The sequence below is a fragment of the Athene noctua genome, chromosome 2 (genome assembly GCF_965140245.1).
Source record: "Athene noctua chromosome 2, bAthNoc1.hap1.1, whole genome shotgun sequence".
Taxonomy (NCBI): Eukaryota; Metazoa; Chordata; class Aves; order Strigiformes; family Strigidae; genus Athene; species Athene noctua.
This window is the reverse complement of record NC_134038.1, coordinates 49,049,649-49,121,737: the sequence shown is the minus strand read 5'-3', so window position 1 is coordinate 49,121,737 and position 72,089 is coordinate 49,049,649.

The following is a 72,089-nucleotide window of genomic DNA, read 5'->3' as shown; positions in this document are numbered from 1 at the left end:
TGCATAGGCTGGAACCCAAAACAGGAGTTACAGAAAAGGTTTATGAAACAGTTTAAAAGCACCCCACATTCTCAGGTATTGGATTGGGCTGGACTCCTCTCCAGTAGTTTTAGTCTGTAATCTTCAGTGACATATTAGGTGTTCCTACAGAAGTGAGACTGTGAAAATAACATATTGAAATAGATCATGTACATTCGTATGCTTCTGAAGCCTAGTCATTGGAAACACATAAATTAGGTTTCTTCTCAGCGTTTGCCAAGCATTAATGTAGAAACATGCAATGAAGAGATGTTAAGTGAACTCATGGATGGTTATGTAAATCAAGAGGTGCCTTAAGTTTAGACATCGATATTACCCTCTGCATAGCTGTGTATTTCCAACTTTATAACTTATGATACTGAGACCAAACCTGCTTTAAAACACTCCCACAATCAGGGGGCAAAGGGTAGAGAGAAAGAAGGCCTCCACAGCTTTGGGCCGGAGTGTAAGTTACTGGCGGGATATTGCTGGACGACCCCTGCACATATGTGACTCCTCACAATGTACAGATGCATTTCCTGGTTAGGTTTTTTAATATATCATAAGGCCTGATTGTTCTTTACTGAAATCAGTGAAAATATTGCTATTGATTCCACAGAAGACAGGTCAAGCTCATGCACAGTTCTTGCTCCAAACCCTGGAGAAGTGTACTTAAATGGCAAGTTAGCAGCAAGAGAACTCGAGAGGACAAGCAGACTTGCAGATGGAGATCACATGGGTTTGCACCAGTAACACGATGTTTGCCACAAGTGGATTGTTCTATATTTCCTACATTCATCTCCAGGGCAGATGTTGTCACCTTCTTGTCATCCTAAATATCTTTTAGATAATTCTAATATTGCCTGTTGTGTGAACTTTACAATCGGTGGTCTATTTTCTTGTGAGAGTGAAAATGATTCATGGTATACCTCAATTTAATCTTACTTCCTACCGATTTGCTTAGTTTTGGTGAGCCTTTAAAATCTTACAGTGATTAAACAGTAAGGCTATTAGTGACCTTTAATGGGATTTAAAGGCCTAAATAAATTGCCTCTTTAAAAAAAAAATAAAAAAAATCTGTGCATTTCTATATACCATTTTCATGAAGCAATGGTAAGCCTGCTTCTTAGCCAGTCAACTTGCTACGTATCAACCTGTGAATTCAAACAACAAAAGCAGTGATGCTGTTGGAAATAATTACACAAGTTCTTTCTGTGAAGGAGATATTTTTGATAGAGGTTTAATGAAATGCCTGCTTTGAGCTGGGATTTGCAAGGGATGGGCAAATGGCTTGAAAAGCCTTCATCCTAGCACTATTATGCTTGCTAGGCTTGTAGGTGACTTGACTGTTAGCATGTGCATGTCTGTAGCTTTAAGTGTACAGGGGTAATTTAGCAGGCAAAGAATTTAAAAATGTAAGTGCTTATCAACTGGGCTGGCAGAGCTGCTCCATTAGCACATCTGGTAGAGCTGCCACTTTGAGATGCGATGTGGAGATGGATGAGCTCCAGAGTAACCACACTTCCCACAGGCTGCAGGAGCCAGCAGGACTGCCTGCCAAGCCCACTAGGTTCATTAAGCTCAGTAGAACCCTGCAGGAAAAAGCAATTTTTAAAATAGCTTTCAAGGGCTCCCTGGGTTTAAAAGTTCTGGATTCTTTTCCATCCCACCCTGCAGAGAAAGCTTTGCTTCTAAAGCACAATTTACATCCCTTGAATAGAGAGAAAATGTATTTTTTGGTCTGTTTGATGCACATGAGCTGGCACTTTTGTTGTAAGCGATTTACCCTATTCACCAGCTTCGCACACCTAATTCTTGAGGGGAGACTTATAAGCAACCAAAAGGTAGTCACTTCGTTGAAAAAATCTGTTTCCCTCTGCAGTTCCAGAAATGCTTAAAATCCACATCTTGAAATGCCAGGCTGGATTTCCAGGGATATGCCTTTTCCCCACCATGGTTTTGGGGGTGTTGACACCTCAAGCTTTTATTGATGTTGCTCCTGTTGGGTGGGGGTTGGGAAGGGGACCCTTGTGTCAGGAGAGGAACTGTCTTCTAATTTGCAAAATGTGTCATCTGAGGTATACATATCTTTTCTTCTTGATTACTATATTATCACCATTAGCTACTTATTTCTTTCCCTTCTCCCACTGCAGTAAGGTAAGGTAAATATTTAGACTTTTCATAGACTAAGCAGAAGTATGGATATGATATTGTTGTGCTGAGTACCCTTTTAGTTTTACTTCACAGGATGAAGTAGTTCTATAAATTGACCGACTCCTTCACAACATAGAAAAATGTCATTAAACACCTCAGGTAATGAAAGATTAATTTCTTAGTGATAGTTCTAGACCTCACTCTCGATGTTACAGTGACAGTTTTCGTGCCATAGCAATTGTTCATGCATATCAGACAAATGATGGCTGAAATTTCTAAAAACTACAGGTATGGTTAAAATCCAGCCACTAGAACTCCAGCTGCCTTATGCATGTAAATTCACTGTTTTAACACTGATAGTGTTGCTCTATGGTACCACTTGTATAGTAGCTAGATTCTTCACAGGTGTTACAAAGTCCTCTATTTCCCATGCGACAGAAGATTTCCTCTTACTTATGTCTCTTGACTCCATTTCATTCTTTCATTGTCTCCTACTGAGACTGTCAGCCCAGGCCAGTTGATAAAACCTTAACTCATCTAATAATACCTGTATGTTGGGATTTAAACGTAACAGTATGACAGAGGAGGAACACCTGCCTATGCCCTTTGCAGACTTCTAAGTTGTCAGTCATAACCAAAACCAACGCCAATCAATCTCAAATCCAAACCATCCACATTTTCTTTTAAAAAACCCTATCTTTCCTGAAATCTTTTAAAACGTGATTTTTTATTTTCTTATTAGTATTTGAGTTGTCTAAATAGGGAGAAAGGTCATTCTAAAAATTTTATTGACTTTAAGATAAAATTTTCCTTTAACACACTGCCCATTCACAACAGTCAAATGACATGAGTTTTTATGAATTTCAGTGAGAAGATATATGTCTGGCCAATGAAACAAAATCACATATCTGACTTGGGTTTATTTTAATTTTGTAGAAGAAATAGTTTATATGCAATAAACGCTCCAATTAAGTAATGGAAATATCAATTTGAGATACAGTTCTCGTATGAAATCACACCTGATAATCCTGAGGGGGGTTAAAAAAACCCAAAAGTCTTTATGGCAATATTAAACCTTCTCACCAGACAGAGATTCTTGTGTATATTGACCTGAAGAACAGCAAAAGGAGTTGTTGACCAGAAGTACCAGAGTCTAGAAAATGATACATTTCTTATGTTCAGCCCTGTATTGAAACTGACAATTTCTGTGAACAACCGTGAGTGAAGAGCTTGGTGCTCTTAGAGTTAATATGGGTTTAAGAAAGAGAAGAAAAAAAAAAAAAAAAAAAAAAAAAGAAACAGAATGAACTACTTTCAGGCAAGTAAAATTCCATTAAAAACCTTAGTTATAAAGAAACAAATAAGAACATAAGTAAAAGAACAAGTCACTTATGGAAAATGTGACTCAGAGCTTAAAGCAGTACTGGAAGATGCTGAGATGTTATAATGATGACAGTGGCACAAGAACCTGTATAGCACAAAACAGGATGGATGTTCAAAGCTGTGTTTGGAAAATGAGTCACGTGATGCCTATTAGTGTCACTGAGAATTTTGCTGTGAAAGCCCCATGCATTTTTGAAAGTGTACTTTTAAATGTTTAATGCAACACTTACAAGCAAAATTTAGTACAGGCACAGGGATTCTATGCTAATTTTCTGCATCTTCACTGTCCTTACTGTGCTTTTATTTGTAGGAGTTAAGGCTTCTGAACCAGGCCAGAACTTTTGTCTCATCACACTTGTATTAGGCTGATGGATTTGTCTGAACTTTGGATACTTTAATATAGCATGTATGGATTGAATGACAGAACAAGTGTGTGCTAGCTGAGATATCGTTTCATCAGTGGGAACTTCTGCTTAAATATAAAATTTTAAAAAATTGTTCCTGCCTCATAAAAGATCTTGACAGCTGTCAGGTCAGACACTGAGTGAGTGAGTAGTGAAATCGAAGCCATTTTCCTGCTCGTTGTTTCTTCACTGGCTCTGTCTGACTAAATACCTCTACCCAGATATGCATGTAGTACACATAAGAAGACATTCTTCTAGCACATATTTTTAGACAAAGTGGGAAAAAAAAAAAAAAAAAAAAAAAAAAAAAAAAAAAGACTTTTAGAGTTCTCAGTTTTGTGCTATAAGTAAAATCCCACTTCTTAGCTCAGCGTGATGTGAGGGATAATGTCATCTTAGCTAAGTGTATGCAGCACAAGTCTTCATGAAGCTCCATGAAAGCTGATGCTTATGTTTGTGAGACATAAACCCTGCTGGAATCAGCTGGGCTTCTTAAGAATGACTCAATTTACTGGCATGCTGCAACTTGTAGGATTAGAGTCAGTGTATAGGTAAAAAAATACAGGATGAGATGCATTCCTCTTTATTGACAAGAAAGAAAGTGTTTAAACAGACTGGTAGGACTAGCAGGTATGTGCCTGACAAGGCTTGAATTAATTATCTTGCCCTACCTGGAAATAAAAGAGAGGAGAAAGTGAGCATAAACATCAGTAAGCAATGGCAACAGCCGTGAGAGAGGGGACTATCTCCCAGATTTGGAACATGGGGGTGATCCAAGAAAACAAAAAGAGATCAGCAAAGGCCTATCACGAAATAGACAAACACAATGTTAACTGCTCTGAAAAGGCCAGGGAAGGTAAAAGACTAAAGGACTGAAGTCCTGTTGAAGGAATTAACATGATTTCTCAGTTGGGATTCCCTGGGGCCTCCAGCAATATGACTGGGAGAGGACATTGGTGATAAGTTGTTCACTGTGTGCCAAGAGAGAACCAGGCATGTGAAAGTACTTCTAATTCTACTAGTGGAACTGTAGAGGAAATTTGGGTATTTGTGCTTCATCATCAAGCAGCTCCAATGAGATCTAATGACGAACAGCTTAATATTAGACACTGGAAGAAGATTTCTGTCAAATTCCTTGGCTGTGAGCAGAAGATTGGAGGGATTCAAACTTGACTGACTCTACTTAAATATTCAATAAAAAAGCAATTTATTTTGTACCTGCCAGGAGAGGGTACCCGGAAAAAAAAAAAGGAAGCTGTCATGCTTTATTTACCCACAATGTTTTCTTCTGAAGAGTGTGGTGGTTTTAGTAATTTTCATTCAACTCAGGCAGGAAGCGTTCCTATCAAACAATTAAACAAATAAACAAGTATGAAAGAACTTAATACTTCATATATAGATGATATATAAATGTATAGTTAGAAACAATACAATGATGACTATAAGCAGAAAAAAAATGCTGTTACAATAAGTGGAAAGTTTATTGATGAACAGAAAAGTTTGATTAAACTTTAAAGTTATAAAATCACTCTTAAATTCTTGAAAGGTTAAGGATACCAAAGAAAAAAGACCTATCATCATTGGGATCCTAGACTATATCTCACAGGATCTTGGAAAGACACAGAATTAAAAATTAATAGAGCACCTTCAATTTATTGAGCAAAAATTACCACCAGTCTTCTGCCTGCCTGGTTGTAAGCAGAAGGAGAAAGGAAAAGAGACAATAGTCTTATACTGTGGATGTAACTGATAACAAAGGAACCACAACAACCACGCAAGTGGAACTAAGAGTGAACCAATGTCAGACACCACATCAAGTTGCTGTGGCCATCCCCAAAAAATAAGTGCCTGCCTGACATTTGGAAAAAAAAAGTAAAGTCTGCAAGAAGATCCATCAAGAGTCCAACTGAGCAGGAGTTTTCATGTGCCAGGAAATTGTACACAGTATGAAGAAGGGACTGATAACAGTATGATTAGCACAGAGAATTCTTTCACAGGATCAGCGGAAAGCACTGCAGCAGAAGATGAATGGGCTACTACTCTGGAAACGGAGCATTTTTTAATTAAGTATTAAACAGATGGAGTGGAAGGTATGGTAGTGAAAATGATGATTAGAACTGGCAGAGGAGCCATGGACAATATTTAACGTACATGGACGGAAGAATGGGTTGCAAATGGTAAGCTTCTGCCCCAGACAAAGCATATCAGCCAAATGTGTTAGTAGTTAATAAATTGGAAAGCAAAGAGGAAAGGAAAAGAAGAAATAAGTTTCAAGTATATTAGAAGGACAAAGAAAGCACAAATGAATCAAAAGGTGCCAGGTCTCTGGACTCATCAGGAAGGACACTGCACTGAAATGCATAAGAAAATGTTAGGCCAACTCTTCCAGGGAAAAGATTCCTAAAAGTGCTGAGAATAGAGCTGAAAAATATGTTACCCCAAATGATTCATATCCTTGGGGTTATAGAGTAAGAAAGAGAGAGAACAGAAAAATGAACACATGTAATGCCTGGGAGTAGGAAGACATGTTTGGCCAACAAACTGTCAATATCAATTTCTTTTAGGAAAAAGAGGAAGCAGGCCAGATTTATTTATGTCAGAAAAAAACAATAAAAGAACATGACCAGAAAATCCAAGCAGTTCTGAGAAGAGCTAGAGCTAGAAACCAAAAGCTACAGAAGCTATGGGAGTTGTGTTCTGTGTTATGTCAGGAAGACAGTCAGGCAGACAATAGGCTGCCCACACAGGGAATAACCAAAAAAGTTATAAAAAATTATCCATCTCTATATAGGACTATGTTTGGAAATTGATGGCTTCCAAACTGAGGGTGTAATTATGCTGCTTCACAAACACATCCAGAAAACATGTGATTCAAATTTTATTACAGAATTTAAAGAACTTCTTTAATGAAAGAATCCCAAGAAATCCAGCAGGACTCCAGGATTTCTTGCCATCTGACAGTGGTACATTCTGAAATCTTCAACAACACTACTCTGTTGTTCTTTACAGAAACTCTTTACATCTGGGTTATTTCTAAGCACCTGTCTTATTACGCTATTTCTGATATGACAGTAGCTTCCATTTAACACATTAGCCATCAAATCCAGATTAGAATTTATATTTTAGTATTGAAGATTGCATTTTTATCAATTTTGATTCAGCATGGCCCTTAAGATTTGTCAGTAAGCGCCACATTTTTCAAAGACAAAACTATGTGTATAATTGCTTAAAAAATGTGTATTGATGTTTATATATGATTATGAAGGACATAAAGAAGAAACACTTTATTTGCAATCGTCAGAATGTAAAGTAAGTAGAATGTATGATGTTGACAACCTTAAGTGGGAAAATTTGAAGAAGCAAGTCGCATTATGTCACAAGACTGATTTTAAAACTATCGTTAAAACCATGTCATTTTAGCAAATATATCCTTAAGATTCTTTTTATTTGACATTTTTCAGCATTAAGCCCTTGTATGGAGGGCTTATAACTAAAAGGTTTTTCCAACAAGTCAATGAATAGAAAGATATTAAAATTATAATATCATATTAAATGTTGGCATGAAATATATTTTCATAGTCAAAATCATCCATCCTGAGTCTTCAGGCTAGGGTCAATAAATTTTTCTGACAATTTGCAAGGCTGATTTAATGTTCCTACCAGAAGGAATAACAATGAATGTCTGTGTTAACACCTAATACCACTCTAAACATGTCTGTTGTGAGACTAGATGCTTCCATAAGCTTCAGCAAACTCAAACAGTTGACTTTCTCTGTTTATGTAGTCAACAGAGAGCTTTATTCCCTTCTCTCCTGCCAAACTTGACTACTAATTGCTTTCTGAACATTTACACATTGTCAGAAGTTGTATCAGACGAAAGATGGAACAATTATTTTCTACAGGTTATTTTCAAGGAAACCTTACAGAGAAATGTCATCCATTAAAGCAGCATGGAAATTTTTCTCAGCACCACAGGGACTGCTGAAAAAAACCCTGAAGTGCACATAGTGATGTTTCTCCACATGTCAGGACCAGATGCACACAAAGCTTTGGATAATATTTGAGAAGGAGAAAGAAGAAAATAAAAAGCTTTTGGCACTGTTTACATACCCAGTCAAGAGATACAGTGACCACAGAAAACGCTATTTATAAGAGTATTTTTCATTTCATGAATGAGCTGAGCAAACTGTTAAGTTTCATTAATACCACGTCATATGTGGTACTGAAGTTACATTAAAGAGCTGTTTGCTGTTTTAACTCCATAATTTATTGTGAGCCCATAATCCATTCTTAATCCATTCTGAGTCCAATAAAAACGAGTACCAGAGCCTGAAGAAGAGAGCACCACTAGGGACTTATGAGTCAGGCATCTTGAGCCTACAGGAGTCACTGCAGTCCCACAGTGGGTTTTTACAGTCCCCACAACACATTGGGGGCACCTGTGGGGAGAGATCAGAGCAGATGCTGGGTGATGTAGTCTGGAAGAAAAACAAGCCCACAGGGTTGAATGAAAACACAGCTTCGTAACTGTTCTGGAAGAAAAAGATATTCTTTACCTACATAAAAATTATATATCCAAATAGCTCTCCTGTTCTAGGGAAGATGGAGTAATTCTCTGTATAGAGAAACCCTTACATAGTCAAAAAGTAGAAGTGGTCATTTTGAACAAAGCATAACTTTTTGTTTATTTATTTATCACATAAATATCAAATTGCTACTGATATTTAAAAAGGCAGCCAGGGTCTTGCTTAGATTCTTTTCTAAGATTTTCTGTATATGTGTTATCCATTCTGCATTTACATCTGAGCCACAGCTGTAAAATAAAAGACCATTCATGTGCACTTTGTGCATGTGTTTTCAACGGCAATTTCACTGTATTATGTGGAAAAGAAGTCCTGCAGTTTCACTGGTTTCTTACATTGTGAACAGAGCAACATATATTGAAAAGACATGTGAATCATAACTCCCTGGTGATTGTCATTCAAACAGCAGCATCATTCATAAGTTTATGACTGTAAGTTTCAATACCTTTTTGACCACAGGAACCTGGTCTTTATCACTTTCATAACTGTGTACTATGTCTTTATCATTAATATTTCACGAAGAGGGATTTTTCACTCAAATAAATTCCTTTTGATTTTGAAGGAAGATGTTCAAAATTTCAGACAGTGAAATAAAACTTAAAGTATTTAATCAATTGATCAAAAACATTGATCCTGCTGTACTTACAGAATTCAGTGGACAATTATTTGGCGAGAAAATTGATGACCTTTCCTTGTGATAACATCTCCCACAGCTGAACATACTCCATCTTCACTTATAATTGAAAAACTGGAGGGTTCAAGTGCAAAACGGGGGGCTCAAGAAATGAATGAAGAGTATTTATGTATGGAATTACAATGAATAGAAAACAACAGAATGGGAATATATGTTTTGCATTTCACATCAGTTTACACACTGCTCACATAAAGGTAAGAAGTGAGGGAAATTGCTTTATATGCTTAGTAATGCCTTTCTCAGTCAATTTCCAGACTAATTTAGAAGTTTCATATGTATGAATCAAAGGTAGGTCCAATGATCTTGATGAAGCATCACTCAAAAGAAACACGTGACAGAAATTGGGGTTACTTTTAAGTTGGAAGAAATCTTTTTATTTCTGAAAGTTATTTGTCAATGTGCATAAATTTGACTAGGGGTTCCACTGTCTTTCCTTTTAGGAGCACCTGCAGCCAGCATAAAGAGCATGCAAAATTAGTACTGCTCTGGAAAGTCTTAGACAAAAGTCATAGACAACAGAGAACACTTTTTAATTTGATAGGGCTGAAGTATCATAGGGCAAGAGGACTGGTCTTTAGTCTTGTCATTTGAGAGATTATCGAACTTAACACTGTAGTAACCTTTCACTAGCCCCAACTTCACTCTGAAATCTTTGGGGTGGACTGTCATATAGACAAATCCCTTTAAACTTAAATGTTAGCTAAAAGGCTGACAGGATGCTCAAACCCTTTTGACCCTGAATAGGATTTAGATAACTACCAATTATTTTATTTCTAAAGCCTGTCAGTAGACTTCACTCAAACAGTTCCCTTTCCCAAGATGTTAGTTAAGCTACAGAGGGGTAAATAAAGGTAGAAGACACAAGGGTTGGCTTCATTATAAAATATGGTGCAGCCTGGCAAGATAATGAAAATGTTATTGTTTCATCAAGAACAACCAAATGTACCTGATTTAAGGGCCAGAGGAGGGTGGAAGAAACAGCTTTTTATAATATTAAGCTCATGAGAGTTTTTTCTTGTAGAAGTCATTTCTTCATTAAAACTGTAATTGAAAAGGGACATGCTGTTCAACAAGTTCGGTGTGTCATATATGCCATAGAAATCCCACGACGTGTCTTAAAATGAAATTCATATTAATCACTGACGTCCTAATCCTCCTGATATAAGATTTATATTCAGGGATATGTTCTCTTCTGAAACACCAGAATCAACTTGGAAAATGAGATTTTAGATTAGCTCTTTAGATAGTCTTCTCATAGGCTCATCCATATGAAATTTGCTATGTGCTTTCACAGCATCTGGGGATAAAGAGCTTCTCACAGTGCCCACATTTGTCATACATGGTTAGAAAGCTAAGGTACCATTCATACACTTCACTTTGTAGCTCTTCTGAAAACATCAATCACAATCTGCAACCCTTTCCTGCAGTGATTGGACAAGTCACTGTTCTGAACACAGCATAAACCTCAAGGTCATTTTTCCCTAATTATTTTGGTCTACTCTAGAAACTTCATAAAAAGTTCATGAAAAGGCTTGTAAAAAAAGGCAGGCTTTTAAAAAGAGACATTTTACTATTTGACATTTTTACTTCCTATGCATTGCTCTTTATTTGTTCTTTTGACTGCATTTTACAACAACCTGCAGATTCCAGTAATAAATCTGCATTGGAATTCCATCAAAACTGCCATGTATATGTGTTTCACTACAAGCAGTAAAGGTACCAGAGCCTACTTTATTTTCTAATTCCTTTCTCTTTCACTCTACATTCTTTAGACAGGAATTTTTGGTACAGTTTCTCCTTGCATTTCACAGTGACAATACAGGTAATAAGAATGTGCAACACGTGAAAGGGTCTTTCACAAAGTAATCTGCAATGCTGGGGGAACATTTCAAATATATGCAAGAGCCAGTCAAACCAATGAATTGGGTTTCTTTTCCAATGAACAAGTTGGGCTAGCAAAATACAAATCTTTCAATTCATAATAAGGAATGAGGTATACTGTATAGGAGAGAAAATTCATAACATTCAAAACTTCTTAAAGTCATGTCAAAATAATTCTGCCCAAGCATTATAAAGCAGAAAATAGATTTAACATCAATGGTATTTTTTTAGTTTTTTTCATATTTTCATAGTAAGTAAATACTTTTTCACTCTGCAGGCAGAGCAGAAACGTGAATAATATAATGCAAATGTACTTCCAAGATGTCTTAGCACCTTCAGTACTGAATTTCTAAAATCTGTATTGTCTTAATCACTTTCTCATCAGGCTTGCAAAAAGTACAAAGCTCCATGCTTTCCACAAATATAAAAACCTAATCAAATACAAAAAGAAATCTGTGCACTGTATGGGCCTATCTTGTTTGTAGTTTAAAGGATCAACCTGAACAAATTTCAGCCCCCTTTTGGCAGGATTTAGAAGCTAACGCTCTCATACACCTTTTTAGAAACTTAATAGTGTGTTGCTTTACAGATGTTCAAGTTAAACTGCCAAACCCCGGGAATAAACAGATTTTTCTTCAGTAAATATAATAGAGACTATGTACAAGTATAGACAATTTGCATCCCTCCAGAGAAAGAAATGAGAGGAAATTCACTTATTGTGTAAGATTGAGCTTAATCTAGTAAATTGCAAAATCTTTTTTATTCTTCAACTCCTTCAGTTTATTATAAAGTTATATCACTATGATGTCTTTTACCTGAATGGAATGAAACCTTGAATTGGATCTAGATAGGTGGATAGAACTGGAACCTCATATGCTAAAAAAACCTCAAAACCAACAAACCATAAAAAATCCCAAACCCTTTGATTTAATTTTTTTTTTTTCCTTTTCTGAAAATGATGAACACAGTCCCCCTATCTTATAGAATTTCTCAGAAACAGTGGCCTTATAACATGGTTTGAGCCCAGAGGGCAACTGAGCACCACACAGATGCTCACTCACCCCTTCCCCCTCAGGACTGGGAAGGAGAAATAATGCAGAAGGCTCTGGAAGTGAGATAAGGACAGAGGGAGATGATTCACCCATTATGGTCACAACAAAAAGACAGACTTATTATGGAAAGAAAAAGAACATCAATTTAACTCAAACACTAACAACAACAACACAACAGACAGAGTAGGAAAGTGAGAAGCATTACTACATCTTAAAAACTGTGCTTCCCATTTCTCTACCACCAGTCGCAGGGGTTGGGGTGTGTGGTCAGTCCTTCCTCCTCAGGAGTGAAGGACTCCTTGCATTCTTTCCCTGCTTCAGCATGGTGTCCCTCTCACAGGAAACAGTCTTCCACAATTTTTCTCTGATGTGAGTCTTTCCCACAGGCCACAGCCATTCCCAGGCTGCTCTGATGTGGGTCACCCCCATGTGTTGCAGTCCTCTCAGCGCTGAACTACAACAGCAGGGACTGCTTCTTCCCATGGAGTCCTGGTCTTCTTCAGGAACATTCATCTGCTCCGGTCTGGGGTCCTCCATGGGCTGCAGGTGTCTCTGCTCTACTGTGGACCTCCATGGGCTGCAAGGGCACAGCCTGCCCTCTCAGCGTGGGCTGCAGGGGACTCTCTGCACTGGTGCACCTCCACTCCTTCCTCCTTCTTTCTTCCACTGACCTCGGTATTCACACAAATGTCCTCCTCACAACCCCTCTTCCCAGGTTCCCCTTCTTAAATACATTATCACAGAGGTGCAGACACTGACGCTAATTGTCTCAGCCTTGGTGCAAGGGGTGGGTCTGACTTGGAGCCAGGGAGCTTTCAAGAAGCTTCTTACAAAGGGCCACCACTGTAGCCACCTCCCCCGCTACCAAAACTCCCACCACACACACAAAACCCAGCACACCTTACTGACCATAAATCACACACTGAGAGATTAATGTTAAACTGCTGAAATTCCCAAAGTCAGTAAAACATATGTAAAAAAAGTGTCATGTTCTCTCCAGTGTCCCTAACAGTCTCAGAGCTCTTCTGGTGTTTTTCTCAGTCCTTTCAGATGGCCATTTCTTCCCAGCCTTCAGACTCACTCTGTGTCATGCCATGAAAGACAGACCGCTGCTTACAAGTCTGTGGCTTGAGAGATCATTCCTCTCTGTAGTTCACCTCTGAAATCAGTTTTGAAAGCCAGCCCTAACCCCCAGCCACTTTACAGCTATCCTGGCCAAGGAGGCTGATTTTCTATGGGCTGTAGCTAACTTTTTTCCCATGGTGGCCCAATTGCATAAGAAAATTCCCAAGCTAACATCCCTTTGTTAGTCATCATGTAGGATATGCATGTCACAAGTTCTAAATGGCTGATTCCATATACCCACATATAGATAGATCCAGCTGGCTGTAAGGAGAACTGTTAAAAGTGGATCAAACAGGTAAAGTCAGAGTTCAAATTTGTGTATGTTAAAAACAAACTTTTAAAATTAAAAAGTGCCTTGCAAAGAGACTAGAAATTTCCAGGAGATATAGTTGTTTGCATAATAGGTAGTACATGCTAAACAGTACATCTCATTCATATTCATATTCAACACCAAGGAAATATTTCTTTTGTGTTTGCACAGTCATTTATTATTATTCCTGGGTGGGTTCTCTAAAATGAGAACTGCAAAACACACAACACAAAAAGAAATAAACTCTTGATCTCCGGGGTGAATTCAAAGGAGCATGGTGGACATTTAAGGTCAAAACTGTTATACTAGCAAAAAGACATCTTTTGCCCCATGCTGGTCAACTTAAAGAACAATGCAGCAATTTCAATTTCTCACAAAAAATCCAAGATAACAGTTCATTAAACAGTGAATTTTCTCCTCTCCACATAACCAAGTTAATTTATCCTGAGTTTCTGAGAATTTATACTCTGTCTTTCTACATTCCTCTTTCCTTTACCTCATCACAGATATTTAGTAGCTCCCCTGCAGGGGGTCACAGGGCATAAGAGCAGAAGATAAACACAGCAAAGAAGAAAAGAACTGAGTTAAACAGAAGCACAGAGCTTTATCGAGGGACTAGCAATCCATCTTGCTTCACAGACCACAGCCAGGGGTAGATCTTTTTCTTTTGGAATGACACATGTATGTGTGTGAAATAACTCACTTGAAAGCTGTTCCCCCTGAACTAATCTCAATTGGAAAAGGGCATTGTTCAGCCTGCTGCTGCACAAAGCACACCAACAAAATCCCTCTTAATTTAGGATGATCACTGCCTTTGCCATCTCTTGGCCTAAGATATATTTTAGATTTTGTTTATGGAAAAATCTTCCTACAAGAAACGCATTCAAGCACATACTTAAGTTTTCACACACTCTTAAACCATAATGGGGAAGCTTAAAATTAAGCTCTAAAGGTCAGATTTTCAAAGGAATCAATATGACTTAGGCATCTTACCTTATTAAGCATTATTTGAAAATTCCATATGTGCATTTTGGCAGCTAATTTTTTATCTGTGAGGATCTAGACCTAATTACTTTCCTGTTCATGGATGACCTCAGAAAGTCTAGTGGTTAATTGTTTTCCTGATTTAGGGCATGAGCATTGTGACCCTACATGATACTGAAACATTCTGGCAAAGTTAAGGACACTTTTGTGGATTTATGATGTTTAAAATGCAAATGTCAAATTTATTACAGAGGTCTAGGGCCTGCAAAAGAAGTAAATAGCTATAGCTCCTTCATTTGTGGTTAGAAATGCATTGATTTTCATGAGTTGAAAGACTGACTCAAATCCTTTAAAGCTGAATTAATTATCAATGTATTTGTTAGCTGTGAGAATGTCACACAACTGGCTATACAACTGCAGCACATCTCGACATTTAGTTTTTGCCAGAAGTGTTGCTATTAAAAAATATGTATGCATGGTAGACCTGCTTCCCTGCTGACTGGCTCATGTGAAATAAGACATGCTGAAGGCAGGGCGAGGAACATAAGGGAAATCAGAGATCATAATTTCACAAGGAAGAGAAGCAGCTGAGTTAAAATAGCCTCCATTCAAACATTTTAAAAATGTTATTCATTATTATTAATTGAGGGGAGGGAACATGAATGCCATTAATTTTAATCTAGCTGTTACACTTCCTGCAGAAACATTGTATGATGGCTTTGCACAGATAGGGAAATGTAGAAAGGTCGCCAGGCTTTCTGTCTGCAGCTCTGAATTCCATCAGAAGTGGTTGGTTTGTTTGTAAGATATGACTCTGTCCTCTTCTCATGCTCACCCCCTTGGGAAGAACCAGTCTGTGTTTCCATGGTGCTAATGCACCTGCACAGCTTGAATGGGACATGATTCTTCAAACTGATGAGCATGACAGGAGCTGAGAGGAACCAGTAACTTATGCAGTAGCTTATCACCATGCAAAGTAAGAAGACCTTTACAAAAATAAAGGAAAATATGTTATCTTATATGATATAAATGAATGTACATGCTTAGGAGTCCATAAAGTACATACTAGCTGGACCAAAAGACTTTGTGCTGCTGAAGTTACGGAAAAAAAAACAAAAAGCACACTTACTTGCCAACTGAAGCTATTGAAGATTTATGCAAAGTAGATGAATCCCTAAATAATATATGGCTCTTAGTTTCATACCTGATTCACATCCTCAGCAAATTAAGTAGATTGTGGGAGTAGAAGAGGATCCTCAGGAACAACATCTCCTAGCAGAGGCCTGGGCCAATGATGTAGAACCAGCCCTAAAAATATTGTGTCATTTCTAAGCAGTCTCTGAGGAGTGCTTACAGTAAGCTGTTTTCTGCTGTAACGCTAAACCAACTCTTCATTTCCTCCATCCAGGTCAGTATAAATCTGGACATCTCCATCCTCAGAGAGCGAGTAGGTTAATAGGCGATACACTTAGGCACTATACCCCTCCACAGATGGAACCGGGACTTTTTAAGACAGTATAAATGATACTGACAACTGATTCTTACTTGCCTCAGAAAGTCATACATGAACACTCAGGGTAGTTATTTTTAAAAGAGATGTTAAGCTTTTGAGTCTGTTCTCTAATAAATCTTCTACATCATAAAACAAGAAACATTTAAAAGAGCAAAATAGCTTATTTTTCTCTTCTCACTAAAACAGCAGTGACTGTAGCACAATTGAACACTTCTCTACTGGGTTCCTGATTTTAATTTTGAGAAGCCATGTGACTATGACAATAAAATATAAAGATTGCTTGCACATTACTATAACTATGGACAAACAATAACACATAAGCCTTAAAGAATTAGCAATGCAGCCAAACAGGCTGAAGAAAGGCTTTACACATCAAAAGGAATTGTCTAAGTGTGCAAGATAATCTGCAGAACCAATATGAAAGAAACAAACAAAAAAATCCCCACTAACGTACTCTAGTTAAGATAACAGAAATGTCATCAGGCACATGAGCCTTGTTGGTTGATCTGGTATAAAGGAAATACAAAATTAACCACGTGAAATCATGAGGTAGAGTGTGCGGAAATTCTCAGCAGCTTCTGCCTTCTAATTATAAACTTTTTACAGGTTGGTCACCTTTCCTGCTCCTTTGGAATGAAAAGTATTCAAAATCTCACCTTTTCTTTTCAAAAAATGTTGACACAAAAAGCTTCAAAGCATGACTTACAAAACAGAAGGCAAATGAATCTTCTCCAAATGTATTGTTAAATACAAAAACTGTTGAGACTTCCATAAACACCCTTTTCCAACCCTGGGAAAGAAGAGATCATTTATGCATGTTTTTTACAGGCTTTTCAATTAACAGTACTGCCTAAAGCCAGGAAAGCAGTGAAGGAAATATGTCTAGTGTTGCAGGACTTTAATGGAAGTACTCATACCTCCTCCTGCCTTTTGCTTAGACATCTGAATAAGAGTAGGAGAAAAAAGGTTTGGGCAGCTGAGCCATTCTCCATACTGGACTGATCCTGTGGCTCATTTTCAGCCCTTATGTGCATTTACATTCAGCATGAATTACAGCAGCCATCTTGACAGCCATAAAGCTACTTGCACTGAGAACAAACAGGTCTCAGGTAAAGTTTGATGCAAGGCACAGTGTGATGAGCTTTAAAGCTTCAAGCTGCTTCCTGTGCTGTTCAGCCTGGCCAGAGATGTATTTTAACATAAATTGAGATATTTAAGACACTGCTGAAAGAGTAAATGGATGTGATAAATAAAAAATAATGGGTAAAGAGAGGGATTTTCTCCCCCTTTACTGGGATATGGGACCACTTGGCCTGAAGGGTAGGTGTTCTGCCTCAGAGAGCTGCTCTTCCTTAAGCCAGCAGGTCTCTGTACTAATCCAAGTGAAGTCTTCATTTTTAGTGCTTTCAAGTGCAGTTTTCACTAATATCTATTTGAATTAAAGAAAGAACACTATGCTTTTCCTTTCTAGCTGCATCCAAAATAATTCTTCACAAACTGTGATTGAAGCTTATTAACTCAAAATGTTTATGAAAAACAGCACCAACAAAAAAAGGCACAAAAATTCAAATATGGAGAAGGTAAGGAGTTTGTTGTTGCTTGTTTAATGTTAGCTGTTCTGGATGTGAACATAGTTTTTCGCTGATTCACACCAAGGATATACATTAAGAAATGTACAGTTTAATAGATTATGTTCAACATTATTCCTTATTAAATAAACCTAAGATCTTAATGTGTAATGAAAATTATGCTTTCTTTATGTTGTACTTATTAGTACTGATTAAGGAGTCAGACAGAAAAAGCCACGCATCAAGCATAAAACTTGGATTTTGACATGTTTACTCCCCTTTCCTGCTTTTTTAAAAATATGTGGCAGAAATGTGGAGATACATCCAGAACAATTTGGTCAATTTTGGATTAGTCTTCAGAGGGCTTTCTTCGTGACCATATAGACAGCTACTATATTTCTCTAAATGAATCTTTAAGGTCCAAAAAGTTAAATAGATCAATGTTTTGTTAGGAAATTTTCCATATGTTGATGTTTAGAACTAGTGGGAATGTTTAGGAAAAGTTTTAAGAATAAATGTATCAAATATTAATGTGTAGAGCTTATTCCTGTTAAAATAACTTTTTATTGATATAACAATAGCATTCTAGTACTAGTAATATAGTAGTAGTAATACTACAGTAACAGAAAGAAGAAATATCATCTTGTGGTTCCACTGACATTATGGACCAAGTAAACTTCATGATGCTGCTTTATGATGTGAAACAAAAGAAGCCACAGAAAAATGTCTCCAGCATATTGGAAGGCAACTTAATCTTTATTAACTTTTTACTGATTCCTTTTTTTTTTTTTTTTTTAATATTATCCAAGAGGTCCATTAAAACTTCCAATTCTGGCCCAATTCAAGTTAAAGGGAATGTTACCATTGGCTTCCGAGAGGCCAGGTTTGTACATGAAAAATTATCCACAAAAGCATTCTGGTTGGAATGCTAAACATGTTTATGGCTATTCTAGACATTACCATTTAAAAATTATTTTTCCTAGAAAAGTATTAGTTAATTTTCTGACAAGCCTTTTGATGATGGGATAATGGTGAGATGTCTCGTTCCAACAGATGCAGCAAGACATTGCCAGTCTCCATTATAAAGGAGTGGGGGGTTGTGGGTTTTTTTTCCCCATCCCTCTTCCTCAGTGTGCATCCAGGTGATAGAACATACTTATCCAGTGAAAGTATACATTTTCCTGGGTTGTCTAAGTAGCACTGCTATTAACATAATGGGGCTGGCCCGGTGTTTTGGAATGAGAATGAGCTATGTTTCATTCCTGAAAGCATGCAAAAAAAAAGTACTAATAATGCCCTGCAGAAACAGATAATGTGATTTTTATTAATCACACATAGCAACTTATTGTGAGTTTGTACCAGATGGATTTCTGAATAGGTTTCAGCTAATTTAAGAGCCTCTCTACACTAAGAGATGTCCATTTAAAGGCTGATGAAAAATACATCAGATGATCAAGTGCCATGTGATACAAACACCACTTGTAATTTGTTGAGTATGTCAGAAGACCCAGGAGCAAGACCTTTATAACAAGTGGATCTCTTCTGCTCAAGGAATTTTATACTACCTTTCTGTTTTACAATCTTCCCTTCTTGTTGCATAGATAATCACTGAGAAGTTCCTAAAGTCTTCCCCTAGAGGTGTCTGCTGTCCCCACAGAAGAATAAAATCTCTTCAATAGAGGGACTCAGTACAGAGTTGCAGATGGATAGATAAGGAACATCATATTTATTCTAAGAAATACTGATTCAGTATGATAATATCAAATAAGTCATGTTTTTCAGGCTACAGGTATCCTTTCAAAGCACAGGGCCAAAAAACACCTTTAAAACATTTAAAAATTACTGTATGCTGACAGGGTTTCCACATGGAATTTTCAAAAGAATTCACTAGTTTCTAATTGTAGCCAATTTAGCAGCTTTTTTGTCTTCTTTCCTCACACTATAAAAAATAACTTCTATTTTTAACTCTGGGTAATTTCTTTTCTAGTCTGATATTTCACATGCACTCCTATTTTAATCTTATTACTCTGATACTTTCTAAATTACTATTAAATCCCAATATGCAATTTATATACTTCTAAGTAAATTACTTGCCTTAAAAATACAAATTTCCCTTGGTGTTTCAACACAGGAACATCTCAAATGTATAAAGATGACAAAGAACTCCAGTGCCCAAATTACCAGACTACAGGTGATATGCACAGCATTAAAAGCATAGCATTTGTAGTTATATTTTATTCTGAATAGAGCAATAAAAAGTGGTTTGCATCATCAAGCCTGAGAGTTATTGTGAGCATGAAGTGAGTTTTGAAACCTCGAGATAGAGGGTAACCACAATTCTATTAAAGTAGGGAATTGAGTCAAAGATGTTCCCATTACTACTGCGCTGATACAACAAAATGAAATATGGAGCTATTTCCACACATCCCTGCCATGATGAATGACAATATAAACGTAGATATACCCAGAGAAACACAAAGCATTTGAGTTTTATGCCAGAAGTTATGGGAAAACTCTGATTCTTTTAAATCAGAAGTTTAAAAAATAAGAAAGGAGGAAATAAATATTCACCAGAACGTTCTTAATAGACTCAAAGGGATGGTAGATTGAAGCTGCAGATGTGCATTGTTCTACAGGACTCAGAATACAGGTACAGAAGTCTGGGGGAAATCACTGTCATTGACTTACTCACATTACCAGTTGGTGGCATTACTTAACTATTTAACTTCCCAACTTGGATTGGTTTAACATTCTCAATATACTAAATAATGCCCTATTAACACTTAGGTATTACAGTTATTCAGGGAAATGGTTATGCAGATTAATTTTGATTGGTTTAAGAATAGGAAAAATAGCACAAAACCTCAAGTTAATTTAATGTTAAACCTGCAAAAGTGAGGTCTGTGGAAAATGAGCTTTTAAAGAAAGAAGCTTCTCTTCAGGCGTTACCTTGGCCATACTGCAAATGATACCATATATTAAGATTACGTTTATTATATTTAAAAAAAACTAATGCAATTTTAATTTTATTGGAAGCATAAGGAGGAAAGCTCATCACATTACTATTCATTGATTCATTGATTGTAATGTCTGAAGAAACCAATCTGATCATTTATACTAACATCACAGGACAGAGACCAGTAATTTCTGCATCAAGTTCGCAGTTTATAATTGAGTATTACAGGTATTATTCCGTGTAAATCTATGTTATTTTGTGTTTTCTGAAAGGACCTCTAAAGTTCTCAAAAGATGAAGCTATATTCTACATTATTAATGTGATCCTATTATTATCATTCATGCAGCATTCAGAGGCTCAGGCTGAACTCATAGCTTGACTGTGCTTGGCACAGTGCAAGCATACTTAAAAAAAATCTCTTTTTCAAACAGAAGATTGGCATCAAGTGGCAGACAAAATAGAAGCATATGAATTGCCTGAATGTCAGAGACAGAACTGGAAATAGGGAGTTCTGCTCTTGTGTCCTAGCTACAGAATTACACTGCCATGAAGCAGAGTCATCTTCTCTCAAATGTAACCCAAGGTGTTTTTCAATTTATTGACTCGTCAGTGCTATTTTCCATGTACTAAATGTTTATTAATGTTAATTTTTCTCTCTTGACAAAATCATGTTGTTGTGGTTCTGTTTTAACAAAGAACAACAAAAATATGAAAAACCCTACAGATTATGGGCAGTTTTAGCAACCTAAAATGGCAGGCTGGACAAATGCTAACCTTGGAGGTACCTTTACTGGATGCCCAGCCTCCCCTATCAATATTATTTGGTGATGTCTGTATCAGTGATGACAGAGGTGCAGTGTGGCAGGTTTTTGCCTCCATCAGATCTGTGGCTTTACCAAGACCTGGAAGTAGCTGAAAAAATATCTATACTGGTTCTCTTCCTGCCCCCAGTGTCATTGTTGTGCCTATTCCACACTATCTTGCAATGAGATGTTCAAAAACTTGTATACCATACCTCCACTTCACATATCAGTCACACTGAGCCAGCCTGTAACAGTTCTCTCAACAAAAAATAGTTCAGCCGAAATTGTATTTTTATAACAAAAAAATCATTAATAAGTCATTATATACACTGCGCAAGAAAGAAAGGGAGAGAAGAATAATCACGTTTGTTTCAATTATTCATATTTGTATGACATGAAAAGATTGTGCATCGCTGAAACCTAATAAGGCCTGACAAAAGGCAGCCTCATGCTCAGGCAGCAGTAAGAAAAGTATGTCCAGGTCTCCCTGTTGGTTACAGGCACAAGTTACGGCATTTTTTGTTGGTATATCTATACAATGAGTAGCACTGTGTGTGGTATGTGTACACTTATGTGGTTCCCCATGGAGGATGTGTTTGGGGACACATGAGAACTCTCAAAATCAGCAACTCTACACACATCTTTGGGGGCAGAAAATTGGTTTTTATTGTAATCAAGCCTACACTAAACAGCAAGCCTAACTTTTTTTTTATTATTTTCTGTAACGAGATTTGTAGTTCTGCAGGGTTTGCTTTTTTTTTTTTTTTTTCCTGTTTATTTTGTTCTTTTTAAATTTTATTTGGTTTATTCCTGTGGAAAACAATGACCACATAATTTGGGGGGAGAAAAAAAAAAAAAGTGCTGAAGCTTGTTACACTGGAACAAAGGTGGACAAAACAGGTTTAAAATTACAGCAGATATATATATTGTGATTTTTCAAAGGGGCAACACATAAGAGGCTATTGTAATGGGCTGAAATAATTATTTTAATAGAGATTTAAATTAATAATCACAAATGAATACAGAATGAACTTTTTATATTTCAGATTATTAAATATGTGACCACAGTAGAGTAAAACTAAGCAATATGTCACACTGAATTACTTTGTTATTATTATATCATAAGAAAAGAGAACATAAGATAAATATATTATTACCTAAAATAGACTCAATGAATATTTAAGGCATATGTAAATTAATTTTAAAGGCCTAGAGGCTAGTAAGTAAGTAAAAGAATTTGCAGTAATTGTGCATTTTGTCAAAACCAGACCACAAAATACACTATGAAGAATTCAAAGCAAATCAGTAATGTGGTTCAGAATTAAAGAGACTTGGGGTATGAGGGCATTTCATGTTGTATATTTGTATATGTATATCTATGCTCACACATATCTGTGTGTGTTTGTGTGTGGGCATGCTTTATAGATGAGTGAAGTAGGTTTTTTTCTTAACATACAATCCTTGTGTGGAAAGAGTGGTCAATTCAGATATAAGAAGTTTCATTTATCTATAGTATTTACACCAAAAAAAATAGCAATTTCTTCAGTTTCTAGGACAGTGAAAGTCTGAGCCTGGAACTCCCATAGTATCTAAATACAGATGGAAAACAAATGTTCAGTTTTGGGATAAAGTTGAGGCTGTTGAATTCAGTGGGCAGCCCAAGACTTCATAACCTGTTTTCAGGTCTACCTTCAGGCTGGTATTTTGTGGTATTTAAAGTCTGAGATGACTGAACTGAAAAGCAATTCTACTTTAACACATAATTCATGTGGGATTTTATACACAACTATTTTTAACAAACAGAAACCAATAACTTAATATCTTATTATTTTGTAAAGTGTAGCATGTATTAGGAGAGGAACTAAACAGATTTTCAACATTTCAGATCAGAAAAAGTATGACTATTAGCAAGAGATTTCAGAACTCTCCCATTTCTTCCATTATAATCCAGTTAAACTCAGTGCAAATAAACTAACTAACCTTTGTAGTAGCTGACTACGATAAGCATATATGTTCCTTAACTCATTAGTGTATTGGCATCTTTTTTGCTTTTCCTTCCAATTAGGAAACTTACTGTGATGGTTTTGGCTGGGATAGAGTTAATTTTCTTCATAATATCTAGTATGGGACTATGTTTTGGATTTGTGCTGGAAACACTGTTGATAATACAGGGTTGATATAGATACTGCTAAGCAGTGCTCACAGAGAGTCAGGCCTTTTCTTCTTCTTACCCCACCAGCAAATAGGCTGTGGGTGCACAAGACGTTGGGAGGGGACACAGCTAGGACAGCTGACCCCAACTGACCAAAGGGATATCCCATATCATATGACATCATGTTCAGCATATACAGCTGGGAGAAGAAGAAAGAAGGGGGGGGATGTTTGGACTTACAGTGTTTCTTTTCTGAAGTAACCATTGATGCATAATGGAGCCCTGCTTTCCTGGAGGTGGCTGCTGATGAGAAGTGGTGAATGAATTCTTTGTTTTGCTTTGCTTGCATGTGTGGCTTTTGCTTTACCTATAAAACTGTATCTCAACACATGAGTTTTCTCTCTTGTACTCTTCCAATTCTCTTTCCCATCTTACCAGGGCAGGGGGAGTGAGGGAGCAGCTGGGTGGGACTTAGCCTGCTGGGGTTAAACTGTGACACTTGCATTCTCTCCCTCTATGTTTCTGCCTCTGCCTTTCTGTAATAGCGGATGTAATGAAAACTGAGTTCATGTGGTCCCCTGTTTTTCTCAGCTGTTGAGAGTGAATGCATATTGATCAGAGACAGCAGTGGCAGAGGAAGTGGACTGGGTCTCCAGGAAGTATAAATCAGGTGCAAATCAATTTAAGTCAATAAAGCTATGACAATTTATACCAGTTGAAAAACGTTACCATATTTTTAAATGATCACAAAGAAATAGGAAGTTGTTTCTGAAAAAAAAGGATAAACAATAATTACAATGTGCTCAGAATTCAATTAATAAAAAAATCTGGCTTGCAAATTAATTTAATTAATGGTTTTCTTTGATAGTGTGGTGGTTTGGGATATGCTAACTCCTTTCCTGTCAGTGCTTATCCAGAATTACCAGGCAGGCTTCAAGAGAACCTCAGAATGTAATGATTCAAGAGTACATATATATAGGGTTTTTCTAACTAATTTATATTTATTGTATAATGAAAATGTAATTTTCTGGCATTTAGAATATTTAAAAGGTTCTCAAGATTACAAAGTCTAATTTTGCTGATATTATAACTAGAAAGGAATATGAAAATAAGGTTAAGGGGAGGTTTGAGGTTTGACACTGTGTTCCTCATTAATAAAAAAAAGAAGAAAACATACTGCTTTGTATTGAAATGCTACTTCAAAAATTGATTGTTAATTCATTACCAAAGAAAATATGGATTTTCTTCTTCCTGTTTCTAGTTTTAGAGACTGAAGTATCCTCCAGATAGCTACAACTACTTTAACAATGGTGGTCTTCATTCTGTATCACTATAAATCAATAACACTTTTCATAATGAACAGTGCATTTCAGATAAGTTGTTCATTATAAAACTGATGAAAGTATATGTTACTGAGAAAGTGAGAACATAATAAAATACTTGTCACATGTAAAACCCTCCAAATCTTCTTTAGGGAAAGTATATAAAGGATTGAGAGAATGTCAGAATTCTTAGCTCTAGGCAAAACAAGTAACTCAGTTTCTGTTTTAACAGCAGTGGTATACACTACTTCGGCGATCAATTATAATTGACATTTTGTTAGGAGTATCCATAGAGTAGAGGATGAGCACTTTCCATTGTCAGTTGCTAATCAATTCCTTCTGTAAATCTAACTCAAAGACTGTATTTCTGTTCTACCTTCCTTTCAGATGCAAACAGCTAACTATAATCAGAATGAAGCAGCAATCCTAATTACTGCCTCCCGTTATAAATGCAGTGGAGTTACTTGGTTCACCTTTGTGTCAGTGGCCATGCTTTCAATGGTGTGATGAAAGTGTAGACATTTACAAATACATAAAAACTTCCAGAATATGACTGTGCAATGACACAATGCAGTTTCTATAAAATGACAAAAATTCCAGGTTTTTCAACTATGCTTCAAATCAGTAGCGTCACTTTGAACAAGCCACACAGAGAAAAATATTCAAACTTAAATGTCAATGAAATAATGCTGGTCACTGGTCCAACTTTCTGTTAGGTACTTTGGTGCCTGCATTCAGACATTTAATTTTGAAAATGTTGTCTATAACCTCTAGCTATTGTAAATTCACATTTGAGCTTAGTTTGGCTCCACAGAAGTAAATAGGAATGTTTCTGTTGACATAAGGACATTAAGAGTAGTCCATGTATAAGATACAGTTCATAATAGCTTTTTATATTTTGCTTCAAAGTCTTCCAATTAATAATAATACTACTCAAATAGGAAAAGTAACATTGTTCCTGCTCTTCAACTTATGAACTGCCAGAGAAATCTAAAAGGAGCATAATAGATCTATTATTAATAAAACTTTGGCACCTTGAACCTTGACTGTGGTCTTAATGAACTTAATTGAGCTCTGCCTTAAAACAAATGTCAAGTTTTGTCCACATTATTTTGATGAGTATCCTAATGGAACACAGCTCCAGCATGTTACTGTGTTAACTGGCTTCTTTCAGCTTGCACAAATTTATCTATTTGTTCACCACAGAACACCCTTTTCTCCCTGACTGGTGTTGATCATCCTTCATGCCTGCTCAAATTTAATTTTGCTCCTTTATTTTCCTCCCAGGAGATCAGCTTTCCTTCTATTATTCCTATAACCATTTTCTGAAATTCATTTATTTTGTGTTTCCTTTTTTTGAATATTTATCTTCAAAATCATGCACAAAATAGCTGATGAGGTTTTAGCAGACCTTTGCATAAAGCAGGTTGCTTGCTGTGTGGGAAATATGAACAGGATGTATCACAGGATTCCATTTATCTGTTTCACCTCTGGATCATATGGATAGTTTTGCTTCAACATACTGAAATGAAACACTTCAGGAAAAAAAAAATCAGCATGAAACCAAAAATTAAATTATATGTTGATATAAAAATAGTCCAATAAAATATTTCTATTGACAAAATTACATATTTGAAAAAAAAAAAAAAAAAGTATTTTTAGGCTGTTCTATACAGAAAGTTCACATATACTATACCATTACCTTCTCAGGTCACAGAATAGCACTTCTCATTAAACTCACTCTAAAAACTGCAAATCCTCTTCAGTCATTGGTTTCCCATAATAATCATCCAACAAAATACAGTTTAAAAGGAAAAAACCCCAGATCATTCTTTTCTACAAGTCACAACTTCTGTCATCAAAAGCCAGCAATAATTGTGTCCCACAGGTGGATGCTGTAGCATGGCTGGAAGGTGAACATACTTTAGTGAACAATGCAAAAGAAAGGAACTTTTTAGCAGACCAATTTGTTAATTGTCCATCCCTCCCATGAAAAGGCAGACCTACCTTAGAAAGCTGCACAACTCCAGAGTCCCTGGTCTACGGGGTGTAGTTTGATATGAGAGGGACCCTGAGCCATTTTCCCAAGAATAAGTTGTTCTGGTCATTTAAAAGTGCAACAAAAGCAAAAGAGAAAGGTGGTAACAACATAAACTCTTCCTAGAAATAAATAAGTCTAATACTGTAGAGGTAAGTAAACTCCACATACCCATTCCTGACTCTTTTGTTTCATCTTTTGAACAGATTATGGTGAACATATTGTAATTCCAAAGAAATAGAAGTCACGGGTCACAGTGGTGAAATCCTAGAAAAAAGGCTGCAATTTCTTACACTGCTTGCCAGAAGATTCAGTTGAAACAATTGAAAGCTTCATTTGAAATTAGGCTTATTTACAAACATTGTTATGTGCAATTAGAAGAGAGCTGTGAAAGACATGGAAAACTCTTTCCCATCTTCCACAAATCCAGCATACTGATTTTCAACTATCCTCAAGATAAAACATCAGCCATTTTACTCATATATATGGTCTATTTAAAATGAGGCACCATGATGTATCTACATTTGACTGTTGAAACATAAAGCTATGTGTCAACACCACACTAAAATCCTTTCAAGCCACAAGGAGTAACATTCCTTGTTGCTTTATATACCTCCCTGAATGAGAAGTCTGATGGATTAGATTCTCAGCATGCATCAGCAACAAACCTGTGAGTACAGAAAGTTGTTTGGTATTGCTTTCTCCATCTTCTAGAAAACAGTGAGCCTGGATTTGAGATGGAAGTCTGTGTAGCATGAAGGTAATTGGAGGTAGTAAGTAAAGATTGCTGCATGATTAAAATATTCAGTACATGTGTTTATTTTTAGTCCTGGACACTTAGGCTGTGACTGGAGTAGTAAATTAAGCATGCTTGGGATCATTTCCTGGCACTGAAGCCATCTGGCATGGAATGGCCCCTGTCTATACTACTAAATACTCTTTTCCTCACCATAACTGCCCTTTAGGCCTGTGCTCATTTGCTAGCCATGCTCAGGATTTGTCTGCACAGTGTTAGCTGGCCCAGGACAGAATCGTGCAAGGGATTTTTCCAACAATTTTATAGTATAGACAATCAAGTTCCAATGTTTCAGAACTGTTCACTTTCTTAGCACTTTAACATATTAATTTAATTTCATTGCATACATTTATTCTAAACAGTCAAATTCTCTGTTCTATTCCTGCTCTGTATAGGAGCTGAGAATAAGAGCTAACAATTCTAATTTTTTTCAGGTTAGGAAGCAAATTTTTTTTTTTTTTCCAGGTTTTTGTTAGGGAGACTGTCCTGGTTTTGGCTGGGTTAGAGTTAATTTTCTTGAGCTGGGAGAACACCAGACCTGGATTTCAGCCAGGATAGATTTAACTTTCTTTGAGTTGGGAGGGGGCACACCTGGAGTGCCAGACCCAGGTTGGCCATTGGAGTATTTCATATCATGTGACATTAAGCTCAGTACATAAAGGAGGCAGGTTCTCTCTTGCTTCTGGTTGGTGCCACTGGATCCTCCTTCCGTCAGGATTGCTGGCAGGGGCAGACTGCGTATGGATTGGCAGGTGGTGAGCAATCACATTGTGCATTACCCGTTTGTACTTTCCATTATTATTTTGCTATGTTACAATCACTGGACTTTTTTTTAATTATTATTATTATTTCAACCTACGAGTTTTTTCCTTTCTGTCCCTCCCTTATTTTCCCTAGTTGGGGAAAGAGTGAGCGACCAGTTGCATGGTGTATGGCTGTCAGCCAAGTTCAAACCACAACAGTGATCAAGGAATGATGACAGAAATGTAGGGCTCTAACCTTCTTCCTTCTGAATCAAGTGAAAATAAGAACACACAAAACTTATTGGTCAGACCAAAAATTGATATAGTTCTGTATCCTCCCTTGGACAATGACTAATAGTTGATACCTATGGAAAAGTATGAGAAGCAAATAGTGATGGTTATTTATGATACACATTGTCATATTCTGCTATAAAAAAAGTCAGATGAGGTGTGGGGAGTAAAAAGTTGTTCCCTGAACAGTACAATTAAATAAACTTGATTTTTTTTTTTTATGTGTCTTGTAAAACATTGTGGTTTGAGCCCAAAGGACAACTGAGCACCACACAGTTGCTAGCTCACTCATTCACCCTCAGGAATGGGAAGGAGAAAAAATATAACAGGTTCAAGAATCAAGAGAAGAACAGGAGAGGATGACTCATTGTGGTCTTATGCAAAAGACACATTTATTAGTGGAAGCAAAAAAACATCATTTTAATTCAATTCAAACACCATCACCACTGAATAAAACAGTATACCTACAGAAGTATACCTAGTAGAAGTATACCTAGTAAAAGTATACCTACATCTTAGAAACACTTTCCTCCCACCCTTCCCTTCTTCCCAGGCTCAGCCTTGATCCTGATTTCTCTACCTCCTCCTGCCAGAGGCACAGGGGGATGGGGAATTGGGGTTGTGATCACTCCCTCCCTGTTGATTCCATTGCTCCTCCCTCCTCAGGAGGAGGACTCTTCACATTCTTCTCTTGCTCCAGCATGGGATCCTCCTCATGGGAGACCGTCCTCCACAAACTTTCTCTGATATGAGTCCTTCTTATGGGCTGCAGCTCTTCCTGAATTGCTCCGGCATATGTCCCTCCCGTACATTGTAATCCTCCCAGCTACAACAGCAGGGGCTTTCCACAGAGTCCTGGCCTTCTTTGGGTTCAACCACCTGCTTTTGTGTGGGGTCCTCCACAGGCTGCAAGTGGGCATCTGCTCCACTGTGGACGTCCATCAGTTGCAGGGACACAGCCTGACCTCGCATCATGGGCTGCAGGGGAGCCTGTGCTCTAATGTACCCCCCATCCTCCTCCACCATTCATCCACTGACCTCAGTGTTTAGATAGATGTCTCTCTCACAACTCCTCCTCACAACTCTAACTCCTACTCTCAGGTTCCTCTTCTTAAATATGTTATCACAGAGGTGCAGTCACGATCGTTAATTGGCTCAGCCTTGGCCAGAGGTTGGTCCAAATTGGAGCTGGGGGAGCTTTGAGAAGCTTCTCACAGGGGCCTCACCAACCCCTGTAGCTCCTTCCCCCACTACTAAGATGCCCGATACACACAGACAAACATGCCCATAGTTGCAATATCCTAAGCTATGGAAGAGCCAGGATCCTCTTGTATAGAAGTTGTATGCATTTCCCAGATTCCTCAAAACATTCTCCTGTGATATGTTTTGTCTCTTTCTAAGCTACGTGTTTACCACCTGCTTGGTACATGGTCAGCAAGCCCTGCAGAGATAGTTGTTGTGTCTTCTGTCAATAAGGATACTAATTTCTTCTTTTCAGTACTGATTTTTACTAAACTTTTAGTTTGCTTGACACCTCTCTTAAATTACATTGTGATTTACCCCTAAATGCAAAAGGTCCTGGAAGGAGATTGACTAGCAGAGGAACAGATGGACTGCAATTCAGACAAAAATTATCATCTTTAAAAAAGTTAATTAAACATTACTAGCAAGCTTAACATTTAGATATAGTCATGATCCTTTTCCTTTACACACATACATCCAGAAACATTGTTTTATAGGTCCTCCTATTTACATAAAATCAGTTTGGTTTATTATGTCAAATGAGGATTCTTTATACATTTAAAAATAATGTGTGACTTCAAGCCAATAAATAATCAATTTAACACAAACCTAAAATAGAAGGAGTATACAGCTATTATTTTTACTGTGACTGACAAGTTGAAAGCTGAGTTAGTAGGCTGCCATGCTTGATATTTGGGACAGGCAGTGATAGGGTCACATATGTCCTGTCAAACAAGTTTTCTTGCAGTTGTAATTGATACTGCGAGCAATCTCAGTAAATGAAAGCAACTGTTATCCCCCTGATACCCCAATATTGCTGAAGTGAATGGGAAGACTCCTACTGACTTTAACACTCTCTGAGTTTTGGCATATTTTCAAAGCTCTTATTTTTCATCAAGTAACGAAGTTGTAGGTTCAAGATAACTCTTACCTCTACTCAGGAATTACCTCCAAGTCCTGCTTCCTCAGTAGGTTTCCTGGTCACATCCCACCTGGTGTGTTAATGAGACTTCAGTGGAAACCTTCCTTCCACATACTTCATTTGGAAACAAAGGCAAATGCAGAGGCTGGGAGGATACTGTGGTATCTATAATAAGTCTGGATACCAGAGGATAAGGACTACCCTCTCGTCTACTGCAGGAAGCAGAGAAGTGCTTCCAGCTGCTGTAGACACAGCCTGGGCATACACTTAAACCTTGTTTACTCTTTGAAGCACAACCTTGAATGTTGCACTGAGAGACTCCAAAGGATCCACTCGTTAAAAATACTATTTACATTACCTGCTTATTGTTTTCCCAAGCATTTCTATACTCATACACAACTAATACATTAGAACACCTAAGTCTTATGCACCACACCACAGCTGATTCACTTAAATGTATATCAGATCAGGTCCTGTGCTTGTGCCACAACAACCCCATGCATCGCTACAGGCATGGGGAGGTGTGGCTGGAGAGCTGTCTGGAAGAGAAGGATCTGGGGGTTCTAATTGACAAGCAGCTGAACATGAGCCAGCAGTGTGCCCGGGTGCCCAGGAAAGCCAACGGCATCCTGGCTTGTATTAGAAATAGTGTGACCAGCGGGAGTAGGGAGGTAATAGTCCCCCTGTACTCTGCACTGGTGAGGCCACACCTGGAGTATTGTGTCCAGTTTTGGGCACCTCAATACAAGAGAGATCTCGAGATGCTGGAGCGAGTGCAGAGGAGGGCAACGAAGCTGGTGAAGGGCCTGGAGAACAGATCCTATGAGGAGCGATTGAAGGAGCTGGGACTGTTCAGTTTGAGGAAGAGAAGGCTGAGGAATACCTCATCACTCTCTACAACTACCTGAAAGGACATTGTAGAGAGGTTGGTGCTGGTGCCTTCTCACAGCTAATTAGCAATAGAACAAGGCTTTAAAATGCAACAGTGAAGGTCTAGACTGGACATTAGGATAAAATTTTTCACAGAGAGAGTGGTCAGACAGTGGAATAGGCTGCCCAGGGAGGTGGTGGAGTCACAATCCCTGGATGTGTTTAAGGGTCGTTTAGATGAGATGCTGAGGGATACGGTGTAGGGGAGAACTTTGTAGAGTAGGGCTGATGGTTGGACTTGATCATCCCAAGGGTCTTTTCCAACCTGAATGATTCTGTGATCATATTTTTCCCAGCTAATAAAAGAGTGCTATAATGTCTATATGTTTACCGTACAAAATCTTTGACTCTAATATTGACTTAGATTTAGTTCATTCATTAGGCAAATTTCTCAGACATAATTTTTCCCTGCTTGCATTTCTGTAGAGCTAAACAGTTCAATTTAGTCAACACCATATTGTTTGGAGGGAGGGGGTTTACACTGCAGAAAAGAAACTATTCATACTCACATGGGAAAACACTATGAAAGGCTTCTATCTTTGTGTTCCTTCAGAGAAATACGTTTTGTATACAATCACAAAACATAAGACTTTATAGGATGAGGCATTACAAGCATGAATATATGAGAATGAAAACCCTTAGTAGGGGTTTTTTTGCATACTATAAACACTTTACATTAGCTGCACAATGATTTTTCCATCCTGACAAACTTTAATAGACTGCGCAGTTCCCATCTCATTTACTTATCCACTCAACTGAAGTAAAGAAAAAGATAATTTAAAGGCCAGTAAACTTTGAAAATATGCTTTATTGATTTTATTGCTGTTTTAAAAAGAACGAAATTAAAGAAGCAGTATGTGTCATGCCTTGATTTCTATTCACCATTATAACATGCATATTGGTACAGACAGAACTTTTCCTGTTGGAGATGTTATCATGAGGACGCTAGATTGTCCCTTTTTCAATCCTCATTGAAACAAATTATCAGAACCAGGTACTACTACTTTACTGCTCAGTGTGTCCTGAGAAGCAGATGCAGTAAATTCTGCCTCTGTGACCTTTTCAGTATTCCATGTTTTGACTGAGTGTCCATTCTAGTCACAGGTTGCTGAGGTTACAAACAGAAGAGGATAGGAATGGCAAGCGAATCAAATTACAGAATACTAAAAAGGTCAGAGTAGTACCATTTATATTACCCTTCACAGAACAGATGAGGCAGAAAAAGTTATACCTCTGCCTCACAACAAAACTTGTAATGATTCAGTAAACAACACCACAGACAAATTCACGTTTGTGCCAAATAGTTGCACTACAAAGAAATAGCTATAATATCCAGTGTTCACATCCAAGACTAAATGAAGTCTCTTGGAAGTTCTGTTATTTTGCAATAGCATCATTAATTTCAAAAATAAATTTAAATAAAATCCTTCTGAAACAAACTACAAAATGATGTTCACTTAAAATCAGTAAACTGGCATGTCTATATCCATGACCTTTTCCAACTGTATTTTAGACTCATTGCAGTAGTATGAACTATTTTTCATAAAAGACTGCTTTTTTCCCTTTGATTGAAATTCTCAGATGGCCAAAGATCATCCTTATAATTTAAAAAAATCACTGAAACCCGTAAAATTTTCTAGTATACTGTTGGATTAATATGTATCAGTACATGTAATTAGGATTTAGTATCCAGTTGGCGAGTTCTCAACTCTACTTGCAGTGCTCTACATCAACACCATTTTGGAGCCAGTTTCCAAAACATTTATGTAGTCCGTTATTATTTGTAAAGTATTTTAAAAATTCTCTAACAGATACAATGATGTAGGAGGGTTCTTATATCTTCTGTGTGACACATTTACCCATCAATTATTTTCTTTATTTTACAATAGCTAGTATCATAGGAGCAAAACCTCACTTCCAAATCTTTCCAGTTTTCAGGAAGATTTTTCTTTTTATCGAAAGGGCAACCATGTAATCTGAGTAGAGCAGCTGCACGCACTAGATTCTTTGTAGTCTAATAAAAATGGTGACCAGACAGCTGTGGAACTGAAGTCTCTTATGACTGGCAACAAACCAGTTCTCAGCAGCACAGATCTAGCAATCATGTTGGAAGCAGATTTTTCACTGAGAGTGTATAGTTCATAGTAATGCAGAACATCTACTTGGTATTTGGTACAATTTGTTCTCTACTACACAAAGATCTTCTAGGTCAAGCTATCTAATTCTTCAGAACAGTTAGATACAGATCCCTGACCCATCATCTTACTTCCCATATCTGCTTTGTTTGTTGGCTTTTGATACTACATCTGGGACAACTGTCTCCAAACAGGAAGCAAAAGAACATATTTAGGCCAGTTTTCTCCTAGTTTTTATTTAATAAATTTCCTATTTACCATCTAGTCTCTTGGAAACAGATTTTAAGTTAGGTATATGGAAAAATAATATAAAAAAGGAGCATACCCTCACTGTGGCATGCTTTTTGAGCATCAGTTTGGAAATCTAGTCACATACCTTGACAAATACTCATTAAATACCACTATGCTTTTTGTTTCTAAAGATGCTAAAGATTAATTTACCTTGCATTAGTTGGTTTAAAGATGAATAGGAAAAAAAAAAAAAAAAGCTTTAAAGAAAAATTCTTCAGACTATTTAACCCTGTTTATGTATGTGGGTGTATTTGACAACTGTGCACTGAAATACAGATCCTGAGGAACAATTTATAGGATAGAAATTCCATTTTTCCACTGCCTAGGAGATGCATCACTACTGGAAACACATAATCACCTGTAAATCTGAAGTTCATAACCTGCACAAATAAAACCTAAAAAAATTTATTTATATGCATTTTGCTTTGCACCTTCATCATCCAGTCACCTTTCCACCCCTGATTTGTTTTTACCTTCATCAGTGACAACTACACATTCTGCAGCAAATCTGCTTGGCTATGTATTTTCCACAGCGTGTGTGGGATATGGATCTAACAAAAGCCAGCAATATGTAAACATTCCCTCTCATTTCCTAAAGTGTCAAGAGCAGGCAGTACTGCTATCTGTGGTTTATCCAGAAATTTCCTTGGGTTTGAGTAAAAGCTTACAGTGTTTGCAAATCCTTCCAATATGGCAATATAGCTACAGCATTATCTAACATGATAGAGCTATCAAAGAAAACTGATACCAGCCTGCAATGTCAGTCAAATACCCAAAATAATCTTAGTGGACTATCATAGGGACCTGTGCACAGGTATTTCTTAGAAACTGTGTTTTGCATAGCTGGTGTCTTTAAGGGCAGATACTGGGAATATGGAAGGCACAAGGAGTCTGTCCCAGCAGTGGGCTCACAGATCATCTGACATCCTTATTCTCATTAACCTATCCTTGTGCAGAATTAATCTGCTGGTTCACTTGTCTGTCTGACAGGGCAGATAAAGGTATATGTACCACATCCAAGGCAGCTCCACAGAGCATAGCATAATGTGGAAGAGTACGGTGCTGGTGGGAGGCGGCTTCTTTTTAGGAGACTCTGCCAGATGTGTGTTTAAAATTGCCACCTGATATGGGCAAGACAGGTGGTAAACTGGTCACTCACTGCTCCACATAATCTGTTTTGCAGGCAACCTTGCTTGTTTTTGTTCACCTACCCTTATGCAGGTGAACCTTATGCACGCCTACCTGTTTACCTGCTTTGCTCACTGCTTGTCTTTCCCTTCAGGCCCTGATTTGGACAGGCATCTCTGCATGAGCTTAAAGAACATGCCGTTCAGGAAAAAAGCTTAACACAGCACTCAAGCACTATGGACAAATTGAGCAACCTTTCTTGAAATGGGATTTTAACTCATGGGGACTCTTTCAGTCAGACTGGGATTTCTCAAGGGAGATCAGGACCTGTATCCAACAGAGGGTCGGTAACAGCAGGACACTCAGTTTTCTTGGCCTTCTTCAAAGAGTACCTTCAGTAAGGACTTTGGATGGTGTCCCATGGAGCAGCAGCCCAATCTCAACATCTAGGTCAGCAGAGACCAACACTGGGGGGTAAAAAAGAAATAAAAATGTTTGAAACCATGTATAGGTTCAGCGGGGAAACACAGAAACAAGTCATCTAAATGTTGACTGTACCTGACTTTTCAAATGCCACAGTCCAGCAGTTTTAGCATTCATAAAACAAAGCTAATCTAGGGAGATGATATTTTCTCTTGATTATCACGCAATCCTCTTAAACTCAAATCCCCTTTCAGGTAAAATGTCACTGGAAGTAATTTCATTATAGCAAGAATTATAACTTCCACAGAAACTTTCTTATTTTAGATAAAATAATAAAAGCAAACTAATGCTGAGGTTACAGCAAGTAAATACCTATGCTGGCATGGAAGCAAGGGGAAATAGATGAACATGATCCAAAACCACTGATGTGAAAATTAGACTGTGCAAGGAAACCAAGGTCAGAAATCAACACCTGGCTCTTCTGGTCCACATCTCTTGTATACTTAAAACTCCCAAAGAGTACAGCTGGAATTAGGATGTTGCAGATTTCTCTGGATTCACCACCCTGCACCAAGTGCCTGTACCTCTGGGCTAAATTTCTACATCCCAGTTCCCTTTTCCAGCAGGTAGGAAGGCTAGTAGACATCCTGATATAAATGTCATCTCCAGACATACACCCATGAAAATCACTACCAGCAGAGGAGCATTTTAGAGCAAATGCCACTTTAACCCTCCCAGTGATGACATGTGTTGATTAATGTGCAGTCTTTGTAAACAAATACCAGTCTTCTAGCTCTGGAGAAGCAGAGATATAGACATTTGGGGATTACAGGTTGGGGACCTGAAGCTGCCAACAAAATTGCACAAAACTCCTGCAGGGATATCCTGCTATGCAGTGTGCTCAGTATTCAGAAAACAGAACATGCTTTTCTTCATTTACCCACTATCAAAGCAGGTAGGTCATACTTGTCCCATATTTGAGTACTTCTTCCTCCCTCCCTCCCTCCCTTGATCCCTGGAAAGACGTAAGACTGACTCCTATTAAAGAACGCATTTGGAAAGCTAAGGCATTAATTTACCAGAGGAATACAAACCAATATTTAATTTAGTTGAAGGATATGATTGAGGTGGGGTTTTTAAGATGGCATTGTTTGCATGGGAGGGATGCCTGAGATTTAGAGACTTTGACAACCATGCTGTCCTGTTATGCTATCCTTGTATTTAAGACTCTTGTTAAAATCCAGTGAAGCTGGAAATTGAGAGAAATAAAAGAAAATGACAACATACTGTACAATTCCTTACTGATTTCAGAGGCCATTTGAAGTTATGTTGTGCAGTTTATATGTATATTTAAAAGCCCCACAGTCATTTCTTAAAATAAAATATGCAGTAAAAGGGGGAAAAATGGAAGAGGAGATACAGCTTTTCAAAGCTTCCAGTTTATACATTCACATAAGTTTATCCTTTTAAGGAAAACATAAAAAGTTATTCTCCCGCCTGACATTTTCATATTAGGTTTGCCTGAATTTCTGTAAACTAAAAGTATTGGTGTTCCTAATGTTTTGTCTTTGCTGTTTTCCCTTTAGTCTTGACATTGGGTATTTAATTCCCTTTAGGATTATCTCCAGCCTTACTTGTGACCGTTGTGTATCTCTAAGAGGATGAATTATAGACTCGTTACTACTGGGTGAGAACAGTGCATCACTGTGGAGTTTCAATGCCAGACTATGGTCTTTCTGGCCCACTTCAAGACTTTTTGTACATAGTCCTTCCCTACACCCATTTTAGCCATGCTGGCCAGCTTTCTGGGACGCGTAGGAGGTACAGACCCACTCCCTCATTCCTGGGCACTCATTAGTAAATATTTGGAAATAGCAGCTGGGCAAGACCAGTCTGTCTCTATACATCAGATTTCCCACATACTGTATAAGGAACCATGAAGGAAAACCTCTCTAGCTTCTACTTTCTTTTTGTTTGCATCCCAGTCTTTGCTTTTTCTCTTTTATTTTTGTTCTAATTTTCACACTCTTTCCTGTTTTAAAAATTTCTGTTCTTCCCTCTTTTCTCTCCATTTTACTCTTCATATTTTAATTCCTCCTTCCCCACTTCTTTCCTGTCACTTTTCCTACTAATTTTGTTCTGTCTACCCATCAGTTTTACTTCCTAATCTGTTTTATTTCATTTAACAAGTCCTTTTAAAAAATTAATTTTACATTTTGATGAGAAGCTCTTTTCACAGAGTTAAGTGATCCAAATTTATTCCAATAAATTTGCTCCTCCTATAACTTAAATCAGTAATTTATTTTCATATTTGTCAAATTTTAATTAATTATTTCCTAAGTGTAATGGTAATAGAAAATACTGTCATAAACGATTCTGACTTCCTAAAGAACATAGCCCATGAAATTTCAAAAAAATCCCTTCAGATTTTATCTGGTCTCCTATACCACCTGGTTTGTTTGGGGTTTTTTTTCCACGAGGATCAGACTCTCTACCCTTTGATTCTTAATAAGGCATTAAGATGTTAGCCTGTCTGAGACCTTGATCTCTTCACAGCTCTATCTAAATTGGAGAAAGACTTTTGCAAGTTGTAGCTTTTATTTTTTTCCACAAATCCAAGGACCCAGTAATTTGTTTGCAGTTGTATAAACATAAATAATAATTTCATAAACATTAAGTGACCTTCTCTCTTACTGTGTCATATCACACTCTGTAAGCAAGTGTTTTAGTCTTTTAAAATTCGGTAGCAAAATATAGCCCTGAAATTGGTATTCCAAGATGCTTGCAGATAGGTTCTGATCGGTGGGAAATTCATGACTAGCACACTGTTATTTTTCATCCAATTCCAATATACTACAGATAGCTTTTACAAAATAAACCATAACACACATAAAAGGAGATAGGGCTGCAGTAATGATTAAAAAAATGACTGGAGCATGGACAGTGTGGAAACTTTCCATCCTTCTTGAATGTCAGCAGTGTGCTGAAGTCATGTTCAGAACCACAACAATATTACACCAGTCTACAAAATATATTACCTTTACCTAACAATGTAAAATGTCATGGTGCATGAGAGATCAGAAAAAGTTACAGACTGTCTACGTGCAGCCTGTAATGGTTGTGAAGATAAATCTGGGCAGATTTGCAAATAGGAAAATAAAAAGAGTCAGTACCACCTCTTCCTCTTAAAAATAACATGTGGCCATTTTCAGGGAAAGATCAACTACAGTACAGGTAATCCTTGATTCTATAGAAACTAATTAGAAAGAAGAAAACACGAGATAACCCTTTTGCCTACAACCACAGTGACAGTAACTCATGGATAGAGAATGTTCTTTCTCTTTTGTGTTAATTTGGGATTTTTTCCTGAATGGAATCCAAGTTACATGGAGATCAAAAGTAATTTCAAGTAATGATTATATCATACAATATCATTTAATATAGATTGCATACACTACTGTAAAAGGCAAAACTTGTGCTTTAAAACATGGCATCCTGAAATAGAAAGGGCTAACCCACCCCATTTTCCACTGATATGTGCTGTGAACAGGAGTTGTGCAAATTTATGTCCCCTTGGCACATTTTGTTTCTGTAAAAGCTGACAGCAAAATCTTAGTCATAAGGGCCAAAGAATCCTGCTTTAACTCTATTTACAACAGGGAGCTTGCACTGAGGAGGAATTTGGTCCTTGAAGTTAATAAGAACTACAGGCACATATCAAAAACAGACCCCCATATGCATAGTGCTAAGGCAGAAGTGTGCTCAACTATAATGGCATTATAAAGCTAAGCTGTAAAAGCAGTCACCCCACTGACTAACATGAAATATTAGGTTGGTGGGATAAATCACATCTTATGCTTAATTCACTGGTAAATTGCATTAGAGGTGTACAGTGTGGGAGCGGAGAATGCACACTGAGTAAAAAGCCTTGTTCCATCACTTAATTTCCTGGAATACTGAAAACAGTTCTTTGAAATTTGGTGGTGTGTGAAATCCTCATACCTACATGGTACTATGGCCTAATACAAAAAGAGCACCTCATTATCACATCACAAAGTATCCTACAGCAGAAGAAAACCATCATCCTCTCTCCTTTCACACAGCCACCCCCTTTGTTTAGACATATTCAATGCCAACACTTCTGAGTCAATGTCTGGAAATGTTTCTAAATGAATGACCACCAATTTTTCACAAAGGACTCTGAGAGGGCAGCCACACTGGGATAAAACAAAGTGTTTTGAACAGTGTTCAGAAATCTGTCAAGCCAATGTGTTCAGTTTAGCTAAGGTCAGTTGTTTCTCTTCACCTTCCCCTTTTTTTCCCTTCCATTATTTTATCATCTCTCACTGATAAGGTATGACTACCCTGGCAAGGGTTTAGAATCCAAAACTGAGGGCCCCACCATGTCTGCTGCTAGAGTGAAATAAGCATCTATTCCAGCTCTAAATGGCTTTCAATTCCACTGGTTCTGAAAGTCCATGTTATCTATAACTATGTCATCTAATAGGTATTTTATCTGGAGTTGTTCCAAGAATAGCAAAAGTGAGTCATGTACAGGGCAGAGCAGGTCCTAAAAAGTAAGTTGGAAACCCCACAGCTTAAGAACATAAGTAGGAAGACAAGAGAGAGAACTCTGTGACCCTGAAGATCACCAACAAACACATCAAAACTGAATGGCGCCATTAAAATTCGAGGCTTCCAGTTGCCGTGTGGTTTAAGTACCTTATATGTCTTCCTTTTTATTTCTTTGTTTGCTGTTGTTCCTACTCTTTGTTTTTCTGCTTTTTGCAGTAAATATCAGGATCAGAATCAGCAGCATGGCATATTTCAACTTCTACTCTGTAAATTTCACGCTCTGTATAGGACAACGATTAAGCTGACAAATATTTTCTAAGTTGTCACATACAATCACCCAGTTTTATACACTGATTTTGATTTTTTTCTAAGGAGTGTGGCAACAGATGTTAATGTGGTATAAATGAACACATCAATTTTCTCACACCTGTGATGACAAGTGTTAGGGAAGCTTACTTGCATTTAACATGCTACCTGACCTCTATCTGTCGCTCTCTGTTACATCAAGTTGCTGTAATTCCATTTCAAGGTTTCTAGATCCTATTATAATGTAACTTAGGGCATATTTCCTGAGAAAGATTAAACATGTCTCTTTCATGTTTGTCATTCTCTTAAAACAATACTACAAATTCTGTCTTTCATCAGCATTCGAGAATATTTCTTTCAAGGGCAAGAACTAAGAGTGTAAATATTCAACTGGTTTACCTTAAATATAATTTTCATAAAATCTGTTCTAAAGCAGAGATCCAATTAATGTTGTTGAAACATCAACTTCACAACTAGAATACTAGTTAAGTCATCAGACAGTGTGGCTTTAACACACTGGCTTCTAAGCATAGCAGCACAACTTCAGCACTGATTTATATTTCCCATTTTCTTTCTACATCACCATTGCAGAAACTCAACTGATCAGAACAGTGAAGTTTAGTGGAAAAAAAAAAAAATCATATTTCACTTCAGTGGGTTTGTTGGATTTTTGTGAGGTTTCTTCCCTAATGTTTATTTCACTGACCTGCTCCTGGCAGTTGGATTCTCTTCAGAGGAGTGATGGTTTCTGTGTATCCCTTGATAAACAGTCAGTGAACCTGTGGAGGCTGTTCACAGCTTCAGCTTGTTGGGTTTGATGGGAAAATGGTTCAGAACCTCTTCATATTTTCCAAAAATTAAAGGACAGCAGCATTAAGACAGTTAGTAGAAGAAAAGTGAAATGATAACTGAGATTATAGAATAATATTTTTAAAGTTCTGAAATTTTGAAAACTTATTAGAGGATTATAATAAACTGTAATCTCAGTTGCAGAATCTCTGTTTCAAAATAAATCACTATTGTATCAAAACCACAGCAGGTTAGAAGGAGCACTAGCACAGATGAGGGAGTGTCCATTCTCTCTTGGGTCTTAAACCCAGGGAATTTTAAACCACTATGTATGTTTTCCTTCCTCTCCTTCAGGAAATGTTCACTTTATTTCTTTTTTTTTTTTTTTCATGCTGAACAGATTTTATTTTGAGTAAGTGTTAAATAATAGGACTTTCAAATTTCCTTTTAGCTGTGAACCGCTGTAACTAGTCATACCAGTAGCAACCACTCCAGCTATGCACACATGGATAAGAAGTGTTCAACTGCCTAGGAGGCATCTAGAGTTTACTTTGCTGTGGGTCTCCTGCAACCACATGGGAATGAGTACTGTGCATTTTGTGTATTCGGAAGAGACTTTTGGGGGCATAATTACTGCTGCTAATTTTGACAGTTGGAAAACAATTACAATAGAGGAAGCACTTAAGAAAACATCATGCAGTCTGTGTTTGATGATGTGTTTAACCAGCAGTGTAAGTTAATATCTCAGGTACAAGTAACAACATGCCATTTTGTTAGCACAAAGTTTTTTTCCAGTGAATAGCTACTGGAGATTTACATAGCTGTGGCTACCCACATGTAACTGTGTGATTTTATGGTTGTACTTCTACTGTTACCTACTTCTACTGCTACCTAAACTAGTTAATTTAAACTATCTCAGATATGTCTGTATTTGAATAGATAAAATTTACAGTCACAGACATATAAAAGCATACCATGCAGCACATATGTGACCAAGATTAGTGCCTCTAAGCTGCCAGCATGAAAGCCAGGTTTGATGATGCTCAGCTGGAAAACTTTAAACACTGCTTTGTTAAGCCTCTCCATATCTACATTTTGAGAGTCTATGCCATATTTTTAGAAAGATGGATTATTAAATATGCACATGCACTATTTGTGTACTTGATTTTCTTCCACTTCTTTTTGCTCCAATGGTTCTTGGACCTACTGGCCAATTTCAATTATATTTGAAAGTGTCATAAAAGTCTCAAAGACAGTACGTTTCTGCAAGCTTTATGAAACCCAAGGTAAGGTAGAGAAAAGTTGGCGGGCAGTATAAGTCATCAGTTCAGCAGCAGCAGTTCGACCAATCAATATGTGTGTACGGGCCAGTTTATAAGCTCATGTGTAGCTCCAAACCATTCTCAGAATTTGAGGTCTCATTGATATGTGCCATGTGGAAGGAGAAGAAATGGGTTATTATGTGACCTGGCTCATTTATATGAAGAAACCATTACACACACTACTGGAAGACAGACTTTTTTTTTTTTTTTTTTTTTTTAAGAAAAAGCAGAAAAGTGTAGGCATCAGGACTGCATAATTCAGTGGTTCTCTTAAGAATATATAATGAAGATATACTCAATAAATGTCAGCCAGGAAATCACTGTTGGGATTTTGAAAGATGCTGACCTCAGCATGGCTTCCATGCACGAAGTAGCCCTGCTGATCCACTCCAGTACAACCCCATGACTTTATCCTGTGCACATTTTTGAAAATGTATGTTACTCTGTACTCTGCTTTATACAGTTGTAACATCATTTTGAGACTGGACTGACTAGCATGATTTCCTGAGTTTGTAAGACTCTAATCATGTTTTGTTTGGTTAGATCCCATGGTTTGGAGCCCCTCAATACAATCAGAGGTAGTGCCCATACAGAGCCAGATACAATGGTCATTCCTACCCTCAGAAGCTTCCACGGGTTTTGGGGTTAGAGTTGTCAAAGAATGCAGGACACAGTGGGCAATTAGCAGATCCAGTTCTCCACTAGTGGGGTAATTATCCTGTCAACTAATAAAAGCCCGCCAAAGACCGTGCAGTACCAATAAAATTACTTAGGAAAAAGTTTGTTCCCAGACTGGATTAATGTCTTTGTATATTTTTTTTTTCTTCCAGTTTACTTTTCTGATACTCTAAAATCAATGTGCTGTTTGGAGGAAAAGAAAAAAAAAAAAAGGAATAGTAATATAAAACAGAGCTCTATTCAGGGTCTCCCACTGAGTCTGTCACACTGGTTGCCTAACATCTCCTTGAAGTACATCAAGTAATTGGACTGGTATGTCTCTCCTTTGAGATTCTTTTAAATGTTAGGTAGGTGGTTTACTTTTCCTCTGCTGGGTCTGTTGTTTGTAGCTAGCTTCTCCCGTGTTTTGTTTGGAGGTTTTTGCCTTCTGCTTAGTTTTGCATCTAAATTTCACTTCTAATTTATTTCTATATAGCTCTAGCTCCCCAGTGCTGCCTGAGGACATGAAAAGATGATACAGTACCATTACTGTATTAATGTACAATAATACTGAGCTTATGGTATCAAAGTAATCCTCATTGATTGGTGTCTCCAAAGACATGAGACCGAGAATAACAGCATTAAGCAGTAGAGTTTGCCTCCAGCAGGAGCTGTAGCCATTATTACACTGCCAGAGACCACCTCAGTAGCTGTATTTCGTAAAGTGAGGGACATCAGTAATTTTCTTATGCCAAGAAAAGTTGCTTGCTTTTCTTTTATGCCTACATAGGTGTTCCCCATGATGACAGCTCATTGATAGTATCCATTACATTAAAAAAAATAACTGCCTATGGCTAGGTTTGGTTTCTTTTTTCTCATATGTTTATTCATTTATATTGTTCTTGTTTAGATATTATTTATATTTTCCCTTTATCCCTACCTTTCTGTCCTTCTCTCATCCCACAAGAAATCCCTTTAATCACAGCTGCAATAAAAGGCAGTAGTATCAAGTATATCTGCAATTTCTTGGTCACCTATAGATTTTGATCAAAGATGCAAAACTAACTAGAAAGAAAACAAAACAAAACAAAACAAAACAAAAAACAGTCCCATTCTTTCTCCCCCTGGATAGGGTGTGGAACTGAAATAAATGTTAACTGAAAGAAATGTAACCTATACATTTTTATAGGCAAAGGAGATAATAGAACCTATACAATTTTAGAGAAAAAGACAACAACTTCAGTCTCCAGGGCAACACTATGTCAGGAGCAAATCTCTAGAGAAACTGATCAACAGCAATTTGTACATCATGTCAGGGAGCAGCAGGAACAGCTGTGCTGCAGGGCTCAAGGAGCTGGGAGCCAATGGTGAGAACACGACTGGCATGGCAGTGCCCTCATCCATGCAGGGAGCAGCCCAATAGTATACCCCAGCAAGAAGAGCAGAGCAGGTCCAGTGATGGTATCAGTCAGCCACAGCCCAGAGATTGTTGGGAAGTCCATAGGGATGAGGCAGGTCTGAGATCAAGTTCAGAAGTCAAGTCGGAAGATAAGGATCAACAAGGTACATGGCAAGCATAACAACAGCACGGCTCTGTCAGGGATCAAGGGAAGGACCTGCATATAACTGCAGCTCCCAAGCAAAAGGGGAGTGACAGGGATCAGTAAGGCTTCTCCCATCTCACCATGCAATGACTCACAACTACCTTATCTCAACAACAGCTATGCCCTGTCATAGCTGCTACAACACACTGATATCTCCCTACCCACAGCTTTCATTTTGGTACCAATCAATTAGTTAATTTATGAACTACCAAACACTGACTGAGTATAGACTGTATTATTTCCTACAATGAAAGCTTTTAAATCAAACAGAATGTGATATTAAGTCAAATGCATTTATCAACATGACTGTCTATAACAACCAGAATTATAAGCTTGTCAACAGGAAAGGGATTTGTCTGCAAACCATACATTTCTTGAAACCATGTTGACTGTCATTAAAATTACATTTTTAACTTCTAATTCTTTTATGTTAGAGTCCTTAATTTAGACTTCCATTATTTTGCACAATTTTCATTATTCTTCCATTACTGATGTCAATATACAGAGCTCCGGGTCATCCCTTTTGCCAATATAATGTTAGAATTATGTTGACAGTCCTCTAATCTCTTAAAATTCTGACAGTTTTGCAGGATTTTTAAAAAGCAGCACCAGTGCATGAAGGTAGCTGTAGGGAGAACTGTGCAGAAGTTATCTAGTTTTCTAGCAAGAGTATTAAGAGCTCCTAAACTAGTTAATTTTCCCCATAAAGAGTGTATCAGAGTATGTTCCCACATCACACTGTGTGCTGCAGGCAGTAGGGTTTAATTTTTTTAGCATGCCTTCCCTTCATCCACAGTTTTCTTTGCAGGTAAGGGATGACTTACCAGTTTCCTCTATGGAGCCAAGGTCTCGTGTTGACTTTCAGCTATTGCCTTTCAGTTTGCACTCTGGGAAATTTTTACTTGTCAATTAGTTCATTTCAGATGGGATCCCTTCCACAGGATCCCTAAAAGAATGATCACAATTAGCAGTTCGTTCTTCATTGTGATGCCATATTTTGAGACATTTCCTTTACCATCTTTCTCTTCAAACATATTTACTCATCTGTCTCTGTGAGTTCCAGGACTTGTTAATTTACAGGGCAAATTCAGTTAATTACAGTCTCTACACAAAACCAGTACTCAAATCTCTTATCATCCTTGCCTACATATATTCTTTTAACAATTACCAGCATCTAAAGGATCCGTTGTTTCCTCTTTTTCTCACAGGTTATCTTGTGTTTCAGTAGCCTGCAGCCTCTTTCTTTTTTCAGTTCTAATGGAAAGATACTAGTGTACTTCTGTTGGTCTTTTCAAAGGACTTTTCTTTCTCCTTTCAAGCTTTCAGAATTTAAAATGGCTTCTAGAGCTTCACATGGCTATCATTAGGTTTGCTAGGCCAGATCACAGTTATGTGTGTCTGTCACTTCACCGTCTGAAGAAGACTGTCTGTTCCATCCTAATTCTATGTCATCTGATGAGTCTTCTCTAGACTTTTCTCCATGACAAGTGAGCAGCCCTTCAAAAACTTGAAAAAATCCCTATTGTGGTAAAGGAGATGGGAATACAGCTTATTGCTTTTTCCTTCGTGTAGCCTTTTTTGGTGGTGCTCTAAAAACTGACATGTTATCTCAGGTCATTTCATAACCTTGATGTCCTGATTATTTCTGGGACAGATCTTTTATCCTGTTGCTCTGCACCCAATGCTGTCAAGAGATGCACGTGTCTGCCTCATGCCTCAATTGGTGTTGGATGGTTCATCTTTTATCTTCAGCCACTCCAAATGATTTGTCTTCATGACTGAAGGGCTGAGAGGTGATTCAGAACTGACAGGTATCTGGGTTTCCTTACTTCAGAGTCTGCTTCTATCCCTTGAGACATAAATATCTAAGAGACAAAAGTGTTTATTGATTAAGCAACATACTATTGAGAAGCAAATAAACCAACTCTAAAATCAATAACTTAATTAACTAATAAACACATTACTATTTCTAAATTGCAGCTGGTAATTTTGGATACTATAACATTCAATTTTAAATCTAAGAATTGTTTATAAATGTTATGAATCACAACTACTATATTACAAACTCATCAACCTTCCCTCCTATGCCTCTTGGCACTGGGGTTCAAGTCTATCCATTCTTTATTCCACCCTTCCACTCCCAAGCTGTTTGAGGATAAGCCTAATAGAGTGTGTGGTCCAAGGGGTTTTCCCTTTAGTGTCCCAGTGCTCTTTGGTCCACAACTCCATTCCCAGCCATAGGTGTCCATAATCATATTGGGTAAAGATTCAACATCGTGTGTTCTTTACATGATTTTTTATCTTGTTTCCCATTTCTTCAGTTTCTGGATTCAGCTTTTTACCTTATTCACTTCCACTTCGATATCCAAACAGACAACAATCCCCTAATTGTTTTTTTCCCTGGTTAGTTCCAGTTCTGCCACATTGTACTCTAATTTGGAGCTTCTGATGTTGTCCTTCAAGCAACACTGGCCTTACATGGGATTACTAACCTGTTTATCTAGGTATGTCTGGCCTTACAAGACTCCAGACCCCAAAATTCCCTTACCTTGTCCATTCTGGTGATGTATCGTTTACCTTGTATACCCTCAAAGGCAAATGATTCAGCTTCAGCCTTTATTCTTCCACCTAGTTATAGCTGAGAACAACCAGTTTCTTCTTTTCTGTGTAGATGGTGTGCAGAGCAGAGAAATAGAGTAGGATGTTTTTCACACTTTCCTTTTGTGCTCACGTAACATGCTTTCCCTTGAATTGCTTTAATGACTCTCCTGGCTCCTTGAAGAGGCCTTAGCTAGCTATGATGCCTGGTGCTCCACAGAGATCTCTTGCTCACAACAGTGCTAAGCCACTGGCCCAGATTTACAGTAACCACAGCAACTCATACAAAGATCATCCTGAAAGGTTCTGGTTCAACATCTTAACCATCACAACCTCAGGAATATTGTCTCAGTGTCCTCCCTATAGTCAGAACTTGAGTACCTGTTCAAATCACTGCACATGTGAAGTCTACAAAATGCCCCTCATTGTCTTCAGAGGAGCTACTGTAATCTTTGGGATTTCAGCATCTGTCCTTTGCTACTGAACAACTTTGATCTGATGCTGTGATAGAAGTCTGAAATTCTCAGGCATGTTTAAGATGTGGAGGGGAAGTGGTTAATGGGATCAAATTGCTTTCGTTTTTTCTATCAGTCAGCTAATGTCAGATGTCTCAAGATCTGTCTTCTCTGAAAGCCTCTTTGTTCCTTCACTAATCTCAGCCTTTGTTCACTGTTGTAGGAAAAGTGCTAGTTTAAAGCAGTCCACCTATCTGTTGCCCCAGGCAACCCTTACTAGCCTCTCCTAAAATAATTTGTATTTACATTTTCCTTCTCGTTCACATTGTCCAGACAGATAGTTTCTTTCCTACCATGCATTTTTGTCCCCAGGAGGTGGTCCCTCTGCACCTGTTCCCTAACTGCTGCCTCAATGAACCTTGCGGCTTTGCTGGTACATGGAGCTTATAACCACATGAGACAAGTCATTTATGAAATTTACTTCCAGGGAACCTCACCTCATCAAAACAATATGAAATGAGAAGCCTAAGAATGGCCATGACAAGTTCACTGATAATTTATATTAATGTCTTGGCACTGAAGTATGCATTTCTTTTCAGGTACCTCCCATAGTTTTCTGCTAGCATTTTATAGAAACAAAATGTAAGCACACTCACATGGGTACCAGAAAACAGACAGAAACAAGTAAGAGGGATTTTTGCAAGTCTAAGCCCTGGAGACAGAAGATGCCATTACAGAATCTGTTAAATAAAGTCCCATTTAAATTGCACCAAACCATGACTAGCTTTAATAATCTAAAATGTTCCATTTTATGGCATGAGCTGGAGCTATCAGTTTACTTCACAGAAAATAATGTGGAGTCCTCTCATGTTACTGAGATTTACTAGCGACACGGGCAGGAGATTATTGTCCATGTATTCTTAGCTGTCTGCATTCCGATTTATCTAGCTTTAGTAGTTGATTACCAAACCATTAGCTGAAATCTATTCAGGGCAAAACGACTATGTTTCATGGCATAAAGTAACAAAGAAATGACAGGAATGATATCAATTCCCTTGTCTGAAATACCTCAGGGAACTACTATATTATGCCCTGGTACCACCTGTGGTCATAGCTATCCTTCACATGCATCTTTCAAAATGGCTTTCACTAGAGTTAAGGGCAAGAAGCTATTTTGTGGATTTATTGACTTTTCTCAATTGATCCAGTTCCTATATTTCTCACACAATCATATCACATATTAATTTTTTTAACTGATTTGAAAAAGCTAGGTTTCCCTAAATTCTGTGGAGGATTCCCCAGTTCTGTGGAGAGCTGGATTTATAGCGTTACTACTCCTTGTGGCACAGAAGGTCTTCTGATTTTCCGTTCCAAGTCTTCTCAACTGAGACTGTTACCCTGTGCAAAATAGTATTTTGTCAACAGGGCTTGGAGATGCTGATAGATATTGTGCAAGCTGAATTTTTTTGGTAAGGCGTGCCTGTGCTCTTTCCTACAAGGAATAGTATTGACAATCAGCTTTTGCAGTCCTAATATAGGCAATTCTCACATTGCTGCCAGTGGAATTTTGACTGCAAAAAGAGGTGGGACAATAATTAAACGCTGTCAGATTTAAACTTGCATAACATTATTCAAATTTTATAATGGGTCCTCATGCCAAGTGATGTATTAATTAAGTAACTTAATTGTCTGGGATTATAAAAGTGAAGACAACATAGATTCTTACATAAAGCAGTAAATTCTTCAAAAATACAAAGGAACAAGCCTAAACAAAACAATAGATTACTGTATAATACTGTATAACATCACATTTTTCAACAAGTGTTTTCAAAATTGAACAATTTCCATAAGACATGTAATGTGTAAATCAATAATTTATGTGAAATCTTCCAGCCTGTAATAGTATTTGATATCCACAGAGTTCTTACCAAAATCAGCATGCCATTTTACACCAGATTCTCAAGCCCAGACACAGGTAGAACTGGAATCATTAGGCCTACCAGGCCAATGACACCTTTTCATGTCTTCACTGTAGCAGAAACAGGTAACATGTATCTTTGGAACTGGACTATGAGAGTTCATTCAGAGCTATATACAGGAACTACAGTGAATTTGGTGAAAACTGTCCAAGAAAAAAAAAAAAATATTTAGAAACTGCAACAAGTTTACATTCTTACTTCTTTGGAGGAAAGAGAAAAACATGAAAAGGATGAAAAAGCAGATTTTCCCAGTATGCTTTATTTCTGAATGTTTACACAAATCCGAATAAAAGCAATTTTTTTTTTCTAGAGAAATGATTTCTTGTGTGATCACTTATTCACTGTGCTGATTTACAGGACAGAACGTGTCAATCCAATCAGCAAGTCACTTTTGTGCGTGTGTGTTGTACAAGCTGTCTGTGAAGTGCTGCCTGTGTCGCTGGATTTAAAAAGCAAAGCAGCTTCAGGAGTTTTTATCTCTGCATGACTGCTGGCTAGGGATTTGGACAGAAAAGAAAACTGCAAGAGGAAATTACTTTGGACAAGAAAAGCTTCTGTACATAATTCTTATTAATTTGAAGATGAAATGCAGTCTCTTAGAAACAAAAAAAAAAGATACTGTGTGATGACTTACTCAATATGGTTATTGCTATGGGATTCAGCCCCATTTTCTAAGGATTAAAACTGACTGCCCAGCACTGCCTATTTATTGGGAACAGAATTACTGGGATTCTTCCTCCTGGAGATGAAATGTGTAAAGAACAAAAGGAATCAGAGAACAGTGAAGCTGTCTGTTTCCCCATATGTAGAAGAGATGCATGACAGCTTCAGGGGTGGAAGGATGACTCATTTTTTAACTCTGTTGAATTTTTAGTTTGCCTTTGACTGGAGTTTTGGTCTGGAAAGCTGGACTTGATACTGAAGGAAAGACAACACAAGGTGCTGTATTTACAGTCAGTATGGGACATGATTTGACTTGAGCATAAATACCTGCTAAAACCCCCCAAATTAGATTTGTACTGTGGAGCAATGTTCAAAGATTTTTTCCTTTTCCTCTTTCTTAGTAGACCACAGTACATATGTGCCTCCATATCTCAATGAAAACAGGTTTCTAAAGTCATGGTAGAGAAAAGCCTCAATATCAATTTCTGGGGCAGAAGAAAGCAGGAAATCTGTCATAAGCTGTGAGACAATATTTCTGTACCGTTTCTGTATATTTACTCTTGGTTTCTTTGGACCAACTCATTAGTAGCTTCTGCAGGTGTCTGGGAGAGAATTATTTCCAAACACTAGCAGAGACTTTGATTCTACAAGTTCATGCTATAAGTGGTAGTCTTCTCTTAGAGGTGAAAATTTTCTTTCTCCTTCCCTCAGAAATTTAAAGCATTTTTAGGAGTATCAAAACTTAGCACAATATTCATATGTGTTTCCTTAGCTTGGTCATAAACACATTTTTGGATCAAAATATTCCCTTCTATTTTGTATACCGTTCATCTCACTATCTGATGGGTGGCGGGTCTTCAAGTGCAATTAACAAGTTAAATGCAAAAATCACAAAATATGGAAGCCTAACTGTAGGGGGCAATACAGAAAAACAAAAAGAATCCCAATTTTGGACCTGGCAGGTACCTAACTTTTAATGTGTATGGCTTCACAATGAAGAAAGTCATGCAGTCTAGTGCTGTTTAGCATAAAAATATAATTATAATATTTTATGAAACTTTTGTAGAAGAAAAAGTTTCCATAAGAGTAATTCAGATGAAATTACTTACAAAATGAAATAACACAAAAGAAATGTTGTCTTAAGATGTCATTTAAGAGATCTATAAACCTGAGAGGTGCACAAATAGCCAAATAGTTTCAACCATCTGGCAAGCATTATAAAGATTGCATGAAATTTGGGGCATAACTGGGTGCAGCTTCTCAGGATAAATGATACGGATTTTTAAAATTATAGTCAGCTTACTCTGTTGTCTACAGAATTTCTACATTTAAAATACAGTTCCACTCAGGAAACTGCTAAGGAAAATTTTAAAATATATGCTAACTATACAGACCTACTGATCCTGGATAGAGATAAGTCATACGATCTGATAAGAACACAACGTGATAAATGCAGAGAATAGAAGAAATCTGTACTTTATAGATAAAGGTACAAATTAACTTTAAAATTGTTTACTCTGGTTTAATTTATTTTATCTAACTAGATATGTAACTAGAGGGACCATGTGCGTCAGCTAAAGTTGCTGCATTAGTAATATTTTAAATTTTGCCTCTGATTAATGTTTTGGTTTGGGTTTTTTTTTTCGCAACAAATATGTTTGATGTTGACCTAAAATCTCATGAGTGATAGTAAGCAAATTTGAAGATGACCAAAAAATCTTCAGAAGAAAAATCAATAGCTCTTGTAAAGAAACACATCATGAACTGACACGAACTCTTTAAGAGAATAATGTAAAAATATCATGAAAATTGAGAAAAAAAAAAACAAAAAAAATCTTATATAAAACATATAAAGTAGGAATTAAAACTCTATTTGTTATAAAGGTTGGATTCTGCAAAATTTTGGTGTACAAGGTAATAGCATCTTGTCACTACAGCTATGTTTACTTAGAATGTAACTATAAACTCTGTGAAACATAAAAGAAGCACTGCTCTTGGAAAGACATGTAATTCAGCCCTAAAGTTCTGCAAGACATCTGACAGCAGAAACCGTGGTCTCATCCTTGTTTTGTAGATGTGCTTTTGGGGAAAGACAACTAAATAATTTGGGGAAAGACATATATTTTGCTCTGGATATCCCTCTATCAATTACCTTTGGAACTACATTTTCTCAATTACTTCTAGGAGGTTGATTGACTATTTTACTAGCTAAGACAGACCAAATAGGATTCAAATTTTTCAGTCATATTCTTCAAGTTTTCTCTAGTACATACTCTCTTAAATTATTGATGATACAATGGTTCAGAGTAATAAAAATGCTTAAAAAATGTTTCCTTACTTTTATTACTTGGAAAGAAGCAGATCAATCATTCCTGAGCTTTGAAGTTCTCTTTTTTTTTTTTTTTTTTTTAACCCTTGCTCTTCCTACACTAGTGGTAGAACTATCTTTACTTATACACATAGGCTTTTACCTTCAACAGCATGGTCTTGGTAGGAACGCTGTGAAATCTTGTCCATACAGACTTAAAATGTCAAAGCTTGGAAGAAGATAGAGGAAGATGTCCTGTGCCTAAGAATATGCTCTTTGTATCACCAAACAAATTCAAGACCTGAACTTAAGATAAGCAGTTTTTTCAGTTACTTTCACCCACAACAACTCAAATACACAGTTATATTAACACATACTGACTGTGAGAGAAAGGGTGTATCAGTCATTTTGAATATCAGCATATACACAGGGAAAAGGTTCTCTCAGAACAGAACATGATTACATATAAGCTACCTCATGACTGCATAAGCATGTAGTAAAATTAAGGGTTTCATATTCAAAATAATTATTATTTCTCAGAGCAGTATAAACTTTAAAATAGATTATCATTAGTAGGGTAAACTGCAGAGGTATAATAAAAAAGAGATATTGAATACTCTTTAGAATTATAGGTGAGTCTGGGAAAACACCAGCCAGTACTGGCAGGTGTTAGGGGCATCCAGATCAGACACTCTATTATGTGTATAATGTCACTCTATTATGATGGAAAGGCTAGAAAATAAAATTCCTCCAGTCACATCCTCCCATTAACAGTGCTCTGTACCATTTTTCTCACCCTGTTATAACTTTGTCTCTTCCAGATTCATGCCTGATCCTCAGTCTGGCCTTTTGTGTCTGTGGAGGAAAGGCTCCATAAGGTTCAGGGAGCTGGGGTGGCAGTATAGCTAAAAATGGATCCACACAGGATGGAGTCCCATGGTACCCCAGCAAAAAGGGCAGAGAAGGTCTGGGAATGGTACCCAGAGTCAGCCAGCATTGATCAAGCTCAGAGTCCAGATCAAAGGTACATGTTTCCAAGAATGGGCACAGTTGCAAAGTAGCTGAGTCAAGAGCAGCCCCTGAGAGAAGGGGACACACCCCCACAGCAGTTTTCCACAGCTCTTCCCACAAACAGCTCTATGCTTCAAGATTGGGCTGCTATACTGTCAGAGCTGGCCTGGAGCACAGGCAGCCAAACCCTGGACATCCAGCGTCTGACAATTAAACAGAGGTATTGGGGGGAGCTGCCATACAGTTGCTGTTTATCCCCTGCAGAGCTAGCTGAAGCAGAGGGGACAGGCTTTCATTCTGGCTTAAATCTGAGAAAGTCTTTTTCCTCTTCATGTGAATTATTGCTTACCAAAGGTTGGACCAAATTTCTCTTTCTGCTGCCTCTTCCAAGAATAGCTACTAGGGAGAGTAACTGTGGAGGTTTGAACTCCGCCGGCAGCCAGATGCCACGTGGCCAGTCCTTCACCTCCCCCTAAGATAGGGGAGGCACAAAAGAAGAGAATTCGTGGGTTGAATAACAAGAAAGGATTTACTGAATATAACAAGAGAACAACGGTAACAGTAGTGAATTCAAAAAAGAAAATGGGTAAAATGCAACAGTGTCTTTCCAAACGCAGCAACCGCCCCCCCCAGCAACAACACCACCCCACGAGCAGAGGAGGTGCTGCCAGCCAGAGCAGTGTGAACCCCACCCCACCTGGGCATGACATCACATGGTATGAAATACTCCAATGAAAATTAACTCCATCCTGGTCGAAACCAGTACAGTAACCTTACTTAACACGGTGTGGAAATTTATGGCTTGTATGTTGGGATATCATCACAATTGTCACAAACAAATTCCTTAACAAAGGCTTGAAGTTCAGGAGAAAATAAAGTTCTGTGGACTCCATTAAAAAATAAGTTTGTCTGTATGGATGGGAACTGTTACTGAATTAGCAACTCCAACAGAAGAATGACTGCAACAAGTCACATTTCTTCAAGTCTTATAATTAACCAGTGGCACTTTTCCATCCAAGGGATAAGAACGGACCTTCATGAAAATCCATTCTCTGCAAGTAGCTTGTTTTGTCCTACAGCTGAATTTCTTCCCTATGAAGCACCTGCTAGGGTCAGTGGTTGACCAACTGTCCTACTAAAAGAGAGAATGCTGCCCATACTTCCACTTTCCAAATGAACTTGAAAAGATTTTGACCATAAGAAAAGTCTGGGCCATATAAAATTTCTGTCTAACATCTTTCAGGTTAAAAAATCTGTCACTGAATGAAGTGAATTTTCACATGTCTGCGAAAGGACTTCTCAACAGCTGCTTTGGATCATCTAAAATCCAGCTTTAGCAGAGGACAAGACTCCACATATGACTTCAGAACAGCTTCCTGGCAAGGATGCAATCAGTAATATGTCTAATGGGTGAGTATTTGGACATCATGGTGTATCTGAGATGATCACTTGAGAGGTACCATTTTTTCACAGCATAACTGTTGGCATGCAGGAGCAGGGATCTCCTCATTTTTATTTGAAAAGCCACATTGAAGTTCTACGCTGCTCCGAGATGAAAACTTTTGGGAGCGAGATAAAGTTAATTCTAAGACTTTGTGAAGAACCATAGCCAGACATTTCTCCCTGGATATTGTCTGTCTTTCTCAGCGTTTTCACAGCAGGAATCAATACTTTTGAGCTTATCTTCCCATTCACTGAATGATTACAGTTGTTTTCTAGCTGAAAAACATAGTGATTTGCTAAAAAATGTGGTGATGAACATGAGTTAATCAGGAAGATAAAAAGAAACAGGAAAGGCTTTCTTGAATAGTGAAGTGCAGTGCAAGACCCAGTTTTGAGTTTCTAGTTTTGCTTTCAGTGAGCTCATGAGTCTGAGTATATATAGAAACCATTGAATTTCTCTCAGTTCACTATTCTTACTCACACCTTCCAGGACTATCACCTGAGGGAATTACATCTAATTTGGAAACCTCTTCAGTAAAGGTTTGTATAGAAAAACTTGAAAACTGGACCCAAGTTTGCCATCAGAACCCATACATCTAAAAAAAAAATCTCTAAAGTACTTGTCAGTGTTTCATCTTGGTGGTACAGTCATCCTTAACTAAGAAAACTTCCATTCCTTTCGGAGGTGTTTTATGCATAAGAATTAAAAAACACTAAGGAAAGATGAGATAAATATTCCTACTTATAGTTGATATTGCCTTCTCACAATTAATCTTGATGATAAACTTGAGAATAAGATTGATCCTATAGATATTAGCAAAAGACTATGAAAATAATATGTTAATGGACAAACCTAACTTCTTTCTGTAAAAATGAAGATATCTGTCTGGAGGAAAGGTTTGTAAATTATAGAATTTTTTGTAATTTTGTCCAGATACTGCATTTTCTAAGCCAAAGAAAAAATGGGAAAAAAGTTGTTTCTAAATAAATTAAAATAAGAAATAATCTAGTTGCATCCTGTTGTTTCATGTTGATGAAATACAAAAATATTCTTTCAGGTAAGAAGTCTTAATATTAATATTTTACAAATAAAATTAAAAAAACCCAATCTGTTCCAAAAATGTCAAACAGAATGTTTCATCAGTCACAAAATACTTTCTATATTTTTAAACGTAGTTTGCATAAACCAGCACATTTTCACAATAGCTCTCTTAGAGCTAAATATTCTTTGTCAATAAATGATCCACTGGAAATGGTCTGGCCATATCCAGAGAGAGAGATATATAATGGAAGTAAATGAAAAATGAGTGATATTTCACAACAGCTTCAAAAATCTTACTTTAAAATTTTCTTAAATTTTATTAAATTATGAACTCCATCCCCATTGGATTGTTGTAGTCTGAAGAACGACAAACAAAAGGAAAGGTATTTGATCCATCTGAATCATGTTTTATTTATTTTTCATTAATTAATTGGGAAACAGAATAATCATTAAATTTATAAATGAAACAACCATGTAACAAAATTTATTCTTTTTTCCTTTTCCCTACATATAAACCTTTCCCACATCCATTACATAGTCCTTATTGGATAATTGTGAGGTCTTTTGTACTGTAATATTTAACAGCTTCAAAACTACAAATACATTACTCGTGAAATACTAAACTTTTCTGGTTTGTCTTTCAAAGATAATCCTTTGGGAAAATTTTTATGTGTTGAAGTTTATGCATATATGTGTGCAAGTGTATCTGGAAGACTAAACATAAGTTAGAGCTCTTCTGTATTTAACATCAAAAGCAACAGCAGCTAACAATAACAGTAATAGTAATATAATGTTCAAGCAGTCCAATTCTAGAAAAGCACTCATCATATCCTTCACATAACTGAAACAACTTGTTTTTAAAACGTTTCTGTTTCTAATGCTGCCCGATCTGAAAGTCCAATCTTCCAGCAGATAGCCAGTATGCATAAAGATTTTCAAAGCGGAATTTTCTGTCTCCTAGCAATCTCAGAGTGCAGGCACTTCAGATCAAACAGGCATACGCAAGCTAGCTTTAGACTAACTAGCAAGCGCTCTGTCTGCTAACATGTCTCTGCTGCAGATCAGAGATGAGCGCAGGCTAAACTCTGTGTTGCTATGGCTACATTTACAGCAATACTCAACCTAGTTAGTTTAAATCTAGCATATGTCTCCTGTTACGAGATGGAGCCTAGGTGACTGCCCTGAAGCCATGCCTGAATACTTGCTCTGTAGGAATTCAATTTTGCAGAGCCATTGCAATGCAATTCAGAATCAATGGTCCCATATGTACTTCTAGGAGTACTATTCCCTGACTTCATCAGGGCAGTGTGCAGGTATATGGTAGGTCGAATACATTCAGGTTGCTTACTCAGCAGTTTAATATGAGAAGACAAGATTCTTCATGACAATTCTTGTTCTGTGTTTAACCATATTGAGCCTCGGAGTATAACTGATTGATGGATACACTATCCAAGTATCCTGATTTCAGGTACAGTAATGAAACTGTACAGTGTTTTCCATGGCTCTCCACGCCTACAAGAATTGAGAATGTTGTCTGCCATTTTCCAGCCAGATGAGTAAAAAGCTATTTAATAAGAGAGGAAGACCCCCAGGAAATATCCTGTTACTCTCCTTTCCTTCTTCAAGGGAAAATTAAGTTTTGTATAGTATTTCATCTACTTCTGCTTCACTGTGTTAACAGCTTAGCAAAGTTGTTTCATCCACAGCTTTTAACTATTATTTTTAAAGGCCACATCAAGGGTGAATCATCCATTTGAAAAGGCACACACTGGTTTCTATGTAGAAAATTAATATCATCTGAGGAGTGTAAATATGGAAATCTTTGGGCCAAGACCTACACATGCTAAGCCTCATGCTAAGATCACTATATGTTACTAATAAACTATTACAGATTATTTGAGTACACTAAAATATATATATATATATTAAAAATCCTTTTTCTTATATTAAGACCACAAAACCATTGTTGGCAAACTGGTGAAATTAATAATCAAGTACTAGCCAGCAATTAGTAGCCATTGAAAAACTACTTTTCTTTTTTCTTCTGTTTTGTGTTAGTTTTGTTTGTTCATTTGTTAAATTTCTTTTACAAAAGAATCAAGTCACAATGGTTTTTCCATTTAGATTCCTCAATGCAGGCATCTGTTTGCAAACACTGATTTGAATGAGTAGAAATTACATTATATAGAATCACCTCTATATTTTTCAGCACAAGAGAAAGATCATTTCCAATGTAAAATATTAAGATGCACATTTAACATATTTCTTTTTATCTCTATAAAGACTTTTAGAAAATAAGCGTCATTTTAATAGTCTTTCTCACAGCGTTAAAATATAATAACTATCCTTCTAAAAGGGAAGAACAGAAATTAGTTGGAGATTTCTGAAGCAGTCATTGATTTTCAGTCCTGGTTCTCTGAAAACAGAACAAGACAGAAATTACCCAAAAGGGAGAAGAAATATGCTTTTCATGGTGTTTACTTCACTTGCAGCTTCACTGTTAAAAAAAACAAAAAAAACAACAAAAAAAAAAAACAACAAAACCAAAACCCACACACAAAAAAACCCACAACTGTATAGCTTTTTTAGCCTGTCAAAGATCTCAAAACTTGAACAAGAATAATGTTTAAGGGTTTTTTTTTTATTATTTTGTGGGGTATTTCAAATTACTTTTAACTGTCATGGTTTCAGATTCACAGCAATCTTATGAGTTAAAATCTTGCCTGGCTAAGCCTTATTAAGCACAAGAGGGGAAAAAAAAAAAATATATATATATATATATATATATGAAATAAGAAGGGGAAGGAATAGATACACAAAAAAGAGTGACAGCAAGAAGTCTTACATTCACACTGTGTTCAGGATTTGGCTTTAGCTTGTAGGTAATAGTTAAAGTTCAGAAATGGTTGCTTTCCCTCGAAAAATTTAATCTCAAATCTAAAAGGGCCTGTTATTTGAGGGGTCCAACTACCAGATTTAGCACATCTGCTGAGAAAAGGAGCTTTAGCTTTTAAGCTTTTACTTTCCGTGATCTGGGCAAAAGTCGTGATTTTACCAGCCTTGCATCATAGATAAGTCCTTCTTAAATTTGACACTTGATGTAAGTTTTCTCTGAGTGTCTCCTGTCAAAGTATTTCCTTTTTAATGAATGAGTACTCACTGATGCAGGGAATCTTGAACTCTCATATCCTAATTAAGTGGCCCACACTGTATGTTCATTAACTGTCCACCAAGCTAAACTATCTGTCTCTCTTTTCTGGCTCAAGAGATGCTTAACAGAAATGACAGAAAATTATAAAGGCAAAGTGTAAGGGTCTGATTCTGCAGAACTATAATGAGATTATTCACTGGAAATGTAAAATACCTGGTTTCAAAGGGAGAACAGGCTATTAAACTTGGTCTCCTATTTCCCCGGTTGGTATTGTTCAGAACAATTACCATTATGGACTTCACAAAGCATTTTCTCTATTTTAAGAAAACAAACATAATAAATCTTTCTTTCTGAACTCAGAGGCAAATTTTCATTGAATATTCTGATTTCAGTAAATCATCTCTTTCCATCAACAGTCATGAAGAATTTTCCAAATAATTTTAGTGGCATCAGATTTACTGCTGTGGCCAAGAGACATTTAAGGACCAGTTATGTAATCTCACAGCTGCTGCAGTGTATTCCTGCAAATATGAGATAGGAGTAATGATGTGCATTACTTCTAATCCATCTCCTCCACCTCCAGGAAAAAAAAAAATTCCTTCTTACTAATCAAGGTATATTCCTGTAACTTGAGGTGTAATTTTACCCACTTCAATTTCTAAGAAGTTCCAGTTTATTTTCTTATCAAGTGATGATTTTGTAACAACATGAAAACATCTTGTTACAATTTGGCAACCTAAAAAAATAAAGTATCAAATTCTGTTTGCTTCACACTTTGCATTTTAGATGAATGGTATTAAACAACAAGATGAATTAGATTCTGACAACCTTGAGCAACTTAAAATAAAATCCACTTTCATTTGTGAACTTGTTCATGTTATTCCTTTGGTGGGTCTGCAGGAAGAAAATTAGTTTGAAAGGTGAAAGATTGGGATAATATAGATAATACTGATAGATTGAAAGAACATGCTAGTATTTTTGGGGGGCTAAAGATCTGTTGTGAGTGTTGAAAAAAAGCAGATTGAGAAAGCAGAATGAATGGATGGGTAACTGACAGACACGAGTGAATGGTACATTAGGTTAAAAGGCTATCTTCATATAAAAGAAGAGATACCTCGTTTTATTCACCTGATATTAGAAGTAACATTCATTGCCATAAATGATGTAGAAGTACAGATGGAGTAAAATTCAAAAAATCCCAAATCACTTTTCTTTTTGAAATAAACTAATGATTCAGAGGTACACACCATAATGTGTTTTCAAAGTGGTGGTGTTATGAGGAAGGTCCTGCAAAACCAGAGGCACAAATGGTACCTTTTTTCTTTTTTTTTCTTTTTTTTTTTTTTTTTACTGTCTGAACATTGACTTTTTTTTGTCAGACTACAGGTTAAAGGCATTTGGGGAAATGTAGTATAAGAATGATGGACATTAGAAGTCTTGTGACCATAAGGCTATAAAAGACATCAGTGTGGGGTTCTAAGCTTTGAGTTGAGTTGAGTTGAGTTGAGTTGAGTTGAGTTCTATAGGTGATATTTTTCTTCCATGAAATTGTTTGTTCTTTACAGAAGCGGGTGGTAGAGCATCTTTATTGGTACTCTTATCTCAAGCAACAAGAAAAACTACTTTTAGGACAGCCAAGTACTTTTGAATTACTGCAAAGTAACCTTTGAATGAATGTGTCCTAAAACTGCCAAATGGAGAAAGATAAAGATTGGTTTAAGCTGATAATGTTGAAAGATGTTCACAGCTGTAACAGCAATAGTAAGGACTGTTGTGATCTGAGGGAGCAATTCTTTACCTTTGGGGAGGCAAACATGGTGTTTCAGGTGGATAGTAGCAGACTTCAGTGATCTGGATGAAGGATAGAGTATTTTTATATGAATTGTATTGTAGCCTTTTCTTCCTCTCTTAATCCTAGAGGGGGGCTGAATATATGTTGTGACTAAAAAGGCCATCAAAAGATGAAACATTTTTCAGAAGGAAAACTGAAACAAGGATTACCAAATTAGAGAAATAAAGCCATCTGAAGTTGGAACCCAGTGGGGAATCAATGAACATGTGAAGCAGCTATTCAGGAATGCTTCAGTAAGAACCTTTTGCTCAGTCACCATGAGCTGTTGCACAATTACTTGTACTTTCCAGACAGACCTTGTCAAATTTGAGGACATCTCTGAGAATCTGTCTCGTTATGTGTTATTTTCAGTCTTAGGATTGGTTTTGCTATTTATAAGAAAAATAACAGTTTTAGTAAAACCAAAACTGTTCTGACTAAATGCACACAGCATGGACAACAAATAGGAGGAGCTGAAAGCCACTGTGCAGCTGGAAAACTATGATACAGTTGCAGTCACAGAAATGTGGTGGGATGACTCGCACAACTGGAGTTCTTCAATGGTGGCTATAAACTCTTCAGAAGGGATAGGCAAGGAAGGAGAGGCAGTGTTGTAGCTCTGTATGTTAAGGAGTGTTTGAACTGTCTAGAACTTGATGATAGTGATGATAGGGTTGAGTGTGTATGGGTAAGAACCAGAGGGAAGGCCAACAAGGCATGTATAATGGAATGAGTCCACCCAACCAGGATGAAGAAGCAGACAAAATATTCTGTAAGCAGCTGGGAGAAGTCTCACAGTCACCAGCCCTTCTTCTCATGGGGGACTTCAACTTACTAGATGTCTGCTGGAAATATAATATAGCAGAGAGGAAAACAGTCTAAGAGGTTCCTGAAGTGTGTGGAAGATAACTTCCTGACAGCTGGTGAGGGAGTCAACTGTGGAAGGTGCCCTACTGCACCTGTTATTTGTGAACAGAGAAGGACTTGGGGGTGGTGTGATGATTGGAGGCCATCTTGGGCACAGTGATCATGAAATGATCAAGTTTTCAACTCTTGGAGAACTAAGGAGGGGGGTCATCAGAACTGCTACTTTGAACTTCCACAGGACAGACTTTGGACTGTTTAGGAGCCTGGTTGACAGAGTATCTCAGGAAGCAGTGCTGAAGGACAAATGAATCCAGGAAAACTGGACATTCTTCAAGAAGGAAGTCTTATAGGCACCAGAGCAGGCCATCTCCATGTGTCAAAAGATGAGCAGGTGGAGTAGAAGATTGACCTGTCTGAACAGAAAACTTTGGCTGGAACTAGGAAAAAAAAAGAGAGTTTATCACCTTTGGAAGAAGAGGTAGAAAACATAGGACCACAAGGATGGCGTAAGGTTATGCAGGGATAAAATTAAAGGGGCCAAAGTCCAGCTAGAACTTAATCTGGTTACTACTGTAAAAGACAATAAAAGCTGTTTCTATAAAAACAGTAGCAGCAAAAGCAAGACTAAGTAGAATCTCCATCCTTTACTGGATGTGAGAGGAAACATAATGACAAAGGATGAGGAAAAGGCTGAGGTACTTAGTGTCTTTGCTTCTGTCTTTAAAGTAAGACTGGGTATTCTCAGAGTACCCAGACCCCTGAGTGGGAAGACAGGGACAAGGAGAAGAATGAAGCCCCCATAATCCAAGGGGAAATGGTTAGCAACCTGCTACACCATGTAGACACACACACGGGTCTCTGAGGCTGGATGGGATCTACCCAAGGATGCTGAGGCAACTGGCAGAAGTGCTCATCAAGCCATTTTCAACCATTTATCAGCAGTCCTGGCAAACCAGGAAGGCCCCAGTTGACTGGAAGTTAGTAAATGTGACACCCATCTACAAGAAGGGCTGGAATGAGGATCTGGGGAACTACAGGCCTATCAGTCTGACCTCGGTGTCCAGGAAGGTCATGGAGCGGATCTTCTTGAGTGCCATTATGTGGTATGTACAGGACAACCAGGTGATCAGGCCCAGTAAATATGGGTTTATGAAAGGCAAGTCCTTCTTAACTAACATCATCTCCTTCTAAGACAAGGTGATCCTTGTGGATGAGGGACAGGCTGTGGATTTTGTCTGCCTAGATGTTGGTAAAGCCTTTGACACTGTTTCCCACAACATTCTTCTGGAGAAACTGTCTGTTCATGGCTTAGACAGGTGTATGCTTATCTGGGTAGAAAACTGACTGGATGGCTGGACCCAAAGAGCTGTGGTGAATGCAGTCCAATCCAGTTGGCGGCCAGTCACTAGTGGTGTTCCCCAGGGCTCAGTACTGGGGCCAGTTCTGTTTAATATCTTTATCAGTGATCTCAACAAGGGGATTGAGTGTACTCTCAGTAAATTTTCAGACAACACCAAGTTGGGCAAGAGTGTTGATCTGCTCGAGAGTAGGAAGGTTATACAGAGGGATCTGGATAGGCTGGAGTGATGAGCCAAGGCCAATTGTATGAGGCTGGACAGGGCTAAGTGCCAGGTCCTGCACATGGGTCACAACAACCCCACGCAACTTTACAGGCTTGAGGAAGAATGGCTGGAAAGCTACACGGCAGAAAGGGATCTGGGGGTTTGGGTCAACAGCTGGCTGAATATGAGCCAGCAGTGTGCCCAAGAAGGCCAAGAGCATCCTGGCTTGTATCAGAAATAGTATGGTCAGAAGGACTTGGGAAGTTATTGTGCCCCTGTACTCAGCACTGGTGAGGCTGCACCTCGAATACTGCGTTCAGTTTTGGGCCCCTCACCACAAGAAAGACATTGAGGTGCTGGAGTGTGTCCAAAGAAGGGCGACGAAGCTGGTGCAGGGTCTAGAGAACAAATTATGGTTGTAGTGAGGTCGGTGTCAGTCTCTTTTCCCAGGTAACAAGTAATAGGACAAGAGGAAATGTCCTCAAGTTGTGCCAGTGGATGTTTAGATTGGCTATTAAGAAAATTTCTTCACTGAAAGGGTTGTCAAGCATTGGAAGAGGTTGCCCAGGGAAGTGGTTGAGTCACTACTCCTGGAGGTATTTAAAAGACATCCAGATGTGGCACTTCAGGGCCATGGTTTAGTGGTGGACTTGGCAGTGTTAGGTTTACAGTTGGACTCAATAATTTTAAGGATCATTTCCAACCTAAATGATTCTGTGATTCTAAATTTTGTGTAACAAATTTCATAGAAAGTTTCATTAAAAGATATTTTTAATAGGCTACTCAGAAATCCAGTCCTGAAAAATTGCTACAGATGATTAAATGAGTAAAAAATTCCCATTGAATTTGTTTTTTGAGAACACTGAGACTCTTCATAGCAACAGGCCAGGTGAAAGCGGAAAAAAAAATATTAGGGAAGCTTCTTAGAAACAGAATGAAAATTTTGATTAGAAGCAGAGAGACTCAGTCAATGTGGGAATTTGAGCCCCGATTTTTCATATGTCAACCACTTGTTTCTTAAATCTTGAAAGCTACTGGGTCTGTTCCATTTCAAAATTAAACACCCATAAATCAATACATTTCTTACTGCAGTTTTATTTTCTGGCCAATTATATTGACTCAAATTCATTTCTAATAGTGATTCTTTGTGGATATCTTAAGGATACATAGAATTAAGTTATGGTTTCTAAATTATTTTCTGTTCTCTGAAATAAAATTATGTCCTATGTGAAGATGATTTTTTTCAAGCGTTCAAAATAATTTGAAAAAGTAAGAAAGGAAAAATTATTTAAAATACTTTTTGCAAAATTATTTGAAGAATTATTTGATACTTTTGTATAGTGTTGACATAACAACTAGTATAAGTATTTCTATAACCAGAATTAATGTTGCAATATACAATTAAGAATGTATGAGAAACTGCATAACTTCTAAGAACATGTTTTCTGCTTCACCCTAAAAAAAGAAGACGTCATTCACTTACTACAAAAAACCATGCCATCCATCAACTGTAAAAAGTGTCTTTTTATCAGCCTTTTGGTTTCAAGCGAAATATTTCCCAATATCAGCTGATCACAGGAGAGAGCTAGCACGTATTATCTTGGTTTCACTATCTTTGAAAGATCAAAGGGTTCATTCTTTATTTTTTTTCTTTTTTTTTCTTTTTTTTTTTTTTTTTTACCAGGAGAACATTACTTTTGCTTTCTAGAACCTAATTCTCTGGACCTTTCCTTGCATCTTTTGGTGAACTGCCTCAGTTCAACACTTTCTTGTACTTTGATAGTTTTTGCAATTTAGCTTTTCTACTATGATTGAAAAGTATAACGAGTGATCTGTCCAGCTTTTCAGTGAATCTTTAATGTCAAAATAGCACCAGCACATGTTTGTTAGGTGTTTTGATTCTATTTCTTTTCTTATAGGCCTCTTTTGAAGTGTATTTAAATATAACTTCGATGCATAAAAGCTTTGGTAAATGCAAATGAATCAGAAATATCAGTGTTATAATCCTCTTGGTCCTGACATCAAAAGGTGATGAAAGGCTGCCTGTAAGAACAGCAGGAATATGTTATCTGTATGCTATCACTAATTGCCTCACATGGGCAGCAGAGCCGAAAGGTAATGTTAGCAAAAAGAGTCCTACCAGGGAGGCTATACTATACTTGCACTGTTACTTATGGCTTTACAGAGATGGCAAGAGTTACTGGAAGTTTTAAATTGGGGGGAGGGGAGAAGTTGGCAAATTATTTTGAAACTTTGGGATTAGGTTTCTCTCAATAAACACACATATATACCAACCTAGTTTTGTCTCAATAGACACAAAGTAGTAAATAAGAAGTAATTTTTTTCCAGAGTCTTGTACTTTTTCAGACCTGCTTTCCAGGTCCTGGAAGGTAAAGTCCATTTGGGTTGATTAATATCAATTACCATTGTTTTTTCTTTCTGATATTTCTCATTAAGAATTGTGATTTTACTTGAGACTGAAGTGATTCATTTGAGATACCTTGGTTTTAAAATTTCCCACCAAATCTGTGCACTTATTCCAGCAAACTGAAGAATTCCTGATCGTCAGCTACTTCTTTAGTGGCTGGAAGCTGACAACCTAGGAGCTTAGTTTTGGTGTAATCAGCATTCTTCTTTAAATGACAGTGGTGAGATATATTGATATTTCTGGTTAATTTAAAGGCCTTGGGAATTTACTTTCACTGAAGTTATTTTTTTTCTGAGGGAAGGATAGAAGATATAGAAGAATGGAATTGATGTATTCCAAGATGTATTTAAAGACAAACTGAGAGAAGACAAATTAAAGAAAAAAGGGTAAGATTTTGGCTAGAAGTAGTCACACCTTACTGAAAATTACAGATGCAGATAGGGTCCATCCTACGGAAGGCAATAATGTTATAGGGTCTATTCTATGAGATATTATTAGAATGGCAAATGTTGTCTCCTATTTCTATGCAATATGAAACTCATTTTATTGAAATAGATGCATGCACTATTTTAGTCTGCTGTAACTTCTCTGAAGTCAATGAATTTACTTCAGCTAAGAACAAGGTTTATGTATAAATAGCTCTCATTAAAAGATATGGTGTCTTCTATTTCCTCCTGGTTTTGAATGAGATTTCTGTTTTGCCTTGCCCAGTCTTTTCTTTTCTCTGACCTGAGTTTTGTTCAAGTAAACTTGTTTTCTATTTTTTAATTTAGTAACAGTCTGGATTTGTTATCCCTGCATATCTGATGTTAATTTTCACTTTGTACTTGTACATCTTTTTCAGTACTACTGTACTGAGTAATAATGTACTCGGTAATACTGTATCTTTATTTTCTCTAAACTGAATGTCAATTCTTAGATTACCTGGTACTGATCTAAAATCTTCCCTCAGATATGTGTGAATCTCTCATCCTTAGGGGAACATATCCAAATATATCTGAAAGTAAAACCAGCTGAGAATCCTTTCTTCCTCTCCTTCAACTTCTTGCTCACTTATATTTTCACTTCTTTTATTTATATTCCTGTGATTGGGCTGATGCATAATGGTTTTATATGTTTAGGTATTCTCAAATTGTGTAATAAAATCTTTCGCTTCACAAAAAGTCAATCCCGAAACAGACTCTATCTTTATTGTGGTCCAACACTTAATGACTCAAGTACTGGATTTCTTAATACCGTCTATATTTTGTCGTATACATGGCTATTTTTTTCACTTAGTACATCCTTCACAGTTCTTTATTTCCTTTTTAAATATCTTGTAATGCATTTTTCCTCTCTAACATCTTATGCTCTAAATAATACGAACAACAAAAAATTTTTTCAGTGTTGTGATGAGTAAATACTAACTAATTTCCTTGCCCTGTATTCTTATATATAACTTTTTACCATGTTTGGTTTCTTTATAGGTAAAAGGGCCTAGTATTTACCCACCCCTCTGGAACACAGAGGTGGTTCATGCCATATAGGAAGCATGCGATGCTCCAGGAGAAGACAAATATGGGTACATGTAGAGGGGCACTTGCTTGAATAATATTGCATCAACATTCCTTTTGAGTAAATAAGATATTTAATGCTCCTTACAAAATACTTTCAGGAAACTAATTTTAATATTGCAGACATTATTTTTATGGCTAAAACCTGTACTAAAAAGAGACTAAACACAACCAAAGAATAGAAATATATCGTCCATGTAATGAACTAGCCAAAAAGAGTTTCTGACTGCTGATTAATTCAAAGCTGATAAATCAATTAGAGATGAAGATTTCTTATTCCTGATTGTCCTAAAACAAATTAAATGTTGCATTCACTTGAAAAATTTATGGAAGTGTTTAAGAAAAATGATTAACAGAGGAGGAAGTGAGTTCCAACGAGATGTTATTGCTTATGTTTACCTGATTAGGCTTCTATTCAACCATAAGGAGAATCCTATTTCAACACTTCATGATAGTGTGAAATCAAGATTTCTCTCATGCTTTCCAATTCATACTACATCTAAATACATTATCATGAATTTATGTCTTGGTTTAGTATCTATTGTTATGGTCTTGGCCATAAACTTGAGTTTATTGAAATATTTCAAAAAATGCAAAATATGTTTTGTATTAAAAATTTATTTCTAGGAGTAGGAGTACGCTGCTGCTGAAGCTAATTTCATGAACTTTTTTAGATAAATAATAAATAGATCAGGAAACAGTTTCCACTCTAATGTTTGGGGTTTAGTGCATTCCATAAGACATTGATAACATTTATCAATTATATGATAAATAATCCCTACATTTGAAAATCTAGGAAAAACCCTAGACTGGGACAAGTTTGAAGATCTAAAATGAATAAAAATAATAGTACATAATTATTTAAGTAACAATACCAGCATTTAGCAATTGACTGGTTATTTAATGGTTCAATTGAAAAGATTGTGCACCTTTTTTTTTTTTTGATATGTTGATAAATCTCTCATTTATTTGTAGGTAGTAATGAATTTTCAGGCATTTTGAATGCAGAACATTTTCCATAAAATTTATAAATTCATTAAAGTCCCTGTTCACCAGATGGCATAATATAAGAAATGTTTGAATCACTATGTAATTAAAGCTTCTAACATGTAATAGCCTGGCTGTATGTTTGACAGTTCGTTATGTATTTTAAAGCTCAGAGCACTGCAAAATGTTGTGTAAATAGGAAATTAGTTTCCGATGTCTTAGATTTTGAGTCATTCCGATAGAAAGGATCATGAGTGCAACAAATTTATATTCTGTTTTTTGAGCTCAGTATATTTTTCCTCTTATTCTGAAGGGCAGGGGTCATAATGCATTTTCAGTGTTTATTAAAACAGCAGAAAAACAATTTGCGAAATAATTATATACAGACATCATCTGTAATGTTACAGATAAATGTACAGAAAGTACAGAATAATGTTATATATAGACAAAATAAGGAAAATTTACTCCTTCTGGTGTGCTTTATTTTGAGGTTCTTTTTTCTAGAGTGCTCTTACAGCTAGATGGTCAAATGTTTTTTCATCTTTGTAGGAGTAAGTGACAACTCAGGTCCCTGAGAACTTGAGAAAAGACATCAAAAGAGAAACTTGTCCACCAAAGAGTCACCCATATTGACCCTGAAGCAAAAAAAATTGCTGGTACCTGTGGGAGTTACTCCTTAGGACTTGATTTCCCAACCCTTAGGCTAGATGGAAAAAGAAAAGATTTTGCTCCCAGAACAGAAGTAGGAACTATGGCAAGAACAGCACCCTGGGAGGATAGTGTGTATTTTAACACTTCTAGGAAGTACAGTTCTTTCTGTAAACAGTATCAGCTCATCTGGCTAGGATAGACCAGCGAAGTCATGGGCAGGATGACATTTGTTCTCAGTTTACCCTATTTCTGGGTCAGTTAACCTTAACAGCAGTGTCACTGGAGACCAAAGGTGCCAAGCATCTCTACTGATACACAAAGGAAAGCCTTGCTAATTCCTCCCATTCATCTCCCTCTTGCATAAACAGACAATAAAGCAAGCTGTTTGTAGACCAGACCAAGGGTCTGAAACTTTCTCCATGTCCCAGATCCTCCTGAATGGTTCTCAGCAAGTCCAATGGAGTGAGCCCAGCTTCACTGTTGTGACTGAGATGTCCACTCTACTGTGGTCTATCTAATAGCTAATACTACATATTACTACTGCTACTAGTAGTAGTATCTAGTAGTAGATACTACTGCTGAGAAAATCCTTGGATTTGGCAGTGTACTTAAAGACACACTTCAGAGTTTTCCTCTGCAGAGTTGGTGTCATCCTGGGTCATATAATAACTGAGACATTATTGGAAAACTTTGTGATACCAAATCATGTTCACTTTGATTTTGGAAGTTGGAGAATTTGTTCATATTCCTGATTTTTTTTTTCTTTCTGTCAAGAACAATGGGCTGCAAAATGGTCACTTTACTTCTTAATGTGTTAATTGTTGCAAAGTAACAGTAGAAAAACTTACAGCTTCCTCCAGAGGGCTTTCTCTAAACTGGGGTTGCACTTATGCTAATAACTCAGCTTTTTTCCTCACCTTAGTCTTCATAGAAGATTTAATCAGTGGGTCACTACTGCCTCATGATAATTGGAGACAATTATGCAACCTTTCTAGTACTGCTGAATCTGCGTTATTCAATTTCAACATTTTAGGTCACCTTGTTTGAAGAGCTGAATAGGTGAAAGTGACAACACCCCAGGACTATTAAGTTTCAGGGTTAAATGAGTGACCTGATGGGTGACATGAACATTTAGCCTCATCATACTGACAGATGCTGGTTCAAAAAAGGCCTGCATTAGCCTACTGAGTCACAGGATCCTCCTGGATCATGGGGTTTCTTCTAGTCATACGTAAGCCAAGGCAAAATGATCAGTCTGAAATTGAAACATAAAATTTAATAAATTTCCCTCACCCTGTGTATCCTTCTGAAGTAAATAAGATCATTACACAAATCACTGTAATATGGAGGCTAAGAAAGTGAACTTTAATTAGATTTTTTTGAACTTCAATTAGATTTTTTTTATTATTCAAGTCTTTCCAAACTGATTGGCTCTTTCATGTACAGGAAGAAAACTTCTTTTTAGCACACCTTACTGATACTAAAACTGAAATTTGTTTGTCTTCATCTATGTGTGCTCACTTTTCCATCAAGCAGAAGACTGTGTTTCAGCTGGTGTTTTCTAAAGCAGAAATCAATTGTGCATTTTAGATATCCATTGAGGTTTTGTGTGGTTGTTTCTCTCATGACTACGCACTTTCTTAACCATAGGTACTGTAGTTCTTAGATTATTATCACAGTTAAATGCTATAGGCATAGAACAACAACAACAACAACAACAAAAGTAAAAACCTTCTGAAAACCTACAGAATCTAAATTGTACCCAACACATGTAAAGATCAAGAATTTATGAAATGCATATCATTAGACAAAAAAGGCATGTACTAATATTGATTTACACTGACGTTTTTTGTATCATATATATAACGTGAGAATTTTAAAGGGATTATACTTGATTGTAATAATGGTTCCTACCAAGGAAAACCACCATAGTAACTCAAACTGTTTGTACATATTATGAAGTGTGTAAGACAGAAGTTTGACTGTGTTTTGAGAATGTTTCCTTAGAAGTTAATATTGAAACTAAGGGAAAAAAATAATACCTTATAATAAACTTAAAAGTCAGCAAACAAAGATTAGAAATAAATACTCGCTATTAATTACAACAGAAAAATGAAAACTGGAGTGTTTAATGGATTCATAATTAGGTCTTAACTTTTATGCATAATTCATTCTTATGATGAAAAAGTAAGAAAACCATAAAAATTTTGGTTATATTATGCTCTGAAAATATTATGCTTATCTTAAGCTACTTAGTTTTCTTAAGCTTACTTCAAGTGTACCTTCTATAAATAAGAAGGAAAATGACAAAGACATTAAAAATATTTATTTTCTTTGGCTTACCAGAAGAACTGAAGTTGTTGAAGTGACATACTACAAAACTTTGGAAGAAATCCTTTTCGTTCCAAAGGAGTTATGTTACACTTACAGCTACAGATCCCTGCACAGACCAGAGACATAAAAATT